Genomic DNA, 60,948 nt, shown 5'->3' with positions numbered 1-60,948 from the left:
GCGCCGCTGCGCATGGTTTGAGGCTCTGTACTTTGCACGCGGCATACGAAGACACCAATGAGGGCTACTTACCAAGTTCTGGGTTAGCGTACGCAGTCGAAGACTAGTTAACTTAGCTCCCGCTCCTGTGGCTCTTGTAAAGAGCGCGCGCCGTTGTAAAGGGTACTGTTAATTGCACCCGAGATTGATGGCGCTGGAGAGTTGTTTACCACCCTGCTGTCATGTAGAAACAGTTACTACGTCATTCGTAAAGAGATAATATACAGCTAGGATTTTCAGTGAGAGTTTGCATCACCCTATTTTTGCGTTTGCATCACCCTAAAGGGTGTTATACACACACACACACACACACACACACAATACATATATGTATGCATATCTATCTATCTATCTATCTATCTATCTATCTATCTATCTGTCTGTCTGTCTGTCTGTCTGTCTGTCTATCTATCTGTGGACGTGAAATGTTTGTTTGATTGGTTTTATTACGTTTTACTGCAAAGAAGGAACAACTGTGTTGGAAACATTAGGGAGAAATTATACAATGTTGCCCTGGGAAATATTTCTGAAATATTTGACCCTGCAGCGATTGGCCAATCAGAATCAAGTATTCCACAGCGAGCGATGTACTTAAGGTGCATGTTAAATGGCTTGTCCTTGGGTCTGTTAATACTATTTGTGCATGTAGGTGTTTTTTTTTTTTATTATTATGGGTTTTGGCGGCTCATTCGTGGGTGGCAGGAATCAGTGAATCATTTTACCTTGGTACAGGTTCTTCATTTATCAGGGCAGTTTTGTAAGTCTTAAATTTATAGTTTTCCTTTGAAGAAACTGTCGGTTTAATGTGCAAAGATACACATCTACAGCAGTTATAAGTGTACAGATGTTTTCACCAAGTCAGATAAACTATAAATTACAAAAGATTAATCAGCAGGATATTGTTGCTAGAAGTTTCAACAGCTCTGTTGCGGTTATTACATAAACGGCTGATGATCTTTTGTTTAATCTAAATTGTGATTCCGGTTGTATTCATTCGTTGCCATACACTAGAGGGAATTCTGAGTGAATTGAAGAGAAAATCAATGTGAAATGTTTTGTTTCTTTTTCCAGTGCAGTCGTGCATTATGCGACCAAACCTGAACCAAATTCATAACATACAAGTTCTGCAGTGATTAGCACCGCTGCGCTGAAGGCCCGTTCACCATGAAGAGGTATCCAGGTGCAATGAGAGTTATTGATTTTTTTTTGGCAGCGCTAACAGAAGCACTAAAAGCTGAACAGATATGAACTTTTTTGCAAATGAGGGATCTGCCCGGATACAGCTTAAAGACAGGTGGGCAGAGTATGAAACCAATAGTAAACCACCTGCAACCTCTAGCGATTTTATTGCTGTCATTGTGAATCGAGTTCAACAGTCATTAAAATGCTTTGCTTTTGGTTTCTCGTAGATGTTCCTACTGTGCCGCAGTATCTAACTGCATCAGTGTGTGGGTCACTGTCTCCTCTCCCATTGCTATTTGATGCCTTGGTTGCGACCCAGATAACATTAAGCGACACTGAAAATGACTGATGCCAGGTTGCTGTCATTGTGAACATACAAAAGTGAATCTAAATGAAAATTTGCAAGATTTTATGTGAATTGAAGTGGTCGGTTTGTTCACTTTTTTAAACGTGTAGCTCAGGCAGTGAAAGCTAATAATTCATATTTTACAAATATATGGCTATTGCGTACTGTTAAAAAACTATGAATAACATTGCATATTGTAATAATTTATATATAAATGATATTGCTATAATGGCGTAAATGCAAAGTGGACTAAACAAAAACAGGCTATTTAAACACTGGTTGTTACAAGTTTTCCACCCTGTGAAATGTCTGTTTACAAAACGCTGCAGGAAATCGTATAGCCTAGCATATTTAATTGAGGCATCCCCGTGTAATGTGAATAAATTACGACTTCTTCTCGCGCATGCCAATAATAGACCGAAAGAGATATAATTAAACCACCGATCGAAATGATATGTGACAAGTGATTCAGCCAAAATTTCATAATCGTGGCAGCCTCCGCGGATGCAACACGGGATTGAATAAGAGCACACGAGCTGATCTTGGTTGCGAGGGGCTAAATAATTCAGAGCACGATGGGAACGCGCGTCCTTAAAGAACCTAGACTGTGGAACATATGCGATAAATAGCCCGCCAGCTCCATTCTTCCTCGGGTTTCAGCTTCAGACAGCGAGGACGCTGTTTGCGAACACTTCAGTGAGACTCTGGGGCCGATGCGGCCTAACGCGTCGTGTCTCGCATTTTGGGGGGTGAATCGCCACCGCGCTCTTATCTGGGGAAGTTAAATGGTTCAGTTGCATAACAGCGCTGACGACCCGATCTGCATTCATTATATGTTGACGTCAGGCGGCAGGTCATATGAGGGAGCCGCTGCTGCTCGCTCTTGCTCTGCCTGAACAGAATGTACAGAGGAGCCGTTCGTCCGTGCGCGGCGTTTCTGTGCCGTGTTTTAAACCGTCGTGGGCGCTTACGATACAAAATGGTGCCCCGCTTGCGTTCTATTTACAGCGCTTTATTTTTAGTGATCTTTCTGGAGCGGGCGAATTTGAGTGAACGGATTTAGCTTCGCGATCGTTTATAGCTCAGCAGTCGTGTCTTTACGCTCCCGAAGCATGCAGAACATAAATTAGCTACGACAATAACGACGGATAATACCTGAAACTGCCAGGTGTTGTAGTGGTTTGGGAAAAAAAAAATATTCCAAAACAAATATCGTAATATCAAGTGCAGTTATGCACAATTTCGCATGCTGCTTTATATTTAAAAGAAGGTATTTTGAAGAGTCTTCCAATAATTTATGAGTCGGATTTTTAATACATTCGTCTGCATCTTGAAGTTATTTATTTATTTATTTTATATAGCCTAATCACGTTTTTCTTCAACGCGGAAGTGAGCGAGACTTCCGGTTCTTTAGCCGCTATAGGTTAATAAGGAGAAGAACAACAAAGTGCAGTAAAATGGTTTGTACTACAAACCAGTGTGTTCATAAGTTAAACACATTAAAATGATATTATAAGATGCTATTTTCAATATCAAGCAGCAAAACGAACTGTTTCACAGATGGAAACTGGAAGCTAGACCCATAGTATTTACTTAAACGGGAAGAAAAAGTGGACATATATTCATTTTTCTTTTTAACGAATGGGTGGAATGACATATGTTTGTAGGATGACATATTTTGTAGTAACATTTTAGGACTTCTGGTTCGTAAGTCAATGGATTTTTTTTTTTTAAATGCCTGACATAATTCTAATACATAAAACAATTCTAAAGGGTTATCAGGAACATAAGGACATGCATAGGTGCCTCAAAATCTGCTCTTTCTGTTGGGTCAAAGCTGGTCCATGAACACTCAAGAGCAAGTTGTGCATCTGTAGTTATGTGCATGTACAGTATGCATATTTATATCTGACTATATCTGACTTCAGCAGGTGACTGTGCTGAATGCAACACGGAAGTGCTAGCTAACACAACATTAAACAGTTAGTATAGTTTAAAAACCTGTAATATCGAATTAATACATATGAGAGACAAACAAACACATTCTCACCCGTGAAAGGTTATCACTTTTCTCTCTCCAGTGGTTTTTACAATCAGAGAATGCACAGTGTGGCATCTCGGAAGACTCCTTGATTTTTCCTGTGAGTGGCGTTTTTAAAATAACTTCTCATGCTATCAAGTTTGATTGTAAAACACCATGGTTGGTATTTTGTCTTCTGTTAGTGAAGACATATCGTCTTGACAAATTTCACTTAAGTGTTATAGGCTACCTCTGTGCATCCTAATTTTTTTACATTACAGTTTTGCATTTCATTTTAGGCCTACTGCATTGCATGCTCAGACAAATATTGTATCTCAAATGTTCTCTATTCAGTACTTCCCAACTTATCTTAACATGGGACCCTTTTTACATGCCATACGTAAAAGCTAAGCTAAAACATAAACAAAGAAAAATAACATGCGATTAATGTTCACTTGGTTTTGTGCACATATTTAACCGAATTACAAAAGTTTGCATATTTATACTTTGGAACATTTTAATTTCTGCTGATTAAAAAAAAAACAACTTTTGATCAAAACCATTGTGCTATGCTGACACTTTTGCCTTTGAAAAGTATAGAGCTGCATTTGCTTTGTCGTTTAGTCCTTTTAATCTATCATTCTCTTTTGTTCAGTTAGCAATTTTTACGCTATTAGCTAGGACATGTTTTTTTTGCAATCATCGCATGGATGAGATGATATCTGTGAGTGAAGCTGTAATTGGTTGATATGTGATAGACACATTTTATCACAGATCCTTTACAGTAATCAGTGTAAATGAAAGTATTGTGCATATTTCTGCACGGAATAAATAAGACTTATCGATCACTTTTGAGCAATTTATGTCTACCAAACGAACACCAGTGTTACCGCTGATTAGACTTTTTTAATGAAGTCAGTGAAAGACACTAAAAGACACTAATGGTCACTGAGTGTCTCCTCAAAAAATCACAGAGGTCTGACCTCGAGACAAGACTTAATGAACAGCTGTCATTAGTAATTATCTCTTATCTATCTAATGATCATTTTAACACACTTGTGGTCACTAAAGCAGGATCTGTTCTAGACATAATTGGTCATGTGGTGCATGTAATTGTATAATTTCATGACTTTGATTTAATGAGAATTTATTGTTATGTGAAAACACACTATACTGTTCAAATGTTTGGGGTAGGTAAGATTTTAAAATCTTCAATGAGCCTCTCCTGCTCACCAAAGCTGTAATTGTTTGATCAGAACTACAGAAAAACAGAACTGTTGCGAAAGATTATCAACATTTAACATAACTGTTTTCTATTTGTATATATTTTAAATGTAATTTGTTCTTGTGATGGCAAAGCAACATTTTTAGCAACCGTTACTCAGTTCCTCTAGTCTTGAAATCAGTTGTGTTGCTTATTCATTTATTTATTTCATTATTTGTGGAATCTTTTTCAAGATTCTCTGATGAATGCTTCCAAAGAACAGCTTTTATTTGAAATAGAAATGTGTTTGTAACACTGCAAATGTCTTCATAGTACTAATTCTTCAAAATGTTCCACAAAAGTCTCAAAAAAAAAAACATTAGGCCAAAAAGTCCATTTTGCTTTATTTACCAAATAAAGAGTTTTTTATGTGTAAATAGATAGATAGATAGATAGATATTATCTTCACATTTTATAACAGTGTCAGCAAAATAACCCAAATACAATAAGCAGCCCAACACATTATTCAACAGCTTGAAGGTCAAAATGCATGCAAAAAAGACATGATCGCATTCCTAGAGGAAGTTTATGAAAACGTGATGAAGGTAGTTGTTAATTTGGTGGAGATAAGTGCACCGTAAACTCTAATCTATCAGTCATGAGATGTTATTATGATACTATGAAACATCAAAGACATGAGGCTGCAGTGTTTTATGAGATGAAGGGATATCACCATAGTGGTAAAGTACAATGATTTAACAGAACCCTTATAGACCATATTCACAAATCTGATGATATTTAAATTTTAAACACAAATAAATATGTTCCAGAAGGATTTCTTATATTTCTCAGACATTTAATAACAAAGAATGAATTTCTTTTCCAGATGTAATCTTTTTAACAGAAAACCGTCCTGAGGTTTTACCCTACTCCTGAAACTTCAGTGCTCTTTTATACAGTAGATTTAAAATATGTGGGATTATGGTCGTCAGTTCACTTTTTTTTAAAAGGTTTCGGATTTAATTTCACGATCTATGTTTATGCGATCTCACATTGTAGCACTCACTTGTTGACAGTTAGCGTCAGTGTTAGTACTTCAGAAGCCAGTTTGACTGTCACTGGAGGAAGGAAGTGGTTGCAGGGAGAATTTTGAGTTCTGCAAAAAAAACGTCAAATATCACGAAAACTATCGTAGGTTTGCGCTTCTTGGTTTCTTGCCCATCGGGTGTTTTACGTTAATCTTCGTTAGTTGTTTTTATTCATGCCTGCTCAATAATCATGTTACTGATATTTGCCGTGTGCGAATATTGCAGCTACATAATGTACTTATTCTAGTCTAGTCTTAGGTTAGTCTTGAATATTTTTTTCTTGTGGGCATGACGAGCCAATATAAAAAATAACTTCACTTTCCCTTGAGCCCTGTATAAGTGAAACTAATAAAAAACAAGAGCGAGAGAGAGAAAGGGACACTAAGTGCCGTTCTCAGGCCTGCAATATAAAACCTAATATGAAACACTGAACATTAAAATGATCCCAAGTGTCTGCTGTTGATATGGGTTGCTCAGAATTATTTCATGGCTTTTTGTGGTTAATATCTGAGATTTAAGTCATTTAAAAAAATATATACTAATTAATTTAAAGGCACAAAACATATTATGGCTGAGTTTTCAACCTACTATGTTTTAAAGAGCGCTGTCTCTTTAAGAGTGTATGTCATGAGTGGCCTGTGTGTCTGGTTACATCCCTAGATGTGAGTCTGTTGTAAGCGTAAAGTCTCGTTCTGTTGTATTTCATATTAAATCGCTGGAGGTAAGAGGAACTAGGGAATCCAGACAGGATTTAGTCTGGCAGCTTGCTTGAAGAAACAGTTTAGTGATGTGAAGTATTTTGGCACGAATGGCTCCTAAACATTTTCCAGATGTAAGAAGTGTGAACAGATCGTGTGATGGATGATGGCAACAAAACTGGCCCCACTGAACGGGGCCATTTTGACACCCTTTTCAGGGTTCGAGGTTGTTGAAGCTGCTACTTGCAGACCGTGGTTACCTCTGAAGTGTGGATGAGTTTTTGTCGAGGGCACATAGAATCCATCAGGTGATATTAAACACATTTTTAGATTATTTATCCTAAATAAATATTCATATTCCACAAGAATGTTAAGCAGTGTTTTCAAACATCGATAATAAGAATTTCTGTGGTCTGCGGCTGAAAATACAATACAATAATACATTGCATTTAAAAATATATTGACATAAAAAATGGTGATCCTAAATTCTAATAATATTTCCCAACATTACTGTTTTTTCTGTATTTGTGTACAAGTTAAAGCAGCCCTGGTGAACAAAAAACAGGCTTCGTTCAAAAACATGATACATTTTCACCAGACATTTTCACAGTTCCCCCACATCACATCATAAGCCTGTACAATAAAACCAAAGTTATGTATTACTGATTTGAGCCATGTGTTATTAGTGTGACTAATGTTAAACATTCACTATTAAAAGATGACATGAATCCATGATAAATCGGTCATTTGCTGCGAGTCACATATGAGGGCTCAAATCACTGTTCTCCTTTCTTTTACCCCCATTGGCTAGAAAAGCCTCTCGGAAGGCATGATCAGAACATATGCCTGATGTACAAAGAAAAATATCATATTTCTTGACTGCATTGCACACAGATGGTGTCAGAATATCAGTATCAAACAGCTCTGTAAGCCTGCCAGAAGATGACCTAATTTTACTTGTTTACTTCATATTTTCTTGCGCAGTATACATTCAGTTGATTTCATAATTTCTGCGAGCGGTCGACAGAAATGCACGCGCCCCTCTTTTCCCAGAAAGACTTGCTTCAATAAATTAGATGCACGTGCGGTACTGTGTGCCATAACTGTATGAAGTGTCAGCGACTGTAAAGAGTGACAGCTTATGTAAAGAGCGGCACAGGTGCAGGAAAAATGTCCCCAGGGCCGAACCGTGACCCCTGCGTCTCCCCAAAAAGCCATTTCGCATTACAGCAACAGCACTGTAACCAGAAGATTGAAGAGGATCGCGTTTCACTGGCCTCCGTTTGCCCCCTCTTTCACCTCGTGCAGATTGTTGATCCTGTGCGAGTCTGCATGGATATGTGAAAGAGAGCATGTGTGTATATATATATGCTATAGTGTGACATGTGTCTGTTAAGTTGGTAACATAACTATGTGCTGCCACACCTTGAGCTCCATAGAGACAAAGAAAGAAACTAGGCTGATAGTGATTTGGGCAAACAGGGACGTATATATAGAAACACACAGAGTGCTCATTCAAGCGGAGTAACACAATTCCTGTAGATTGAGTTATCAGCCGTTTGTTTATTTAATTGCTGTAACGCAAGAAACGAGTACCACTTTTAGCAGTTTTTGGGTTGAATGTCTGTCGTAATAAATTTTGAAAATGCATGTCTTCTCTGCATCGTTCTGTTCGTTCAGACTGAAACTGCGTTTTTGAAAACTGGACTTTTTAGGACACGGTGAATATATTTTAAAGTGCCCCTGTTATGGGTTAATGGTTTATATTTTGGTTTTGGGAGTCCCCAACAACAGGCTCACATGCATGCAAGGACACTTTCAATGTCTTATAATATGCATTTATTTTTACCTTAATTGCTCAATGATTCCCAAACGGTTCGCTCAACGATTCATTTTTTCAAACCTTGCGATTTCAGATTTAATATTGGATGTTATCAATCCATTAGAGCGGTGTTACACACTGCACGAAAGGTCATTTTCACAAACCTGTAATGGGGCACTTTCAAACAGTTTTCACTTTGTAGTGTGGTCGTGATGTCCAAACTAATTCACTAATAATCACTAATACGACTGATTCTTTGCTGGTTTCCTTAAAAGTCTCCTATGGGTTTTTTCCAGTTCACAAGTAAATAAAATAAAGTCTGTGGTACACATAATTTGACGATACTCAGCGTTTTGTTATGCTTGACGTAAACTCTGCATAATCACACCCCAAACATTCTTATCTAGCGACTTATTAGAAATGATGGTCGAATGCTGATATTTTGGAAAGCAGGGTGGCCGATAGCCAATCTAACTTTATATAAGAAATTTGAAAGAATTCATCAAATGGATTAAAATATAAATGTGCAAAATAAATATTCTTTAAGACTAATTGTTTTTACAAATAAATAAATAATGCATATTAAATACAATTGTAATTAAAAAGGAAGTGTAAAGCATCTTCTCAGTGAGAATCTATGAATTTTTACGGATATGGATATCGCTCAAATTGGAGAAAATGTATGGGATTTTTGCTTGCTTTTTCGTTTTCAACATACTTATATAGCCAGCATCGGAGTATACTCTTATACTATTCAGATGGTATTTCCTTCCATTTTAAACAGAAAATTATTAGCTTTGTTTTTTAATGCACCTCTTCCTCTCTTTGCCAAGTCTCTTGTCTCTCAGCAGTGATCATTTGTGTAAAGAGCAGTGTTGGCAAATCTGCTTTCAAACTTTCCTTTGCTAAGCCTGAGGGTTTCTGACTGAATGAGCATCGATTTGGGAGACTGTTTATATAGAGACTTAAATTGGTGAATCACTTCTTTTTGATATGTTCATTTCTTTTGAACTTTACCATCAAACCTTTTCACTAAAATGGCTCGGCCTTTCAAATACCTTCGATTTTGAGAGTCGAGAGGACATTTTAGCGGCGCGCATCACTTCAGGTTTTTTTGGCGGTAGAGATGCATACACAATATAATATGGCATAAAACAGCATTATAGATGTAGTTCTCAGAAAAAGTAACTCGTTATAGGAAAAGCTGCTTTGAAAAACAGAAACAAGGACTGAAAACTCCACCTTGGATATTCAGCGCACTGCTCAAACTGAAGTGAATTCAGTGTTTGTTTGTGTACATCAAGGTCTCCGCAGAGAACTGATATCTCCCTATAGATCCATTTACACTGAATTGTGCACTGATCTGTATTGACCCTTAACCTTGTTTGCTATACTGTATCTCTAGAGTAAGAACATTGTGTACTGTGCAGCACTTGACTTTCACTAATTAACAGAAATGTGGACATATGGAAAATGTGAACAGGCTTCTGAATTGTTATTTTGTTCATAAACTGGGAAAAAATGGTAACCTAAAAACTGTAACATCTAATTGACTGGATATTATGTTTAAGCAGATAATATCGTTTTTCATTTTTAGTATGTCTAACTGTTTTTTAAATAATTACGCACAGTAATGTCTTATTGGCAGGGATCCCATACTTCAACATGTCATATTTTGAAATGTGTTGGAATATACATGTAATGATTATATTAACATTTTTACTGGAATGTGTGTCTTTCTCTTTAGTGCTGTAAAACTCAAAGCGAGCAAGCTAGCATGTGAACTTTCACCACCAAGATTATCTCCACTTTCAATTAAAATCTTTTGAACTTTTGAAGAAGAAAGAATCTTTATTATATAGTAAATGCCAAACTGATAAAGCTCTGACATTTTCAGCTACTCATTCACCTCCAGTAATCGTTTGTGCTGACTAATATACTGAAATGATATTTCTATTATTTATTATTGAGTATTCATCAGAGCTCTCCGTTTTCTTAGTTTAAAATGGGAAATTAAGAAAGATTTCTCCTTTAAATAATGCTGTTGGTCACAATGTACAACTGCTTTTAGTTAAATGTATTGTAAATGGATCTGTCCGAGCCTAACGCTGTGACCGCAATTAAGATTCAGTCATTTAAAACCCCTCATTGTTTTTGCTTCTGGGGAAAAAAGCTTTGATTAAATCGTTAATTATACTGTTGAATGTATTACATTGTCCTTGTTTTGTTGGGTTTGTAGGAGCTCTACAGTAACACGTTGGCTGTGAATCTGTTGTTTACTGTGTAACCCAGGGTCTGTTGTATTTTTACCTCTCGGGAGCTCTTGGGATATTGCCAGAGGACCTAAATCCAGCTTTTGCCCATCGATACACTTTCCTAGAATGTTTTAAGCGTTAAAATTTACTGGTAGATTATGTTTATATGTTTCTTTGGGTCTTTTCCCCCATGCTCTCTATTTCTTCCCCAGGATCGACAGTCCTGCTAAGCCCCAGCTAACACATAAATCTAATGCTTAGCCTTTTGGTGCCTTGGACCTCCTGGACCTATAATGCCTTTGTTTTGTGGATTCAGAGGGGATCAGGGGTTGTTGTTAACGCAAATTCAAACATTGGATTACTAACAATCAGATTTGTCTTTTGCATCGTTAACAAACAGAAACTCTATAGCAGATTTGCTTTGGTTTAGTTGGCACTGCTCAAGGTAAGGTAAGGATGTGTTCCTTCACATCGTGAAAACACTTGAGAGGCTTCTATATTTATTTGAACTTGACATGTTCTGAAACAGACGCTTAATGCAGCTCTTTGCAGTTTTATTACGCAACCCTTTAAGGAAGTGGCCAATAAGGCCATACTGTTTGTGACAGTTTAATCATGACGTTTCTTTTTTTTCACGTTCCATCAATAAACCAAGACTTTTCAAACGTAGTGGCTCAGTAGAAAACATTACACGATCGAACACATAATTACATAATTTTTTTTCGTTCTGCTTTCAAAAGACGCATAAGATTGTTCGCTATTTTATATTTGATTTTATTGGCATCCGTAGTTTTTTTACCTTTAGCAAACGTTAATGTTTTTTATTTCACAACGTAAGTTTGATCAATTCATGGTAGTATAATCCTCTAAAGTCATTCTTATTTGCTCATGAAGCATTATTCTCAATATTAGTTTTGCTGATATTATCATTTACAATACGATTCTTTGATTAGTATGCATTTATTTGAAATTGTATTAAATTTATATATCTCTTTGACCATCACTTATGATTCATTTCAAGCATCCTCGCTGAATAAAAAAATAGCAACTTCTTTTAATAAAAAAAAAAAACCATACTGACCTCACGTTTGAAAGATATGATCAATTTAAATTCATATCCAGCTTAGTTCCATGACCCATGCTAAAGGTCATTACAAGATGCTGTTATTATCATATACTCAAAAGGTTATGATTACATTCGCAACATGATTGGATTTAGATTGGTCAGCCATTGCACCTCTCCTTAAATATCTTCTAGCTTTGTCATAGATATGCCACTATTATTTTGCGGAATGCATTATTTGCCATCAGTGTATATTGTCGAAGTCCACTAGCCGTAATGGTTATACAGTAAGTAGTTCATTTTCCATTTGCTATGCAATTAAAAAAATTATTTCAAAGCATCCAGTAGGTCCCATCGGGCTTCTTTGTATGACTTGACTGAAGGCCATGAAGTGTTTCACAGTGAATGCATATTCATGCGATGGCAAGTCGCTAGCTGTCAGCTCGGCTCTGCACTAGCAATTTAATTAATCACAATGTCAGGGATAAATCAGATTCTTCATCCTTTTCGTCACATTGCCTCCTCGTGAATGTAACATGCTGCTCTGACTCACGCAAGTGCTCCAGTGCTCATAGTGACCGTGAAGGGGACACACATGAAGGGGATAGAGCATACATTTTTTCATTTGTTTTCAACCTCCTTGACCTCAGCTGCCAGTACCTGAAATAATCACGCTGAAACAACAACATTCTGTTCTTTACTCCTTGTTAAGGGCCAAATAGGAGGACAGTTACCACGGTAACAAGCAGTTGTTTATTTGATGGTTTAGGTGAAGGCCGTTTTACCCTATCTGTAAGGCACATTAGAATCATAAGCACTGGGGGAAATCATATTTTTGTTTTATAACTGGTAAAGAATATTCAAACGTAATTGAAACAAAACCAATTTACTTCAGAAGCAAAACTGTAAAATAATGAGACTTGTGGTCATGAACTGAGAAAACCAAATTCTCTTGATCTTTTGACATAAAAACATCCTGTGAGTTTCAGAACTCAAAACTTTCTTGTTAGTCTAAAGGGCTTATACTGAAGGTGTCGCAGCCAAAACAGCAGGTTGTAGGATGTTCAACTCTATGATGTTATAATGCGGCTGAACCCCCCTGCCTCTGCAGAATAAGATAAACGCCCGCTTCTACGTCACTGCCTGTTTAGCCCCGCCCACCGTTTTCCAATGCAGTGTTTACGAGAAAAGTGAATGCTTCTTTGATTTTGATTATCATGTCTGTCGCACATCATGCCTGTTTAAAACGACCTGTTAAAACATAATAAAACGGCTGCATGCTAATCAGATGACTGTCGTCATGTATACGCTTAATCTCCTGGTATAAGTAATATAAAAGCTAAAGAACATTACACACAAGAGGCCTTTTGATTTTCAACAGATCACATGCAAGGTTTTCGTCACGCAGTGCATCCACCATATACAGTACTGTTTTTTTATTGTTTACTGTAATATCCCCTGGTCACATTCACAATGCACAGCTCAGCTTTGGGAATTTCCCATGGCCTACTTTCTGGCAGTGACTTTTCTCATTTACTCGGGCTTCAGTTGGCCGGTGTGTCTCAAAGAATGTCTTAAGCAGTGTGATCTCATTTCATCTGCTTTTGTAAAAAGATGCAAAATGGTTTCATTTAGAAATTTCTTTTTACCGCACATAGTTTTTGAAGCGTTTTAAACAAGTCAGTTGTAACCACACAAGAACGAAACCATTCCACAATAACAGTGTTTACAGCTGACATGTTTTATGCTTTTATCATACTTAGAAAGAAAGCGCAAACTCCCCACACTGGACGTCAATCATACTTGTGTCAGATATTAGTGTATTTCAGATATTAGTGTATTTCAAAAGGTACAAAACAGATTGGTTGGTATATTAACATCTTATGAGCATAAACTATAAATGAGAGTATAAACTAGTTGTTTACCTAAAACGTTGTTATTGTGTTTTTTACTGTAGAATTCTGGCAACCACAGCTGCCGGGTTTTTTTATAGAATGTTTTTTACATTGTGACATAGTTTTAGCTTTTCAACTACTGTAGCTAGACAATCTGCCCAGACATGTATTTCCTGACTAATACCCAGAATATCATAGTGAAAGAAACAGACTCTGCGCTCAAGGCGCTTATTTGGGTTTCTGTTATTTAATTCTAAACACACAATGTCTCTGCTAGCTGTATATCCCCATTAAAAAAAAAAAAAAAAAAAAACACTGGGCCACTTCATCAGGGAGGAATTGAGAGAGGTCAATTTTGTTTTGCAGATCCAGTCATTTTCTTGGCATCCCTAGAGTCCTCTTCTGCCAAAGTCTGTTTTAGCCATATGGACTGTGTGCATGTGCTGTATACAAATGCATGTCCTCTGTCTGTTCTTGAATGCTTTTGGAAAGCAGCAGAATTGAAGCTGCTTTCGGTCAGCTTAATTTGTTACTGGTTTTACAAATACCCATTTCGCTGATTGAATTTGGACATTGTGGTCATCTGAAATACTGCTACAGTTTTTTTATAGTGTGTTCAAGGCTCTATGGTTGAATCAATCAGATTTAAAGAATAGATTTCCTGAGGGAAGGTTATGTATGCAGCTCCGGCCAAGGCTGCTGCGATGCCTGTCTAAACACACACACACACACACAATCAGATTTTTCCATTAGAGTGACAATAGAAGTTATTGACCAGGACTATTGAATGGGAAAAGTGCTACTACAGTAGCTTGTTGAATAAAATAAGCTATAGCATTTTTCAGGTTGATATTCCTTCACAACATGTGTAATTGCTGAATGTGATAAAAAAAATAATAAAAACTCCAAATTTGTATCTAAGTTTATATGAAAATTTCATTGCATGCTTACTATTAAATATTGTTTGAATTGTGATAAAAATAGAAAGTTTTTTATTTATTTAGATTTCATCCTGTGGAGGAAACAATGTTCCATACACACACATATATATATTTATATAAATAAATAAATATATATATAAATAAATAAATAATCATATATCATCATATATGTACCAGGCCCAACAATTGTTGTCTCCATGATTAATAATAATTTAAAATTAATCAAAAACTATTTATTGTTATTATTGTTATATACATATTTTCACCCCCCCCAACTATTTTATTGGTTAAATTAAAGTTTAATAATAAAAAACAGCAATTTATTAAAGGATTTAACAATGAATTATGAATTATGTTTTATTATTTGTTTTTCTGGTGTGAAAGAAAATGATGATATAAAGCATAAATTTGACATTAATGTAATTTTTCTTGTAATCCACAATTAAACCCTTTATATTTTTTGGCAAAGTGCTGCGCAACAGGTGTACAGTTTCAATAATAATTTTAGTATCATTAGTAGTAGTAGTTTTACACTGAGACACACATTATGCTTTACAAGTGGTATATTTTTGGCAACTTATTTAAGTTTAACCTTTATTTTAATTTGATGGATTCCAGTGAAGAGTTTTGTTGTGCCATTCATTCAGAGCTTTAGAGAATATACAGGATTCATATTTACATTTGTTTTCTTTAATGAGATTCACTAGTTAACATTAGCTAGCAACATTAGTAAACGTACTAAGAATAAACAATATTACTACAGCATTTATTAATTTCAGCATATAACACCTTATTGTAAAGTGTTCCCAAATAGCCTTTTGCAGCTTAATATTCCCAGACACTTGCTCATATCTCAACCTTATTTAAGAGAAGTGACTTATTTTAAATTTATTTGTCCAAAATGTAGCACATTCCCAGGCATTCCACATCATACAGTACATTCCATGATTCCTTCATTTTAATTTGCAAATTATTTAACACTAACTAAAAATATATATATATATATTTGATAAAAAAAGTAAAAAAAGCAATATCTCTATGCACTATATTGTACATAGACAATAGAGAGATACAGCAGGGTGCTTCGTGCCTGATCTCGTCATGTGAGTCACCACGTTATATATCACACTGATTCAGTTTCAGGTGCTTTTATTGGCCGTTTAAGAAAGTGAGATCCAAAGGTGTGACACACAGGTGATAATGCATGTCAGCGCAGAGAAAGTGAGGGAGAGACGAAGAAAAGAACAGAAAGTGTTCACGTCCTTCACAAACTAAATTTCTGCCATCTTAAAAAAAAAAAAAAAAAAAAAAAAAAAGACGAGTAAATTAATCCCAAGATGCAATGATCTGCTGAATTATTAAACACTGAGGTCAGCCATTATGGTATAACCCAGTTCAGCTTTCCTATAATTAGATAGAGGCTGAGCGGTTGCCTTGGAAACGGCAGATTTATTGACCTTGCACGGTGAAGCCGTATCGGCTCCAGAGCAAGAATGGAAAAATAACACCCGGGCGTGAGGGATGTGCATTTATCAGCTGGCCTTTCCCTCTGATGAGAGCCGCTTGGCCTGAGCTCCCGGGGCGAGGGTTCAGACGGGACGATCTGGTGCGCATGTGCACCCCCGTGTGTTCAGACTGAGTCACAGCTGCTTTACTGAACGGCCTCGAGAGGACAGGAGCGCCGTTCGACTCTCTTTGTGCTGATTCAAGGCGAATGATGTGTTTCTTTCAAACAGGTGCAAGGCAAGTGATCCAGAGGCAGAAATACACGCCGGGGTCTGTCACCATGAGCCGCCCTATAGCAGCCGACTGATACTCACCCTGCGTAGGTCGGGTCCGCCTCAGTCTCCTGTGATTGGACGCTGGATGGAATCAAGGTGAATGGAACACCAAGAGCAGGAGCTTAACCTGCCAGAGGGAGATGAGACATGGTGAGTGATCCTGTGTGCATTTATACAGTGTGGCAGCGGTTCAGTCGAAAACTAAAAATCTGTCATCGTCACTTGTCTACACAAACCTGCGTGAGATAGTTTGGGTAATGTTTTTTTGTTTGTTTAATAACGATAACGAAACTGTGACCAAAACTGTTTGGTTGCCAATATTTCTCGTATGTTTTAACGGAAGAAAGAAAATCATGCAGATTTGAGTTTGATTGGCTAATCTGTTATGCTGGTATTTGACCATGTTGAGATGAACAATAACTGTATCTGCTTGATGAAATAACAGAAGAAAAGTTTTGTTTTGAAGTTTTGTCTCAAAGGATTATTTAGTAACTTTAGTCATTTTTATTCTACGCTGAAAAGGTGCTTTATAAAAACAAAGATTTATTTAAAAATATTAATATAATACATAATTTTATTTAAACAAGTGCTGTTTTGTAAACCACTTGGTATACTTTGCAGTACTGAAGATTATGATTGTCCATAATCTAAAATACAGCACTCACTACAATTCACCAAATTTAAGTAATAAATAGCAAATCTGTGAATTTTTTTGCACATTCATTAATATAGCAAAGTTTCCGCTCTTAAAGTTATTCCGACACATAATAATATTATGATAAATATTAATTCAAACATTATCTTTTATTATTTTAGAATTTATTATCATTAATATTGTTATTATTGTTGTTGTACTTTTTTTTTTTTTTTTTTTTTTTTGAATGTGATTCATCGCAATCAATCTTTTTTTTCATTAATGTTTTCATTAATTGTCACTCTTACAGCTTACCAAATAAAAAATGTATCGGCCATGAAATACTGATTTGAGGCCAGAAATTATTTTATTATGTGATATGAAAGAGGCCGGGGAGTGATAAGAGAGACATAAAACTAGTCTGTCTAGCGGGCGCAATGGTAAACGATACAGTGTAGGGTCATTAAACAAACATAATTAACCACGCAATGCTTTGGCCGATCAATCGCACTCAAGTATACAACGAAATCAAACATGAGTATTATTAAAACATTGTAACTGATGTAAGGAGTCATTGCAGCACACGTACGCAAGAAGCACAGAGTCTTTAACATCACCTAACCGAATTGTAATCCAGAGTTCTTGATGTTTCATCCAGGTGTGTGAAGTGTTTTATGATTGTATGATACGATTAGATAAGGAACAAGACAAATGGAGAGCGAGATTATAGTGCAGGAAACAGAGAGAGAGAGAGAGAGAGAGAGAGAGAGAGAGGTACATAAGCCAGATGGGGCCACTGTGTAGCGAGGGACAATTGAGGACACTGAATCATTACGACAGTCGGTGGATTGTCTGTGACCAGTGTGTGTCATTGAGGCAGAGTGTGTGTGTGTGTGTGTGTTTGGAGCGTCCAAGCACGTGTCTCTCACATGTGCTGGCTCACGGTCGCGCCCTCCCCCAGACGTTGAGTTACTGCATGCGCACCACCGCACACACACGCGCACACACAAACACTCTCTCACACACAGTTTCAGGGCCCTGTGGGTCAGTTGTGGGATTATTATGCAGATAGAAAAGTTTCAGATGGTTCCCTGAAAGGCAGATTTGTCCTGCGCCCTACCTCGCCTCGACCCGCCATTTAATTACGCCTCTGTAATTTGATTAGCAGAAAGTGCGCGTGAGTGAGCATTTAAAGGCTTATTCACTCCGAGTGTGTGCACTCGTCTCTCAGCGCCTCAGCTCCTCAGCGCCTCTCTCCTTGAAAGCATGTGCAGGAATTAAAAAGGCGGAAGTGGAACTTTGACGTGGATTTCGCTTTGATGTGTCATCCGCTCACGTGTAGTTTAGCCACGAGATTCAAGAGGATAGAAACTCTCCTTTTCAACTTGTTCATATTCTAAGAAACCCAGCAGCTGTTATTAATAAAAAATTGGTGTGTATGTTTTGTTTTTTTTTATTGATTTTCTAACTAGATATGAGGCAAAAGAAATCCAGTGAGGTGCAAAAGCCTGAGAAAGTCTAGGAATTAAAACATTTTCTTTTGATTTAAAAGTCTAAATCATTAGACTCTTTCAATAAAAAAAAAAAAAAAAAGTGTTAGAACTCTTATAGTATATTTGCTTGCAGAAAAAGGTAAAACAGAAACACATTAATCAAATGTGTTGACATAAAATTAATAAGAAATATTTAAGATTTTTCCACATTGTCAGATTCATGTTATTAAAACGTTTCACTTAATTTAAGCTAATAGTAATAATAATAAACAAACAACCATAATTTTATTGAGATGGGGTTTTTTTTGTATTCAATATTGTTTTAAGTGTGATGTATTTTAAGGCGAATTTCCAATTTAAAAAATTCAACCTTAAACTTAACCTTAATAGTTTATCGTTATTATTTTTATGTAATAAATTGAAAATGTCTTATACGTTATAGTACTATATTATTTTGTAATAAATTAAAATGTGTGTGTGCGCGCGTATATATTGCAATATTGCAAAACCGTATTAAACTGAAAAACAGAAGTACTTTCAGTATAGTACTGTTTGTACACTGAATTGATGCACTGATGATTTGCAATGCAGTTTCTGCTCTAACACAGTTCTGTTGATGATTTACGCATGAGTGTGTTAATATGCTGAAAAAATGAACATTAAAATCTGAAGTATGTGGGGAGGAAAAAAACAACGAAAAAAACGACAACACTGCGGATGTCAGAGGGTCCTTTGAAGCGAGAGAGTGAAGAGGAGGATGAGAGCGGAGGGTTAGTGATGCAGGAGAGGTGGGGCTCACAGGGCTGATGCTCAGGAGCCGTGGCAGGAGGAGGAGTGTGTGGAGAGGAGAGAGAGAGAGAGAGAGAGAAGTGTCATCCTACCAGCTCAGAGTCCCTGTTACCGCAGATAGATTGCTGACAGCTTTGCGAGAGGAGGGAGACGGCAATCATGCACATTTTACAGCCCCATTATGTCAACAGGTTAGAATATAATGTTCTCTTTCTCCATCCATCCCATTCCCTCTGTTTGTTCAGTCGTGTCTGTGGATGTACGGGCAGATTGTCAGATTAGACTTAATGCTGTGCCATCCAATAGAGAAATGCCATTTCATTATCGTCAGTGGTAGGATATCTCTCTCGCGCGCGTGCGTGCGGCGCCCGCCCGCGCGCGTTTAATGAAACTCAAATCCCACGTGAGTGGTAATGCATTAGAATATGTTGCGTTCGGCTGTTTGCAGTGTTTGCGGGCATTTTGGAGGCTTGGTAGACGTGTCGCTTTTTGCTCATTTGTAGTCCAGCGCTGCGAGGAAATAACTTAACACTCGCGTGTGCACTGTGTGTTGTTGGGCTGTGCGCGCGCACACGAGCGTTGCCTCACATGAGCTGGACTCTGCGCTGGTTCGTGGAGGTGTGTCGGGTTCACTTGATGTACGCCGCCGGCGAGTTCATAACCTCCACGTGTAGACGGAGACTTCTGTCGTCGCTTACTACCGACTGAGGAACTTGACACCGTGAAAGTGTTGCTTATGCGTTTCATTGCGGTCGTGGAGCCATGAGGGCAGTCACATGAGTTTAATACGTGAAACCGGTCTGTGGTTTGGTCTGTTGCTGTTTATTTAGTTTTTGGTGATGCAACACAGCTGATAGACAAATTACGGCGGTCAGCTGAGGTGAATAACGCCGTGTGAAATTATTTTAAACAGCGCCACCGTGTGGTCAGCGCTATTTTGCCGTTTACTTGAAGGGGTTGTTCGCTTAACATTAGAACGCTGTCCGCATGTATTGCATTCAGTTATTTGTACGCTCGCGTCTCTCTCCAAACCTTTCTGAAGGACTTGAACAAAAAAGAAGAATGTTGCTAACTAAACGGTTCCACAGAAGAAAGAAAACGTGTAAATGTTTTAACGTTGGTGTTAAAATACCCCTTCTGCGCTTAATATGCAGAAATGACCGTAATATCCTTCATAGGTTGATTTAACACTGTCTGTCGTTTTTGTGTTTGTTAGCACATTCTGACTAGCCTGACATACAGTAGCTCAACCAGTGCTGTGAGTTTAGGGAGGGACTGTTAGTCTGACCGCTGACGGACAAGTGGAGAGTTGGGCATTATTGTGTTTGATGATTTCCATTTTTACTGTTAGGACTTACAATAGGTACTGTAAAACAATGGAAATAATAATGAAATGCATGATACACTGCCTTTCAAATGTTAGGGCTTAGTAAGTTTTTTAACAAAGTACATTCTTGTATTTAGCAAGGATGAATTTAATCGATCAAAAGTGACCGTAAAGCCATTTACAATGTTACAAAAGATTTATTTTTTCAAATAAATGCAGCTTTTTTTAAACATTCTATTCAAAGATTCCTGTATCATAGTTTCCCACTAAATATTAAGCATTTATTTTCCATTACATTTAAAACATATTTAATTATAATGTTAATTAAAATAGGTTATTCCTAATTCTAATACTAATAATGAAATAAATGCAGCCTTGGTTAGAATAATTTTTTCTTTCAAAAATATCAAAAAGCATACCAACCCCAATCTTATAGTGATTGTTTCTATCAGGCAATGCTAATTTTGTAAAATAATCTCAGATTTTATTGTGAACTTATTTCCCTTCTCCTCTTTTTGTACAGGTGGCCGAATGGAGTGAAGAGAAAAAGAAAGAATAGTCAATGCTCTATGAAGAGCACCTCCGGTAAGGATTTTGGATGCTTTCTCTCTGCAGTCTATAGCAAATATATTTTGCATTCCCCTCTGTGTTTTGAGATGAGCAGATTTTGTGTGTATATATATATATATATATATATATATATATATATATATATATATATATACACATAAATATGACACTTATAATATATATAAAATTGTGTATATATAAGTATTTAATTGAGTATTTTTCTAAAACAGACAGCATTTGGACAGTTCAGTTGAGTCCACAGAAAGTCCAACATTGGAAAGTCCCAACATATTCCACAGACCTTTTTGGAACAAACTAAAAATACTGTTATCATCTCCTCACCCTTGTGATTCTCTAAACACTTATGACTTCTCAGAACACAAAAGGAGTTATTAACAATATGACAGGCTCAGTTGCTGGAATGGTATCTCAGGGTTGTAAAAGTAGTGTGTGTGTTCTTGGTATTACCTACAATGTGGGCATCAAATGTCCCCTCAAGGATGGTCATACCAGTCATTATGACGTGAGGACATGTCAGGACATTTTTGGTCCCCCTGAGGAAAATAGTAAAAAAAAAAATTATATATATATATATATATATATATATATATATATATATATATATGCAGGGATGTTTTGTGTGAGGGAAGGATTATGGTAAGAAGATACAAAATAGAAAGTTTGGACAGTAAAAAAAAGGAAAGGTCTAGGAAATGTCCCCATAAAGCATGGCTTGTGTGTGTGTGTGTGCGTGCGAGTGCATTCTGCTGTAACAGCCCATCTCCTCCTCTTCTAGTGAAGATCATCTCTGTTCCAGGGTATGTTCCCAGCTACCTGGAGAAAGATGAGCCATGTGTGGTATGCGGGGACAAGGCCACTGGCTACCATTACCGCTGCATCACATGTGAGGGCTGCAAGGTGAGATTTCCAACCGCTTGATGATCATAATCAGTCCTTACTTAGGCATTAATCTGTTTCTTCTCTCAGGGTTTCTTCAGAAGGACAATACAGAAGAATCTTCACCCTTCCTATTCCTGTAAATATGACAGCTGTTGCATCATTGATAAAATCACCCGCAACCAGTGCCAGCTGTGCCGCTTCAAGAAGTGCATCTCGGTGGGCATGGCCATGGACTGTGAGTGTTTACACAAACATTTGCTTGGCTAAATAAAGACATACTGTAAATTACGTTTGTTAAACTTTAATATTGCAGATAATCAAATTTAAATATTAAAATTACAAACAAAAATGAAAGAGACAACAGAATCACATGGCCCTGTGTGAAAAAGTGCTTGCCCCCTAAACCTAACAACTGGTTGGGCCACCCTTAGCAGCAATCAACTGCAATCAAGCGTTTGAGATAGCTTGCAATGAGTCCGTTACAGTGCTGTGGAGGAATCTTGGCACACTCTTTGCAGAATTGTTGTAATTCAGCTACATTGGAGGGTTTAAGAGCGAACCACCTCTTTAAGGTCCTGCCACAGCATCTCAATAGGATTCAGGTCAGGACTTTTGACTAGGCCGCTCCAAAGTCTTCATTTTGGTTCTCTTCAGCCACCAGACTTGCTGGCGTGTTTTGGAATATTGACCTGCTGCATGACCCAAGTTTACTTCAGCTTGAGGTCATGAACAGATGGCTGGATATTGTCCTTCAGGTTTCTTTGGTAGACAGCAAAATTCATGGTCCCATTTATCACAGCAAGTCTTCCAGGTCCCGAAGCAGCAAAACAGCCCCAAACCATCACACTACCACCACCATATTTTATCGTTGGTATGATGTTCTTTTTCTGAAATTTACTTTTACGCCAGATGTAATGGGACACACACCTTCCAAAATGTTAACAGCGGTTTGCGTCTGGGAACTCTGCCATGCAGGACATTTTTGCCCGGTCTCTTTCTTATGGCGGAGTCTTGAACACTGACCTTAACTGGGGCAAGCAAGGCCTGCAGTTCTTTGGATGTCGTGGGGTCTTTTGGGACCTCTTGGATGAGTTGTCGCTGCGCTCTTGGGGTCATTTTGGTCAGCCGGCCACTCCTGGGAAGGTTCACCACTCTTCGCCATTTATGGATAATGGCACTCATTGTGGTTCGCTGGAGTCCCAGAGCATTAAAAATTGTGCTTTTCCATAACCTATTCCAGATCTCAATTACTCAATTACTTTCTTTCTCATTTATTCCTGAATTTTTTTTTTATCTCAACGTGATATGTAGCTTTTGAGGATCTTTTGGTCTACTTCACTTTATCAGACAGGTCCTATTGAAGTGATTTGTTGCTTGCGAACAAGTGTGGCAGTAACCAGGCCTGGGTGTGGCTAGAGAGAGTTAAACTGATCTCAGGTGTGAAAAAACCACAGTTATGTTTTAACAGGATCCTTTTCACACAGGGCCATGTGGGTTTGGATTTTTTTTTTGCCTTCGTAATAAAAATATTAATTTTAAAAACTATTAGTACTTATAAAGCACATACTTTCCATGATCATATTCTACTTCCTTAATCCTACCAAGTACCTAAATTTAACAACAGTTCCTGAAGTGTGACTATTTTATTTTATTTTGATGTTTTAGAAAAAAAAAGGCTAAAAGTTTTTTTCTAATTGTTGCAGTGTTACCTTATTTTACAAATATTATATTATTGTAAAAACTGGAAAACTTTATATATATGTGTGTGTGTGTGTGTGTGTGATATTTCTGTCTCTGTAAAATCTTTTAAATGTCATTGTTTCTCAAAAAATACATATATAAATGTAGCCTTTGGGAAAAAAAAACAGTTAATCTCCTTACACATAATAACATTACATAACATTCCCCGTCTTTCCTGTTTAGTACAGAGTATTAAATAAGTGATTGTGCAAGCTTTCATGTCCCTGGCAGTGGTGCTGGATGATTCGAAGCGTGTGGCCAAGAGACGGCTGATCGAGGAAAACCGGGAACGGAAGAAGAAAGAGGAGATGGTAAAAACACTGCACACTCGGCCTGAGCCCACCGTCTCTGAGTGGGAGCTGATCCGTATGGTGACGGAGGCTCATCGCCACACCAATGCCCAGGGCCCTCACTGGAAGCAGAAACGCAAGTTCCTAGTAAGAGGCCATGTCTGTGATCATGCAAAGCATTAATGTGACTACATGTGTGATTGGGTTCTCCGCTAGATCCCGAATGACCTCCAGCTTTTGTCCGTCTGTCAGCTGTTCTGTCACTTCGTCTTCATGGCACTTGTGTTTGAATATCAGGGGTCAAAAACACGCGCTGCCTAGCAACCAGTGTTGTTACACAAAGTGGTCTGTCAAGATTTGAGAGTAGCGGACAATGGCCAAAGAGCACTGGATTGGCCCTCAACCAATCAGAGAAATCCGTTTGAGGAGAGATGGATGGATTATTTTGTAATCAGAGTTTGGTTTGTTTGGCTGGTTTGTGCTGTAGTGGATCGTACCGAGTTTGCTTGAGTTCAGTCTAACCAAAGTATGAACAAATCAAAAAATCAAAACAAAACATCTGGGGTCATTTTTAATTTATTTTTAAGTCTTTTATTATCAAAGTACAAGGAAATACAGTAAAAATAGTAATACTGTGAAATATAAAAATTTTACAATAATTTATTCTATTTAATTTTATTTAATGTAATTTTATTTTAATGTATAACCTTTCTATTTTAATATTTAAAAATGTTTATTCCTGTGATGGAAAAACGTGTGATGATTTTTCTGCATCATTACTTCAGTCTTCAGTGTCGCATTATCCTTCAGAAATCATTCTAATATACTATTAATACTAATATTGCCATTAAAAAAAAAAAAAAAAAAAAAAAAATTCTTAAAATGATCAATGAAAACAGTTGTGCCGCTTGATAAATCTGTGGAAATTATGCAAATTTTTCAATGCTTTTTAATGAATAGAAAGTTTAAAGAAAAATCTGTATTTGATTTGCAAAATTCTTACTATCTTTGTCACTTTTGATGCAATGTAATGCACCCTTGCTGAATAAAATATTAACTTAATGAAATGAATGAATACAAAAATAACTGAGCCTAAACGTTTAATGTTTTAAAATGATAATTTATTTTAGTGCTGTCAAATGATTAATTCGATTAATCACATCCAGAATAAATATGTGTTTCATGATATATGTGTTTGTTTATGTGTGTGTATTTATATGTACATAATAAATATACACAGTAATATGTAAATAAAAACTTGAATTTGAGTGGGATTAATAGTGATTAACCATTTGACAGCACTAATTTATTTACTTTTTTCAAAGAAAATATACACCATCTCACTTGCAAAATATTGGTTTGACTTTCAGCCAGAAGACATCGGGCAGTCTCCAGCCCCCACATCAGACAATGACAAAGTGGACCTGGAGGCCTTCAGTGAGTTCACCAAGATCATCACCCCTGCCATCACACGAGTTGTGGACTTTGCCAAAAAACTGCCCATGTTCTCTGAGGTCAGTGTCTGTGTTTTCAAATAGTGCACAAGAACGAGCCTGAAAAAGCCTCTGCGCGGCTGATGCTTATTCCATTAATAGAAATTTTCATAAACAAGACCGTGCTGCATTATTACATCGATTGTCAGACGCCGCTGTGAAAGAGCAATTACGTGCTCAGCCCCAGCTGTCATTGTTCTTTCTGAACCAAAACTGCATGTCTGTGTCTGTGTGTGAATGAGAGAGGCTGCCTTGCTGCAGCATTTGAGTAACGGCCTTATGAAAACATTATCTGTTGCTGTGCTTTGAGTCACTTGTAATTTTGCCCCTCTAATTGCTCACTTGCTACGCTGAACGACATTGAAGCCTCTAGTTAGAAGAGAGATTAATTGTGCTGGGAGTCTTAAAAGACAGCAGTCAAATGGTGGTTCATCCTTGTTTTTGAGCCCTGAACATGAATCGTTTGTGCTTTGTCTTTCGCTGGTGTCCAGCTGCCCTGCGAAGACCAGATCATCCTGCTGAAGGGCTGCTGTATGGAGATCATGTCCTTGCGCGCAGCGGTGAGGTACGACCCCGAGAGCGAGACGCTGACCCTGAGCGGGGAGATGGCTGTCAGTCGAGAGCAGCTGAAGAACGGAGGGTTAGGAGTGGTGTCTGATGCCATCTTTGATTTGGGCAAGAGCCTGTCACAGTTCAACCTGGATGACTCGGAGGTGGCGCTGCTGCAGGCTGTGCTGCTCATGAGCTCAGGTGAGATGGACCGAGCGCCGCTACAGCCGCGTGAAGATCCTGTCATCGTTTACTCGCCTTCATGTTGTTTCTGACCTGTATGACGTTTTCCGTTTCTCCCATTGAAAACAAATGGAGAAAGGTTATTGTTCACTGATCACCTTGCTTTTAGATCAAATATGGCGTCCTTAAAATTTAAAAAAGGTTTATCAGTGAATAGTAACTTTCTGTTGGTTTCTTACAAATTTCGTTAGTATCATTTTCATAGTTAATTTTTAAATGCTTACATTTATATATATATATATATATTATATAATTTATTTCACATATTTATTTTAAAGAAATGCCATTCTTTTGAACTTAATCAAACATATAAATGGGTATAAAAATAGACAAATAGCAATTGCAATGATGCAATAAAAAGTTAATAAATTAGTTACAGTTTAAATACCTTACATTTTAAATATTACTATAATTTTAGTCGCAGTTCACAATATGTTTTGCAGAATTTTGGATCAAATCGAAAACCCAAACCTGTATATGTAGTCGTTTATGTTTAAAATTTTTAAATGGCACCATCTAGTGGATCAAAAAAGCACAACCGAAATGTCATTACAAATATCTCATTTACAATATTTTCATTAATTATTAACCTTTTTTATGTAACATCCAACCATGCTTAACTGAGATGCATAACAGAAATGATAACATTTTTTTAATATAACAGTAGTCTGTCAAACAAAACCTGTAATGTAGTAATTACTTACCACTGTACAAGAAACATTAATGTAACCATTTTTAAATACTGATCCTGCTTGTCAGTTATCAGACGACAAAAATAACTAACAAGGAATTTTCCATTTGTGTTTAATGGGAAATATAACATGTGTTTGAACCCACATGAGAAGGAGTAAATGATGATTTTTAATTTTGTGGTGAACTAACTTTCCTGTTATGACCTCTGATAGCGTCTCGACAGTCACTTTAATATCAGTTTGATGTCCCATTGCACAGATCGTTCCGGACTCACGTGTGTGGAAAAGATCGAGAAGTGTCAGGAGATGTACTTGTTAGCATTCGAGCACTACATCAACCATCGCAAGCACAACATCTCGCACTTCTGGCCCAAGCTGCTGATGAAGGTGACGAACCTGCGCATGATCGGCGCCTGCCACGCCAGCCGCTTCCTACATATGAAAGTGGAGTGTCCCACAGAACTCTTCCCCCCGCTCTTCCTAGAGGTCTTCGAAGATCAGGAGGTGTGACCGAGAGATGCAGGGGAACTCGGGGAGGGAAAACTGATCGTGAATTCGTTTTGCGCGAAGCATTTGTTTTTGCGTCCTCGTGCAATTGCCGAGCCGGGACATGTACTTTTATTTTGCACCGTCAGATTTGTCTAGGATACGTTTTGGGTTGTCGGCCTCCACATCTTTCGACCCTACAGTCACTTGCCATTCAGATTCCTCCCACAGACGGACAAAAAGCTAGCATGCATCAACCTACCTCTCGTACCGACATACCTCCCAACCTCAGAAGGAGCTTGTTTTAAAAGCGTGACAAACAAACCCACACATTCAAAAGCTATTTCGGAAACGCTAGCTGTTGTTGTAAGTACAGAGGAAACGCCCATGAGCAACATCAAACGCCTACATTTGGGCGATTAACCTAATTTTCCTCTGATTACAGTAACATTTCAGCATTCATCTTTCTCTTTGCACGCATAAAAAATCTCCTTTGTGAACATAACTACCTGTGTGCACTCGTACACTCTGTACATACGTTAATATGTTGTGTGAACTTCTCATACCTCATATACACCAGCATACAGACATACATGTAGCAACATGTCCATACATGTATGTATGCGTACCATTCTACCTGCATTAACCCATTTGTCTTCTTACAATGCAGCGTCTACAGTTCTCAAACACCTTTCTGTCTAAGATATCCACTTGTATGTTACTTAAGCTGAACATTTTGACCTCATTTTCTGAATAGCCTCTTGTCGCTTTCTGGCGTGTGACCCCTATATCTATGGTGAGGTATTTCCTCCTGTATTCATCTGTCCTAGCGTTGTCCGTTTGGGCAAACGGATTGATGTAAATATGTATTAAGCCATATGCTGTGGTTTGAGACGCATCCATCTCCATATAATAGCCTTCAGATCAGCTTATTGTGCTTCAACTCACCTGGATCATCAGATGGTAGTACCCTATGGTATTACATAGAACTTCAGAAAATACTATGGTGTTATTCACAAAACATGGTATTGCCATGGCACTTATTTTAGGGGGATTACTACCCCTAAAATCCATCAAATCAAGTACAGGGTGGTAAATGATTCCTGAAATTCAGAATCTGACAGATGATAGATAAGGTTAGATCATAAGAGTAATAGGGTACATTGGGGCTAAACATCAAAATAACTTCAACAAAAGGCATTGAACTTTTTTGTTTAATTGTGTTGGAAATCTGATTAAATGCTACATTTATTTTAGTGACATATTTAAAAATGCGCTTTTGCTACCTTGTTTCACAATTTAAGTCAATTTAAAACTCAAAATGTGAAAATTGTGTCAACATTTACTCACCATCAACTGTTTGGATACCAGCTTTCGTCACAATATCTTCTTATGTGTTTGACAAAAAAGGTGGCCACGCTTTATATTAGGTGTCCTATGTATTTGCATCAAAAAATAAGTACAATGTACTTATTGTGTTCGTAATGTATTGCAAAACACTTTTGCTGCTATCGGTGGTCTGGGTAGGTTTAAGGTGTAAGGGATGGGTTAACAGTGTGATTATAAATGTAGAGAAGTACAGAAATAATTTACGGATGTAATTACATTATAGGTAAATTAAATACATAGTAATTAAGGCCAGCTAATATAAAGTGGGCCCAAAAAGAAACTCGTACAGGTTTTGAACAAATGGAAAGTGAGTAAATGATGATGATTATTGATGAATTTTTAACCATTTATTGGCATATTTGCATTTTTGGCACTTTTATGTTAAATTAAAATCATATACACTCAGATGTATGACACAATACAGAAGAAAACACATGTTGATACTTTTGTTTTATCGCAAATATTAACCTAATGCAAATGGCAGATTTGTTAATTTACTAATTGCTAATTTTCTGAAAACCCATTGACTTAATCACCTTTAAATACAATTTTGCAAAATATATAATTTTAAGGATTCACATTAGTCACATATGCAACATTTAAAAAAAATTATAATAATAGACTTCAAATAAATCTTACTTATATAGCAGCGCATGGCAACAAACAAGTCCTTAGGGAAGTTCTGTAATTTTGCTTGTGGCTATTTATTGTATGCACAAGGAAAGGAAAAATAGAAAGGATTTTAGCCCTATTGTACCCTACATTTTGGCTGATTTTGAAAGTAGAGTACTTGCGATCTCCACAAGAGGAAATGAAATGAGTGTCACTTACCTCTCCATGTCTTCAAACAGACTCTACCTCACCCCTCATCTGTGCAGCACTTTTTTTTCCACTCGCCGGCTCATGCATATATATTCCTGTTAAAACCTGTACATAAACATGCACACATTTACACTAAAAAGTCACATACGTGCGACGGCAACCTCACTTGTGTGTGTGTGTGTGTGTATAATGCTTTCCCTTGTGATGTGGGACCAAGTGTCAGTCTTGTTCCCTGTATCTGAGGACCGTAAGAATGTGCTGGACTGAACGATTTTCACTGTGCTGTGACAGAGCTAACCGATCGCTTACCAGATTATTTTGCTTTTAAGCAAGCACCAGAGAAGCAGCACAGGAAGATGGCTCCTCGTTTTTTTTTTTTTTTTTTTTGTCAGCCCAGTTCCGTCCTGACCTGTTCGTGTGCGCCTGTACATCTCACACAAGAACTCTTCCCCAGCAAAGGACACAGCCAGACCCCCCCAAAGTAGTTTAACCAGCTTCATTTTTCTGGTTCAGACGCATAGCAGGGTTTCATTGTCCTTTTCGACTGATACCGTGTCAGTATGGCTCCATGAAGTTTAAAGTGACACAGAGGAACAAAAGGGCAGAAAGGACAAACTCACTGTGACTAGCTAAACTCAGGCACGGAGCTCCCATGAGGCCATGCACCTGACTCAGGCTCGATCTAACCCACCAGCACTGCAGACATGCACTGCCCACAGTCACAATCTACTGCACCAGCAAGAGCCAGCTCCCACAGACCCTGTTCTCGAAAACGGGGGAATCAGGAAGCCATTTGTTTTGCTGGACGTCCAAACCTGGTTTACAGCACTTTCGTTAGAGCAGAATTCAGTCTTCTATGCCTAGCCAGATCTTGACTATGTTGACTGAGACTTTGACTCTTAAAGGGGTCATATCATGATATTTTAAAATAAAAGTTCATTGTACTATGAAATCAGACTGTAATTTTCAGAACTGCTTTCCCTTGTCCAAATTTAGACGGCGTTTGCTGCATAAATGTCTTTATCTGAACATGACCACCAACATTCACATATTCGCAAAGTCCTACTGGGTGTCCACTCACAATGCTTATTCTATTGGTAAAACACCAGAAGGACTAATGTTTAGAGTAAAATGTTGGATATTACACCAAACGTTGTGTATTTTCTGGCTGTGTGTAGCACTTGCAGCTCTGCAGATCCTTCTGTGTTGAAGGAATCCTTCACCCAAAAATGACAGCTCTGTAACCATTAACTCATTCTCATGTTGTGCCAAATCCATGAGACTGTCTTTTGATATATTTTCTCCTAAGTCTACTTAGTTGAAGCTTTGACACATCAAAAAGTACAGAGACACCCTGACAGCGATCTATATCAATCAAGCAGTTTAAATCAAACCTTCAATAGAGACACAAGCGCTTTATATTTTATTTTAGGATATTGTTTTTCAAATACGAACTTCCCCGATTGGAAAGGGGAAAATACTGCCAGGATAATATCCTTTAAATTAATTGTACGATCCCATGATTTTTGGGTGAAATATTCCTTTAAGATAAAATTTTTAAGGTTTCAGTGCGCATTTCAGAGATGAATGGAACAGTTTACAGAAGAGAAATAATTAAATTTTCTGACTTGAAAATTTAAAAAGCAGATATAAAAATAGGGTTATTAAAAACTACATTTTGACTATTTTCAGGGCAACAAATTACAAGTGGACCACTTTTAAACAGCAGTAATAATAAAAATGTGTGATATGACTCCTTTAATAGATCTTAAGAAAGCCATAGTCTTCTCAACAACCCTCTGGAAAATGTACACGCATGAATACACCTCACGTCAACTACATGTCCACGGTCTGCAATATTTGAGGTCCAGTAGTTCAAGTGTGAAAAGAAGACCTGTCATTCCTTTAGATAAATAAATACCCTGTCCAGCTTCTGATGAGGAATGTAAAAAAAAAAAAGACAAAGCATTCATTCTTTAGTCAGAACACTTGCTGAATTTTATGCTGAGTGGACGTAACACACCTGCAGGCCGTGAATTTTAACCGAGCAGATTGTGACTGCAATCAAAGAAAGTTCATTTCAGACACTGTGCTTTGTTGTACGTGTTTTTGACTCTGAAGTGTACTGTGGGTGTGTAAGTGCTCAGTGTGGACAGCCACCGTGCTTCTCGTGCGTTTAGTTGGTTTGACGCGCTTCGCTGGTACTAACTCTGTCTGTCTCCCATATCAAGATTCTCTTGTATTGTTTTGATGACAAGCACTTCTGTTATTTCAAACCTTCGTATACCTCACATGTGAACGATGTAAGATATAGACTCACTAATGTCACGTTTTGTGTCGAACGCGGCCGTTTTCACTCCTCCTGTATCTTAGGCTGCCATAATGTGATCAGGCTGGAATGAATGTAGTCGTAGGTCTGACGGTTTGGAAACAAGACGCCAAGATTCTTTTCCGGTCAGAAAGAGACACGTCTGCGTCAGATCTGTGTTTCTTTGAGAGGTAATCCATCGTCGCCGGTACCTCAGTCTAAAGTATTCAACAGGGTCTAACACACAACAGCGCACTTACTTTAAGAAACCATCCTCATCCTCACCGCAGGCACCTGACTGGCTATTGTTTTGTAAACCCATTCAGTGCAATAGACCAGGGCTACAGAACTCAGTTTAGTTCCAAACCTTGCCCCGACACACATACAATGTAGTTTCCAACTGAAGGACTTGACTTGACTTCAGTCGGGGTTGAAGCTTAACTCTGCAGGGCCGTGGACTTCCAGAAACTGAGTTCTGCACTCCTGCAATAGACCGTATTTTTATGTTTGATAAGTGATATATAGCTCTATTTTTCTTCTTTAAAAATGATTTTATCTGCATTCTCTCTATCACAAGTAGCTCTGTGTAATGACAAAGACAATGATGCTTGCACAAATGTTTGTCTGTGTCTTTTTCTCGCTCGTAAATGAAAATATCTATGTGCTTTTACTTGATTTCGAGCACTATGCTTATATGGGACGTTGTTAAGGTGCCCTCTCCTTTAATATGGGTCGGTGATACACCGTCTAGTCCAGTGATGCAGAATTGCTGTTAAATCATCCTTTATAGTATTGTACATTATCCTTCTACCAAACTGTCCCAAAGCGTAATGGATGTGAAAGGCCTGTGAGGTTTTTCCCTACAATGCCTCTTTTCAGTGGGTGCAGTGCAGACGGTTTTTTTTGTTCCCATTTTATATTTCAACTTTATTTAAAGAAAAAAGATTCTACAATTTTAACTGATACTCAAACCGCTGACCATCATTGGACTTTGGCCTGATATATATATATATATATATATATATATATATATATATATATATATATATATATATATATATATATATATATATATATTCATATTTGCATTTGCTTTGAGCAATTATATTTGCATGTAGTAACTAACAATTAATTAAGATCATATTTTCACATGCAGGAACATGATTAATAAAAACGATCCTATTTGCAGCTATACAATCAGAATATATGTGTGTTCAATACCGAAAGCAGAGTGTGTGGGAGGGGTTTAAAAGTAACTCAGGTATGTGTGCTACTTTTCACTTTAAAGATGTTTAATAAATGATTGTTGTCTGTTGTGAAGACGTCTTGTGTTTGATTATTTGGGAGAAAGCTGTAATTATCACTGGCTACACAAAAAGGGTAAAAGACTTTATAGCAAAAAATACCAGGAATTTATAGCCTATGTGTCCGAGCAGCTATGCTTATGTGTATATAGAGAGCTAGAGAAGGGCATATGGTTTTAAAGAAATAGTACGCATAAAATTTTTTATATTGTCCTCATTTACTCGCCCCGTGCCAACCTTGAATGAGCTTCTTTCTGATGCTGAACACAATAAAAGATATTTTGAAGAATGCTGGCAATCAAACAAATGGTCGAATCAATGATTGACTTCCGCAGTCAAAATATCTTCTTTTTAAGTTCAACATAAAAAAAGACAAGTATACATATGTGGGTTAGTAAATAATTTTGGGGTGAACTTTTCCTTTGACACTTTGTGCTGGATAAACTACGTTTATCAATACCGCTAGAGGGCAGAAGATACTAAAGAGAAACGCTAACATTTAGATAATAAAAACGCTTAAAATGCATATATATTTAGGTCTGATGAACACACAGCCTTCCTTCGGTTGCCAGCCTGTCGTTCAGACAGCAGAGCTGGCGCAGGAATCCGTCGTTGGGCCCGATCTCCCGTTTCTCTCTCACTGTGGCCACAGCGGCTCGTACGTCCATCTCGTGCTGAAGCATCAGGTGTGCGACGACCAGCGCAGCAGAACGACTGTAGCCTTTCTGACAGTGTACATACACCCTGCCTGCACAAAAACACGACACAGCGACTGTGAACGCAACATATTTAACTTAAGATTTCCGATGAAAGACACAGTAGAAACCATCAGAGAAATACTGCTGGTTTCCACTAAAAATACCATTACTTAACATTACAAACCGGGTTCACGGCTTCCATTAAAATTCTGGCATGGTTTCAGGGCACTCGACAGTGGTCGTGGAAAAGGTACGAATTTTTTATTATTATTTTTTAGAAACGTAACCCTCAGACAGAGCCTACGAAAACCGTACGAATTTTGCAGTGTGTTGGAAAAACTAAACGGAAATAAGTTTTGAGGTAAAACATTGAGTCGAACGGAATGTTGTAGTATAATGTTGAATCGGGCCTATAAGTGGGCCTTGTTCTTTCGCGCAGTTCCCACTGTCCTGCTGCGTATTATCCGTGGGGATTTATTATCTAAATCTCTTCTGCAGGTTATATATTACCCCAGTAGGTGGCAAGGTGTTTCTTCATTAGCGAGGTACAGTTATTTAAAAACGTTGCTTCATTAGAACAAGAAACTCTTCTGAACGAGTAAATAATTCACTTTGGCAAACAGGCCTATTCGTCGAAAAACACTGATTCATTCAAGAAGTAGGCTAAACACCTGCGTGTGGCTTTGAAATGCGGCTTCCTCTGGCAGATGAAAACACACAATAGCTACTGCATCTAAAATGTAAGTTGCTTAATAACTTCGTATTCGTCGTGCTATTGCTCTTATGCACTCTTGCTAGCGTTATGTTGCTTATTTTTGTAGATTATTTTGTCGCTTATATTGTGAGTGGTTGCTGATGAAGCATTATTGGGTCACTGAAACGTTAAGAATATAGAGGATACTGTCAAAAAATTCTGTCATAATTTGCTGAGCCTCATGTCATTCCAAACCTGTATGACTTTATTTCTACTGCACTTCAAAAATTATTTATTTTTAGCCAAACTATTGCATATAAAAGCAAAATAATCTTGTGTTCTGTTTGAAATAAAATTATTGTTTTAAGCAAAAACTCAAAGTGAGTTGACTTTTATTTATATATATACATATATATATATATATATATATATATATATATATATATATATATATATATATCTAATTCTGCAGAAGAAATAATGTGAAGCAGGCATAATACATGGGCTGAGAAAATTAAGAATTTATATTTTTGGGTGAATTATCCCTTTAACAGAATGCGATTGCACCTCTGTTAAAGGGATACCTAGGAATGGGAAAACGAGATTGATTGATTTAAAATACTTATTTTTAAGAAGGCCCTTCAGACCTTGCATAGCCAAAGCTCTTTCAATGAAATTGGAAGCTTCTTCAAAATATACACTGAGGTCAAAGTGGTCGGTGTCAAAGGCTGGTATCCCGTGATAGATGATCCCTGTGTCTGCATAGTACTCCGCGTCCGTGTTCACATGCATGTCCGACCGGCCTTCTGCAGCGTTGAGGACGTGTGTCACTCCCAGCTGATGCAAACGCGTTACATTTGTAGCTACAGACCTGTAACATAACAGCTGCGTCAATTCGACTGGTCTTTTTCACTCGCACAGTCAGTGTGTGAAAGCATCGAGCATAAGAGGGCGTCCTTCACGCACGGAAAACAGGCCACGTTTATTTAAAGGCCTGCCCTTGAGAATTTGCAACGGGAGACGTGAACTTGTTTTGAATCTCAACTCATCAGATAAGAGGCTAAAAGCACGATTGCAAAACGTAAATGTTTGCTGAGCGCTGCTGCTATAATACTTATAATTAAGGGTATGAAAAAAGAAAATGATCCACCCACTACATTTCTGGAGGCTATGTGAGGACTTACTCATTTCCTAGGAGTATCCCAGAGCAGACTTCATTAAAATGTTTGGAGGGCATACAGAAGTCACCGTTTTCATCTGTCAACAGATCGTTGAGCTGCTGAACAGACACTTCATAGTCTGTCATGTTCGGTTCAAGATAAATTGCCTTTCAAGTAGAAAATACCTTTCCCCCGGGCCTCGGTTCTGATGGGATTTTCAATAATCCGGTTCCATCTTCATCGAGTCCTCTTTTAGAGTACCGAATAATGGTCCAGCGATTTTAGTCCACTGGTCAGTGTTCAACTTAAATAATTCTAGAGCGGTTCGCATTCATCTGTGAGCTGTTTTAGTTAGTTAGGCCTAGAGAGTTAACTGCAGCCCGTACCGTCTTTGTGTGCTTCAAACCACTAGGTGGCATCAGACAGTTACATACTTAACATCAACTGAAATATATCTTAGCTTTGGAAAAGATATTTTTAGACTTTGGGTGAAATTCATTTGGCGTCATGACACGCTATACATTGTCTAACAATTTTAAAAACATTCCGTTAATTGCTTAATAATTATTGTGTATTCAACTTTAACTTTTATTTGTTTTGTGTTTCTTTCTGATTTTTATTGCACCTAATAGTTGTTCAGTGGTACACGGGAGGGACATTACAATTGTCCTAAATATAGTTCTTAAAAATGAATCTGAAATTCACGAGAATTAAATATTGTGCGCATTATTTTAATAAAAGGGTCAAACTCAGAAGTTTGGAAACCAAAGCAAGACGGGAAATAACGAAGGAGGAAAAAATATGCAATGGACTGATAAATGGTTCAAGACGAACGACTGAGGGCTGCAGGATTTCAAATATAGGATAGACGTACATGGCAGTCAGACAATGGCATTTTATTCAAATTTACAAGAGTTTACAAAATCCACATTTAGGTTAGGTTGCTTTTTCAGTCTTTGAAAAGAATCCACCACAAAAAAAAAAAAAAAAAAACCTGCAAGCAAAAATGTCAGCATTGTAAATCTTCGTGAAGAAAATACTGGAAGGGAACTTGAAGAAAGTTTGGCTTTGAGTAAACAGAGCTAAAAAGGCTGACGTGATCTGAAACAGAGCGAATCGGTTGAATCAGTAGAGGGTATGCAGATACACTAGGCTGTCCTAAACATCCCGTCACATCATCTGAGTTCTGGCCATTGGGTCTTGATGATGACCAGGATACCAGTGTCCAAAAGAGTTCATATATCCTCCAGAGTGGATGGGGGCACCTTTGCTTGACATGGAAACGTCCCACAGGGGTGGCATTCCTGGTGAGCACGGTGTTGCGGCAGCTGCTTGAAGGTGTTCTCCTTCTGCTCCACTCGAGCCGTGCTTCATGATCTTTTTGTACTTGGAACGTTTGTTCTGGAACCATATCTTTACCTGCAACATTTGCATTGGGATTAGCGTTTGTTATTACAACGCGTTTTTCATTTGTTTACAAGTATGAACTTTATTTTTATTATTTATTACACATAAGTCGAGCAAGACTGGATGAAATTATCAAAATAAATGCTGCAGCGTAAGCATTTTTTGTGACGTTTCGGACACTCACTGTATATTTCAACTGTTAAAATGTCAGAACAGAAGACCCCATGATGATACTGTATCAAGTTATCAAGAAAATCAGCCATTGTTATGAACAATATATAATGCAATCAAAACACTCTGATCACAAAAAAATTACCTTTAATATACAGTAACAATTTAAATAAAATAGTCAAATCTAATGCATCACAAAAATACTTTTTCAGTGTAAAATTATTAAGTAATTTATTTATAAAAGTACATAAAGCACTGTATAAAGTACTGCAACCCCCCCACGTTTTCATGTTAAATTCATATCAATTTTATAAAGTATATCTGTTCACTATTTGTTGAATTTGTTCAGTTAAAAAAATAATAATAATGCTACAGTATCAACCAGAGCAGGGAAGTCTTGTCTTGTTTTTTTCTTGTCTTTTTTACCCGTATAGACCTTTTCAACATCAAAAGATTTTCTGCCCGCTTTGAGTCAGCATGAGTTGTTGTTTTTTTTTTTTTTTTTTTTTTTTTTGGCTTCTACCAACACCAGCTTGAGCTGGCTGCGAGTGAGAAGGGGAAAAGCTTGACAGTTTTTTGGATGAAACAAAACTCCAAACGTTATTGCTGTTACTTAATCGGTCCAAATATTTACCCAGAACTCTCCCTTGCACAAACTTGCGCATGCCTTATTTTTAGGGAACACATGATATAAACAAGCCGTGATATTATACTTATGGTGTTTTTAATTTCTTAATTGTGTGACCGACGTGGAAAATTCATACTAATTGTGAATTTACAATCAAAGTGACACCCACAGAGCTGTAAAATCATCTATAATTAAAGTGATGTTTTCCAAGACACTTTTAAGATGAATAAAAGTCCAATTACCCTTACCGTTTTCTTTGACACCCAGAATAATTATTCTAATTTAGGCTTTAACGTTTAGGTTTTTTTTTTTTAATGTGATGTTCATCTTGCCGTATTCAGAACACTTCTGTTATGTGGTGATGCTTTGATTTTTATCACTAAAATTGTGTCTGCATCAAAAAATAGATGAAATGAGCCGCCTGGGCAAAAAGCAAGAACAAGTGCCAGAGGCAGCATTCAGCACTTTTTTTGATTGCAGCAATGACAGAAGCTCAATAGCTAATAGGGAATATTTGGCTCTGCAAACTGGCCACACACTATCACACGCATGCCTTTTGATATGTGTGTCAGTTCTGCTGAATATTTGACCTGCTGAATTGATAATTACCTTTAAACGTCCTCAAGAGGAAACAGTAACACTGATCAATGAAAAATGTATTTGGAGGTTTCATATGTGCTAGGCAAAAATAATACTGTTAGCAAGAGCAAGTGGCGTGAATGAAGGTCCTCATGGGTTTAAAAATAAATTATTTTCAGACCATAAATATTGCCTTTAGTTTCACTTTCACCCTTTGCTTCCTTTTAAAAATGTAATCATTTATATCTTTGCATTTGCTGCACTCCCAGACACACACACACACACACACACACATATATATATATATATATATATATATATATATATATATATATATATATATATATATATATATATATATATATATGTTTTTAATGCAAAACCATATAAAGTAAATGTCATTTGGAAAAATGGCCATTTATGATCGACTAAATTGCTTTCTGAGTTACATAAGTTTTCATTGTTTGTGGTTTGTAATTTTGCATTACAGTTACTGATAGGGTGAAGTTAGGTGAACTGTACCACCCTGTAAAATGGGTCATACCAGGTTGAGTTAGTTGGGGTCCCCTTACATGACTTTAAAGCCCCGACTAATTCAACCAGTTACTACTGTAAGTATACAGAAAATCACTTTGACTAGCCTACAGTAGTCAACAGATATAGAATAGTCAACAGAATAGTCATTCCATTTTACTGTAATACTTTTATTGTAGTATTTTAGAAACCCTTCGCGCGAAACGGAAGAGAACTAAAGAAACCCGACCACTGCAGCCATGCCCGCGCTATATCTTCAATCATAGATTTATCTGCTTTTGACTGCAATTCTGGAACATTTCTGTCCGTCTCGTTTTTAAACACTGAACCAGATTAGAACCCGCCACTGAAGAAGAAAGACTCGCGCTCGCATTTTATTTATTTGTTAGAATCGTGTTTGATCGCGAAATTTACCGCGAAAACCTTTTGCAGCGTTACATATTAATATGAGAAACGGAGTTAAAGTATCGGAAGTTTTTTAGTGCTATATTTAAAAACACTAATACGCTACAAAAGACAATATAATAATACAAAACAGGACTTCATTTGTCATATGGATTATTTATCCTTTGTCCCTGACTAATTGTTCCACAGAGCCTACTTCATTCGACGCTTTTCATATTTCACGAACTTTTTAGTTAATTTTTATATAACGTTGCATTCGCGAGGACGCAATAAAGACGAACAGCACTTTACGCGCTAAACGTTCATCTATCTCCCACAAAGTCCTTTAATACCTAGGCCTGCACACCTTTACCTGTTATAGACCTCACGTTTGTTTACACTGTTCTGAAACCAGACGCAGCCTTGTTGATACCAATAGGGAAAAAAACGACGACCTTTCTTTCTCTTTTTTTTTTTTACGAACCACTTCGCTGGCGGACCTCACACACAAATACACACACATCGTGAGTTTTGTTTTTTCCCCCCATCTTTGATTGGGTACCTGTGTTTGTGTCAGGCCCAGCTTGGCCGCGAGATCCGCGCGCTCGGGCAGCGCGAGGTACTGGGTCTGCTGGAAGCGCTGGTTGAGCGCCTGCAGCTGCAGGCTCGAGTAGATCGTGCGGGGTTTGCGGATCTTCTTCCCCTTCCCGTTCAGCCGTATCTCTCCGCTTTCAATGGAGCTTTGCTTCTCGGAATCTTGAGGAAGAAGATTAAACATCGCGCTTGAGAAATAACAACAACAATTAGCCTATCAAAACAATATATATATATATATATATATATATATATATATATATATATATATATATATATATATATATATATATATTATTTTTTTTTTTTTTATAATAAATGTTAAATGAAGCGAACTAAATACAGAAATAGGACGTTCTGCAAGAAAAAAAATATTGGGTTTAAAACTGGCGTTTTTACTATTTAAAATATCTGAAAGGCAGTTCATGCGTTTCTAAATATGGATAATTAGAAATAACATTTATAGTCGCATTTCGGTTTATTTAAAAAATATGCAAAATACTTAATTATTAAAAGTTTTTCATATGACGACTAAAACAGGGTGGTAATTATTTCTTTTCTCTTTTTCGATCTTGTGATCTAAAGAGAGGTTTCAAAGACAGATCCGTGTGTGTGGGTCCGACAGTTTGTTAATTGGAGTAATTACAGTAGCTATTGGGTTATTAATTCATATTTCCTATAAATTTATATTGCGATGCCAGTAAAGTTAATGTGGTACTCGGAAAAAAAATATGCAAAGTGTCAATTTAAAGTTGAGTAAAACTAAAACTCGATCTTAAAATATTCGTTAAGTCCATAGAGTGACCTACATTTACATTTGACAAAGTGATTTAAAGATGAACGATTTATATTTTATACTGAGCTCTAAATGAGCTTTCTCTTCATCCAGGATCTGAATGCGCTCTGTCCGTTTTAAAAAATTGTGAAGATGTTAAACTTTGCAAAAACTTTTCACGGTGGAAGTTCTGGCACGTAATTATTTAGAATTGCGTCCAAACAAATTTCAGGAGCAATAATCGTGCGCGTCAAAGCCATATTCTGCATTTCTGTCTGCTGAAAACGATCAGGAATGCTGCGGCCCGTATAATTATAATTTTCTTAGCCAAATCTGCGCGTCACGGAATTCGGTAATACGCGTTTAATCTGTAGGGGAAGGAAAGCGCACTTTACCTGCATCCTCCGCTCTCGAGTGACCGACTGCGTTGTTGTGTTGATAGGGCAGGTAAGCTCCAGGGTGGTGATGGGCTGTGGGGTAGTGGTAAGCGAGCGGACGGCCGTACGAAGCTGCGCCCGGGGAGAAGGCCGCATCGTACTGCGAATGAGCGCCTTGATGCAAACCGTGCACCGGATAGTGCGCGTGAGACACACCGGGCGAATGTTGCTGGTGAGACTGGTAACCGTGACTGAACTCCAGAAAAGCCGATTTTGAGGGGTCTGAAGCCACCAAACTTTCAGACAGTGAAGTCATAGTCATTTTTTAGAGTTATGTCCATTAGACCGATGCACCATAAAAAAAGCAGCATCTATTTAGGAGAGTCATGTGATTTCCATCGCTCAAAGAGGTCCAATAGAAAGATCCATGTCCGTGAAAACGCGACGCTCGTGTGTTTGCTTTCGTTTTCGGCTGTGTACGAGGTCTGTGGGGTTCATCTCTGAAGTCTCGTCACAGACCGGAGTTAATTCCAGCGGGGAGAGCGCGCGCTCTTATTGGCTGCACGCGCCGCTCCCGTCATTTCTTCAGGCGCGGTGACGTCACGAGTACGATAACCACAGCGGAACAAGTTTTCAGCTTTTGATGTATCGACACGATTTAAAAAACAAGCATTTGATTCGTTGCGTTAATACCATTAATAGCAATAAATAAAAACAGGGCTTTCGGGAAACCTCTCAAACACTTTAAAGATCTAAACGATAAGGTTCATAAAGGTTGACGAATAAAATTAATTAGTCGGCAGTGTATAAACGTTCCCACCTGAATTGATGAGTGACAACTGTGGTTGACTTGTATAAATGTTTCAAATGATTATGGGGGGATTTAGGGAATCACTGCTTCGTGTCATTCAGCAGTAGCCTTTAATATGGCTACCAAGCTGTTAATAAAGTGCTTTTTCACTGAGGACGATAATATGAGTGATTACATAAATCGTTATAAAAAAAGTGTGACCAAAATTATATCGTAATAGCCTACGTTAACATAAAGACGAAACACTATCAACATAAGTAAAAGGTAATAAAATAATGCAATAAACTTTAACCAAACGATATAAAACATAGGCTAATATTAGCCTAAAAAATGTTTTGCACAAAAGGAAGAAACGAACTTATTAAAATGTATTAAAACAGCTCAATTATATCAGCAAAAATATTTCTCATTAACTCATTTTTTATTGTTTTATTTGCAATAAAATTTTTTTATGTTTTTATTGTTTTATTGTGTTAGTTAGCTGTTTTTATTTTAGTTATTTAAATAACCAAACTGCAATTTGGTTGAGATTAATTTTAAAAACAACAACACGATTTCTGAGAATTATTTAGCTAGTCTCTTCATATAGGCTATCCGAGATTTTATACAAATACTTTACAATCACTGTAAAATTATGTTTTTGCTCAAAATACCGCGCGATTGTAAAATAATCTGCAGCACCGTTAAAACGGCTATCGTTCATATTTCGAGGAGAGGCCCACAGGAAAGTTTCGAAATCCGATTCAGTTATTTTAGGCAAACCGTTCGACAGTTCTCAGGTGAAATTATAATTGGATAACGAAGTGAGACAAGATGAAGCGATTGCAGCATCCCACGGCTAATTAATCCGCCTTGTTTGATTTCCGTCAAAAGTCATTTTCGCCGCGGTCGAGAGGAGGAGCGCCGCAAAGAGCCCGCTATTGATGCGCGAGGGGTTGTTACATGTTTTGGTTGAAGGACACGTGTTATTAAACCAACAAAGTGACGTGACGAGAGAATTACACGAATTATAGGTGCTTTTATCATACGCCAGCATTCCTCGAGCACAGGTACAACCAACCGTCACGACACGCCCAGCCTCGACGCGCGCTCCCGAAGCCTGCCTGTCCAGACCGAAACCTGACCTTTAATGGCAAAGCACGAGGACATCTACAGGGAGCTGTAGCTGGGTTACTTGAGTAACTTGCGATCTCGTTTTATAGGCTGTGTTGTTTTATACGCATACGGACAAATGTTTAGTGTTGACGCAATCTTCGGGCGCATCCTATTTGAGCTAAAAGGTATAGGCCTGTAATCCTCTGTGATTGACTAAGCTAGCAAATGTGACACGGAAAGGCAGAGGAGGAGAGTGCGAGAACAAAGAGCGGAGAAAGTTTGACAGGGATAAGAGTGATAAGTCCATAAGCGAGCAAGAGGGGGGATAGCATGAGAGAGGGCAGAGAAAGAAAGCGTACTCCATCTCGCTCTGTAATTACGCGTACATTATAGAGAAGAACAAAGAGGGCCCCTGAAGTCATAACACAAGGATATACCCTCACTTTGGTTTTCATTCACACTGGGGGAAAAGAGGTTAATAACAATACTTCTCGTCTTAGGCCAGACTAGCTGGCGTCGTCACTGTGTGTGTGTCTCTCTCTTCTGGTGTGTATGCATGTATATTTCTGCACTCTGTTGCCACGGATACTGTGTATTGTGTAGGTGTGTTTATGTCACCTATGATTTGAGGGCAGGTGATAATGCTATGGCACGTGTTTCACTGACTAAAGCTGACTAATGCTCTCCTGATGTGGGTTAGCTCCGGTGGATGAGGAAGTCGGCCCATCAGAAGGCCTGCGATCAATTCAAAAGCAGTTAAGGAGATTTTTTTTTTTTTAGCTATGGAGCATAGTTTGCTTTGAATATGTGAGATAATGGTATGGCATAACAAATTAGATAATTGGTTAAATTGACAGGTGATTCAAATTCTTTGAAGTAAGCTGTAATTAGTTTAGGTGTGGATAAGGCGTCCATCAGATGGACTTATGATGTCTGGTGAGAGTGATTTATAAATATGGCATTCAATGCAAAAGTACCTAAAAGTCCATTCGGTTATCATTAACTTCATCCTTATTGACCTGCTTTGAACCTGTTTGCTTTTTATGTGGTAAATATTAAGATATATCATATAAACACAAGGTTTACATTTGAAATATAAATCTATAAATTTCTCATTGAAACAATACGGAAGTGTGGCGGTAAACGGGCTTGAACGCGAACCACTTCTACGGACAGCCATTTCGGTTAACCGTAATACTAGCGCTTTCCAAAATGTAAAAAAATAAAATTGACTTGCAAAGACGACTTTATGTGCGCTTTTAATCGAATGCATTTGATTAATGTGCATCCTTACGCAACTAAACATTTCAGCGTCCCGAAGATTTATCCTCTTATCCATCACATGGAAGGTAATGCAACCCACGTCTAACATAAACGCGGCGTGTAATTAAAATGCACGACACGTCCTCGTTAATGTGATATTTCATGTGTTACTGTCCTACCCATTTTAACGAGGTACACGGAGTTTAACAATCATAGCCTAACTTATTGTTTTCAAGACACAAGATGTTCTCGTGTACGAATACATTTCGGAATTATGTTTTATAAAGCCATCTAGCAACTTTTAACTTAGATATAGCCTGATTTATTATAAAGACGTAAATTATTTTTTTGGGCCAACCGTAGCCAATTATTATTGTTTCAGCAAAAATGTAAAAGAATCAACACTGTGCTGCCTAAAATGACAGATTGAAGCATGTGAAATATAACGAATAACTTAAAAAGTCAATTTGGGTGGGCGAATAGGCTAAATAAATTAATAAATAACTCCTATAGCCTGAATGAATGCTGAATACAGCCGGAACCGTACGCTATTTTATGAACGATTTATAAACAGGGGAAATTATGTATTAATTTTTGGAGTGTGTGTTTTTACGAAACTAGTAGATCACTGCGCTATTTATTTTATATTTACCGTAAAGAATATTATAATAGTACTAATACAGTAGGCTAGTTTAAAATGCGATGCATTTCCCCAAGTCACTTGACTGAGCGATTGAATGCTTTCTCTTTAATTGGGGGGTATTGAGGGTGTACAAAAATATTGAATTAAATGTGGGTTAGATGTGTTCTCGCAACAGAAATACATGTAAAATTAAAATATTCAATACACAAATAATATTTTCTGCCCCTCTTTATGCACTCGGACATATGTCCACAGCTTGCTTTTCAAGATCCATTTCAATGCTTGATTATGGAGCCTGTGATATGATTATCATGTGAACTTACAGAAATGATGTAACGCTCTGACTAACCAAATGACTCTGAAGCAGTTTTCTATACATCACTATGTTAAATCCTGTTCTGACAAATTAATTGCGGACCTCAATACGTGCAATGATCATGAAGCACAATTGGCCGACTGAGTGACTAAACTTTCCCTGTAAATGGCAATTAGTTTGAACAAACATCCAGATATTCAGCCTTTTGTCACTGCTAAATGGTAAAAGTGAATTTGAGAGGTGTCAGCATTCAAGACTGACCTGGTGACTCTGCACCTCGCTGCGTCTCAGGTGCCTTTACCTGTCAGCGTAATTAAGGTACTTGATGAGGACGTTTCAGGCGGTGAGTGTGTTTTAAAACTAGCTGCAGGGTTTTGGGTGGTTTAAGGCACTGCTCAAGCTGGGCGGTTCACCAGAGAGACAGATTGTCTCCTTCTGTCTGGCGGCTGCCAGCAACATCAAAGGTGTTGATGTGAACTCATTTCGCCTTTGAACATTGCCGAAGTTCTCTCTACCTTACACCCTGTGCTCATTTTATTTCTATCTGCTGTCTCCCTCTCTGTGATCTGGCATCTGGGAGCAGGCTCTGGCAGGTCTACCCAAGCCTGGGGCAGCTATACAGAAAGAAAAGAGGGACGTGTGGGCAGATGGCAAAGCAAAGACTCTAAAGGGCACATTTGGGAAAAAGGTCTGACCTACCAACCCTGAGAACATCCATTCTTCATTCTTCTATCCATAAAACATATCTACCATTTGCCTGTGTTTAGTATTTTTCCTCCTGCTCTACCGAAACTACACCGAACATAACCCTGTGTATATATATATATATATATATATATATATATATATATATATATATATATATATATATATAAAGTTTTGTAATATGCAATGAAATCAAGAATTGGTGATTTGTTAATTATCTTTAACTTTTATTTAATTGACTAAAGTAAGATTTCCAAAGTTTTCACTGACCAGAACCATACATAATATTGTAAAGACATTCAGGCAATCCAGACAAATCACAGTACATGTAGGGCAAGGTAGAAAGCCTCAGTTGAATGTGCTTGACCCTTGAGCCCTCAGATAGCACCGCAGAAGAAACCATCGTGTTGTGGTGTTAAATTTAGTCACATGGGCTCTGGAGCACTTCAGAAAACCACTGCTGCATGAAGAAATGCAACTTAAATCTGTTAGTCTAGGAGAAAGCTATACATCAGTGCTATGCAGTGATGCTGCTGAGTTCTCTGGACCGACGCTCTTCTCAGATATAAGATGGTGGAAGTGTGTCCTGTACCCAGATGAGTCAAAAATGGATTTCGAGTTCTCAGTCCAAAAGACCAAAATTACCATCCACAGTTTCATTACAGACAGAAGCAAAAGCAAACATCTGTCATGCTATGGGGGTGAAGGTATATAGTGACCGGCATATGTATGAAGGGACCATTGACATGGAGGCATAATGGAATTATAAAGAGATATATTGCAATCAAGATGATAGTCTTTCTTGGGAAGTCCACGGTTATACATTTTTGTAATATATATATTTCAATGTGTAGTTAAGGTTTGATCTCTGTGGTAAACAAGCGACATCCTTGAAGACGCTCACATCAAGTTCCTTGGCAGAAAACATCTACTAAGACAATTGACAAAGTATTGTTTAAGTGGCAATTACTTAAACAAGTGGTTACAGATTAAATTGGAGCACCGGGACCAAACCCTTAATTGCCAGTAAAAGCATTAGAAAAACAGTTATCATAAAACTGACACTTGATAGATTTATAATTACACATCTTGTCTGGGAGCCTACGAGCAATTCCTTACCAATACGTTTGTTTGTTCATTCATTGATTGTTCCTCTGTTTAAATGCTTACAAAATATTAAAAATACCATTAGAATTCCTGTACTGCTTTTTGACCAGGAACAAGGAAAAATAGCATAAATAAAAAAACAGTGCTATTAAAGATGATTAATGACCTAATTAAATGATATCAATTGTTGTTCTCGTTCCAGGTTTGTTAAAATGAATGATTATTGTTCAAAAGATCTTTTTTTTTTTTTTTTTTACCACAAGCATTGAAAGCGTGTAGTAAATGTAGGGGCGTGTCAGACTGGGTACAGTACACACTCCCTGTTCATTTTGGCTGAACTGCTGTTACTCCTAATGGGGATTTTGAACGCTGTTGTAAAGGTTTTGAACGATACCCAAGAGCCACATCTCTGTAACACTCAACTGTTCCACACAAGTCTCACAAATAATCAGCCAGAGGAATGTAGCCCAGCTACTCTTGCCTATTAGCCAAATCCGCTTTGAGCAGTGGGTGTGTCCGTGTCCCGGGGCTCCTGAGAGGAGACTCGAAAATGTAGGAGAATCAAAGATGGAAGATTCACACCTCTGCCAGGAGGAAACACCCAGTAGCAACCTTGCAGGTGGTAAGAACTTAATCTCCCAGTACACACCCTCCCAGGTACTAGGTTTTAAGGTCATCAATCATTTAGGGGCTAACGTTACAGCTGAGTGTCAAAACAAAAACGTCATGTAAGAGGATAAGAGCAGAGGAGAGGAAGACGGACTCCAAGTGTAAACGCTAGTACTGGAGCTTTTGTTATAAAGGATTTGGTCAGAATGTTGGATTGAATAACTGAACAAGAATCATTTTTTTTTTTTTAAATTTGATCAGTCCCTGGGGGGGTGCTATCCCAGTTACTCAAACAAACAACATTTCGTTCTGTGCGAATGATAATATACATAAATAAAAATGAGTATTTAACATATTTATATAACATATTTATATTAAGATATTATAAAAATGCGTTTTACTACCACACACGTGGCGCGCCATTCCCGCATCCGCTGGAGCTCGCGCTCCCGCTTCACCTAATGTTTGCAAAGGACGATCATTGATGGACAACTATCAAAAAGGCATCAGCAGTCCAAGAAAAGTCCAAAAAAGCCCAAGATGAAGCCTGTGCGTCACTTTCAGGTGCGTTCATAACTTTTTTTTTAGTTGTTGACGTTAATAATGTGTTATAATGTTGGTAGTAGTTTCACCACCACCGAGGTAAAATAGGCCTATTCCGTGTTCCCTTGCGAAAATTAACTAGTTTTACTACGAATAACCCCCTGGTAATAAAATCAGGCAAGAATGATTGTTTGATTAATCATAATAATATGGTTTCATTATATAGAAGTGTTAAAATACACAATCTAATACAAAATAAACAGTGTACATTACTTATTACTTATTATAAGGGCATCAAAGGCCTGGTTATTGCTGTACTTGCAGGACTTTCAATTGTTGTTCAGTCTTGACCAAACGTTTCATTCAAATATGTGAATAGGCCATATAGGCCAGACTTTTAGAATCAGACTTTACAAAAATGTTGGTGATGTCTAAAGAAACTCACCTAGCTCTGATTTCATACACGTTGTTGTCCCTGCACTCTTAAAAATAAAGAAAAAAAGGTTCCGACAAGTGATGCCATAAAAGAACCTTTTTTGTTCCCCAAAGGAACTTTCACTAAACTTTGAAGAACCATTTTTATCTTCGTTTTTATCACAGTGGAGCTATAAAGAACGATTCCATAGAAGTTAACTGCAAAGAAACTAATTTTATTATTCAGAGTAGACCCCTATAGCCCATGCTGTAAAACATTACTGTAATTTCAAAAGTAAAAACCTGTTAAATGGTTATATAAGCAATGGCAAACTGTAATGCATTCTAATGGAAAGTTTTTAATTCATTTTACAGTAGAATACAGCAAAATTTTAGTCTGTAAGTGAAAAAGAACAAGCCTTTGAATTTTCAGTGAAAAGCTGTGAATGGACATTCTGTGGTTTTGCTTAAAATAACTTTATTTTATTTTTTCTTATTATGTACACTGCAAACCCCAATAAGTTACCAGTTTTATTTATTTTATTAGTTAATATTAAAACATATATTTTTAGATATTTGGATTACATATGTACATTACATTACATTACATTTAGTCATTTAGCAGACGCCTTTATCCAAAGCGACGTACAAATGAGGTAGGCATATAGAAGCAAATTAATATCAGCAAAAGGGCAGTAGTGCATAAGTGCTCTTGAGTGGGGTCTTGTCTTACCTAACGCAGACACAAGGCTTTTTTTTTTTTTTTTTTTTTTTTATTAAAAAAAAAAAGGATAGGAAGGAACAGGAGAAGAAGAAGAGAGTGCTATCAATGTAGTACTTTTTTAAAGTTTAAGTAGTTTTCTCAAAGTCTAATCAAACATTATGATTTATAACAAATTTTCTGATCACTTACCCCATTGTATTAAGTCATTTTTGATGCACTTCTGTTCAATGAAATCGTGCAAATTCAGTATATTCTAGACATGAATTTGAAGAAGATTTTACAAACAGTTGTTATACTGTAAAACAGGAATTAGGCTTAACAGGCGATCAGAAATAATTAGGTAAAAAATCAAGCACCTTGCTACACGGCATGCTTACTACAGTTAAAACGGTCCGCTTTATATTAATCAAACAGTCAAATCCTATACTGTATGCCAGTGAAAATGTAATATCCATAATCCTAAACACTCACTTAATGCCAGGCAATAATTCTAACGCAAAGCATAAAAATACAAGGTGCTTCATTATGCCACAGAAGTCAAAATTGTTCCATGAAGAACCTTTCTTTTTCACAAAAGGCACTTTGTAGCGAAAGAAGGTTTTTAAGATTATACAATGATAAGAAAGAGATGGTTCTTCTGAAATGAAGTGATTGAACTGTATAAAAAATGTAACATTATTTATAACGTTATCACCTATAATCCAGAGCTTCAGGCAAGCAGTCCTGGAGTTCAAACTCATGTGAAGATGTCAAAAGATTATGATTTTTTCGGTCTGATGCTTTCCAAGACCGTTTTCAAAAATACCGTTAAACACCAATATTGTCAAATAGTATTAGAGTTTAAAATAATAATAATAATAATAATAATAATAATAATAATAACTAATTCTGTTTTAATACATTTACATTTTTAGCATCATTACTGAAAATCAGCATATTAGAATGATATCCGAAGGTCATGTGACACTAAAGACTATGTTTTGATGATGCTGAAAATCCAGCTTTGCATCACAGAAGTAATTACCATTTTACAATATTTTCAAATAGAAACTTTTTTTTCAAACTGATATTATTTCACAGTATTACTTTATAAGTCATTTAATAAAACCAACCTTGGTGAACAGAAGACTTCGTTAAAAACATTTAAAAATCATTTTTCCAAATTTTTTAAAAACTGATGCCATTGTTGTTTACATCAGAGAGGAAGGATGTGGGCTGGAGGCAGCATAATCAGGAAATGAATGAAATTAAACACAACTTACATTGTCTACTTATCATACTGGTGCCAACAACCTTAAAGGTGAGCCATTTTTGGTTCCGTACATTAGCTGTTGATTGAATGGATGTGTGCTTGCAATCGATTGCAGGAAATTGTGGGACTTAACTGGACTAAATGCCTGAAGAAATTCTGCATTGAAGAAAGTCATTTCACCAGGAAGACAGAGTTGTAACAATTTTATGAAAAAATTATGATGTAAAAACGTTTGTTATGTAAGATTGGTGAATCAATCACTGTGGGATCGATTGCATGCATTTAGAAAATATACAAGACGACTTTTCAGGATGACTTTCATGTGATTGACAGCACGAAGCTCTTCCATGAGATCTGAATTCTTTGCTGTAAGATGACCTCATGCGTCATACAGTGCAGTGATTGGATGGTAAGAGTTCATTTTCATGAATAAGCTCAGAAAACTGATGACGTAGATGTGTGTGTACTCATTATTCATGGAAGCCAGTCACTACTCAGAAATAACACATTTCACATTTCATGATCCACGCTCAAATCTATTTTTTGAACCAGATGAAGAAGATTGCTCCAAAACTAAAACTTTCCTGAATAATAGACATAATGAGTGCTATTGTAGTTTTCACTGATGTGCAACCTGTTCATATATGTTCACATCTCAAAAAAATGGTTTCCTGACCTTTTAATGCCTTGGTTACTGGAACTATGCTTTAGTTTCACTACATGGATGAGGATGTTTTTATATGCACACCTAGCACAGTTACTCACAGAACACAATTAATACATTAAATTACCGCTTAACACAAATTAACGTCTTTTGACTAAAATTATAGTTACATTACTGTCATCTGAATTTTGTTTTTGTACGTTTTGTTTTAGTCAACTAAATATGCAAACATTTGCAGAAACATTGACTGGATTTGTTTTGAGCATTTCTCAGACATTTCTAGACGCATCTTACACTGTAAAAAAACAATAGTTGTTTCAATTTGAAATAACTTGTTACCCCGCTGCCTAAAATGTTTTTGTTGAGTCAAAACTTTTAGGCAGCGGGATAACAAATTATTTCAAGTTGAAACAACTATTGTTTTTTACAGTGTATGTTCTTGGGAAAACATCTTTTAACCTGTTGAATAATATGAATTATATTAAGGTTTGAACATGCAAAATTGACACATATTTAACTGCTGTGACACACAACATGACTTTAATATAATAAGATCATACCACTTCTCATAAAGTAAAACAAGAACATGGTGCTCTTACTAATGAAATACCAATGGTTACACATTATTTATAACAACTTGCTTACAGCATTCCTTATTCTTTCAAGCAGACATGTTTATTTATATAAATATTGCGGCTACTGAGATTCAGTGAAGAGCAGTGGTTGATTTTCTCTCTTTCTTTTGTAGATTGATACTGATATGTATACCGATATTCTCCAAACTGCTTACATTCACTTGAGACATCATTTTGTGTGTATTTCTCAGCTCATGTTCGACAAGCCATGAAAGAAATCGGAAGTCGTGCATTGTTTGAGAAGCTCATTTCTGTAGATTTGTATCATAATTATTGTCAAAAATTCCATTGGCTCAAATTACAGGTTTGAGACAGATGTGAAGTGTTTTGTTAGTTTGAGTGAGTTTTGAAGGTGAGATGAATCATTTGGTCAAGATTCGGTAATGCAGTGTGAACAGTTTAGAAAATGCGGTTTCAGTATTGAGCAATGCTTGTTAGCCATTGAAAAAAACTAAAGCAATAGTAATGATAATAATAAAAACAACAACAACAACTATCATGACTCAAATAAAATGAGGTACAGTACGTGCAGAGTCCCAGCTGCTGCAGGAAACCTTTCTGTGCGAAAAAAGTCCAAGTCCACTTTTAGATAAAGAGACAACTTTAACTGTTTCTGCATGAAGACACCCTGAAGAAAACCTCTAAACAAAATGTATCTACAATATAACATTTGATTAGGCAACTGCGCTGCCAAACATCTGCTTTAGTAAGTATCGTTTCCATTTATATTACACTAAGTCAACAAACAGCCAGCTTTACAAAACTAGCTATTTAAGAAAAAAGTGTCTTTGGGCCAGAGTATGTTATAGTGTCATCAGTCAAAGCATCATCAAGCTGCCTAACTCTACCAATAGTAGAGATTGTGCATAGATTAAAAAAATTTAAACGGGATTAAAAAGGAATAAAACGGGAGTAAACAGGATTACTTTACTACTTCAGCATGCACTTCCCTGAAAAGCTTCACTGAAGAGTCTTTCTGGGGTCTCAGGTGGACTTTACCTACATCAGTGGTTCAAAATCACCATCGGCTTTCACTTGCATTTACAGAGGTGAGTGTTTAAGCACCTTTATTTGATTTGAAGACACTCATATAGCAAAACACGTTGAGTATGCCTTGTGTGAGAATGCTGCTTCTCACACCCTTGGAAAAGAACCAAAACAACACAGACGGATACACGCTGTACCTTAGGCAACCCACGGACTGAGTTGGCGTTGCATTTATCAGGCGTCAGTGCCCTACATAATACACACCTTAGAAGAACTAGGTGTCACAGTGTCTGTTAAACACAGTGTTTTGTGCGGCATGCATCTAGCATTAATCATCTCCGAACAATTAATTTGACAGGACGAAGCACCTTGAGTCTGATTTTCTCAAAGAGTTTGCGTGCTTTGCCACCACTATTGCTTGTACTTGTACTTGTGTGTACTTTAAGCGTACTTGTGATCTTTTTGTTCTGATGTCAAATCCTCACCCATAAGAGAGATGCAGTTAGCAAAAGAGAGACCGCGTAATATACTGTAAAAGTAAAATGCCCTGCTTGCGTTGTCATTTAATCTCTGGTACTAGTGAAATGATGAAGTGTTGGTTATCTACAAGAAATACAAAATATAGCAGAATGCTTGCTGTCCGTGCAGTGAACATGAAAAGAATACAAAACACTGTAGAAGTATGATAACATTATCCGTATGCAACATATATCTATGTCTTTTGAAGTCTTTCAGTACCTTTATGTGAGAAACAGTTTGAAATTTGAGCCATTATTTACTGAAATCCTTTTTAAAATAACTTGCTTTATGTTTCGTGAAAGAGAGAAATGCATATTGTTTTCATGAAAGACATGAATGTGAGTAAATGTTGACAGATTTTAAAAGGAATAATTTGCATCAGAGGGCACATAACATAATGTTGAGATTTGGGTAATATATATCAAAGCTGCGTTTATTTCATCAAAAATACGGTACAGACTGTAATATTGAGAAATATTGTTACAATTCAAAATAGCTATTTTCTATTTTAATAGAAAGGCTGATTTATTCCTGTGATGCAAAGCTGAATTTTCAGCATCATAATTTCAGTCTTCAGTGTCACGTGATCCTCCAGATATTAATCTGATATGCTCAAGAAACATTTCTTATTATCATTAACATAGAAAAACCTGCAAATGTTCTTTTTTTCTTCAGAATTCTTTTTCAGAAGGGTTTTACAAATGTTTTATTTAAAACGGAAATCTTAAAAAAAGAAAAAGAAAAGCAGACTACTTTATTGTCATGCATGGCCTGTGTGTCCTTGCTGAATAAAACGATTATTTCACAAAACAAAAAAGAGAAAAATCTTAATTATCTCAAAGAATCACAAGGAAAAATTCAGTGATTCACTCACATTAAGCCCAGCTATTATGTATTGTTTAGGTTGGACGGTAATTCTTGGAGAAACACAGAAACGGTAAGAAGGAACAGTGCTTTTTCATGCACACTGAGACGGTGAACAGTTTTGTTATGTATGGTCGGAGCCTGATTAGACTCACAGATAAGTAGCCAAACTCCTCCCTGTCTGACCCCGCTGCTGCCGTGCCCTCTCTGGACTGTGGGAGATGGCAATCTGTCTGTGCCCTCCCCTGTGTTTACCCACCCAGTGGTTTCATCCTGGAGGCTGAGCTGCAGGCCTGGGGCACATATGGAAACTGGTGGTCTGCTGGTGGTGCCCCTTCCTGTGGCTGTGGTTCATTAGTCTCTGTAATCACAGCACTGTGGGTGTCTGAGCTACAGGAGACCTGTGTGTTGCAGCGGGCATCATCTGTACACCCAGGCAAACAAGATGATGCCAGTCTGGCTGACGATCTGGTGATTTCATAATAAGGGAGGGAAAAAAAATCCTTACTTATGCTAACTAAATTACGTAAATCACAATAAATAGCATTTACATTTGGGAAAGCACTTAATAAACCATATATATATATATAGGCGTAATGGTTTTTATACTTTACAAATTGTATGTGCCCTACACCTAACCCTACCCCTTACAGGAAACTTTTTTCTTTTCTCAAAACAGCTCACTATATAGCTATGATTTACAAGCATCTTGAAAAATGTTATACCTGTGCTGCCAAATAATTAAACACGATTAATCACATTCAAATAAGAGTTTATATATTTATCATATTTTGTCTCCATAATATATGCTGTGTATATTTATTGTGTATAAATAAGGACATGCATGTTCATTACATTTATGTATTAAATATATTTATATATAATATAATTTATATGAATATATATACATGTACACCTAAATACATGTAAATATTTTTAAAGGATATGTTGTATGTGTGTGTCTTCATATATATATATATATATATATATATATATATATACAACAGAGTAATTTTTGGGATGTGTGATGCTATTTTAGAATGTAAAAGAGTTTTACAATATGCAACATTACATCTTGTGTTAGAAATGCGCTGCGCTATCTGTTTGTATAAACCTAAAGAAAAGCACCAGAAATTCAGACGCAAGGCAAATAGAGAAAGAAAGAAAGAAAAAAAAAAACATTGGAATTTTTTCTCAGATCTTCAGGGTTTTGCAGCAATTATTGTGAAGTGTTACCAGATGTCTCGTGGTGGAGGTTATCTTATCCTTGAGCTTTGCTTTGCTTAAAGCTTTCTCAGATTAAAAAAACAAAAACACCATGCAACCACATGGCAACAAACTATGATTTATGATGCCATCCACAAGGTACAGCTACATCAGTGAAGAACAAATCTGACTCGGTCTTTGAACGTTTCTCGAGCTCTCTGTAGGTTTATTGACAGCACATCTCGTAGTGGATTGCATTTCAGCTTTCAGCCTTTCTTGGACTGAACGATTTTACCTTAATCCTCAAATTGCGCTGAAAACGTAGCTGCATTAGCGGTTCTTTTCTCTGTATGGACGAAATATTTACTTAAACAGTCTTTTTTAGTCATTCAGGGCAGTCTCAGTTATTTAACCCCGGGGTGGTTTTGATTTTATCCAACGGCGTTCGAGAGAGAGAGAGCTCTGTTGTTTTTGGAAGAAGCAATATCATGCCACGTTTGGTCTCGAGCAATTTTCGGTGTGACAGCATAGATTTTATTCAGAGAAACATGCAAGACTTGTTTCGAAGCCAAGTCTTCAATACCCTCGAGAATGGGTAAATTGCAACGGAAGCCTGCGCTACTAAGCACCGGTTGTTCATTTCACAGATAGGGATCAGGCAAAAGAGCGCGGGACACACATCTGGGAGGTTTGATGCAACGTACATGAGACGTGCCTTGAAACACAAAAGTTTGCACCGGCTATCTTAATTGACCTTCACAAAGTCAGCGCATATAATGTTTAATACAGCATAATCTGCATTGTGCAGATGATTTGAGAGTAAAAGCAAAGCGCGGAGCCTGGAAACACACGATATGGTGGAAAATTAGTTCGTGAGGCAAAGTGGCAGGGAATGTCTGGCATGAGATGAAGATGGCAAAGTCTGCTTTCTCCACTCTGAGGTGACAAAGAGCCCCGTAAAGTCCCAGCAGGAGGTGTAATTGAGCCATAATGAAACATTTTATTGTCTAGTAATTGTGTGATGAAAAAAGAATAGCATTAAAACCCGTGCAAACGCACATATGCACTTGCGCGATGCATGCTTGCATCGGTACAAATTCTCTTTGAAAGCTGTAGATGCTGTCCAGCCATTGACTTTTGATTGCGTTCTTGTATAACTAATGTCACTTTAATGACAGGATCGCGAACCCACGCTGTGTTGTGTGGAAGCCTTCAGCCCTGTAACTTGAAGTTCACGGAGGCTTTTAATGAGGGACCTGCAGATTTAAGAAACAACATTTTGAATTCAGTGTGCGGTAGGGCAAGAGCACAGAGGCTGAAAGACGGGGAAGGAGGGGAGAGGAACCCAGGGAATGTACTCAGAACGTTCTGGCTGCGATATCTCAAAAGTTAGAAACACACGATCTTCCGGTAACGTTAATACAACTTTTATTCAATGTTAACTAGCATTCTCAAAACACTGGCACAAAACATGCTTACGTAATTCATGGAACATTTATTATTTTATTTGGACATTCGCTTGTATAGAGAGCATTCCCGTAAAGTTTGCAAAATGATAATATTAAATGATTGTCGTTATATTGTTTAATGCACACATAACCAAGATAAAAAAAAGAAAAATGGCCATTTAAGCATTAAAAAAAAATCATGACTTTTTCATGACAGACATTTCTCTAGTTGTGAAGGCGCTCTGGAATATTTTACACCTAAAAAATCTTGCATATTCTTATGTCAGTGGACAAAATTATTTAAGGTATTCCTGATGAAAAGTATTCTTTTGTTTTTCTCAAAGAATAAAAATTAAATAAATAAACAGACGTTGTAAGTCGCTTTGTAAGGGCATGTGAAAATGTTCCCTCTTTGGTATAAAGAACCGGACTGCAATCAAAATTTGCAGCCATGCTTATGTTTGACTGGAGCAATTCCTCAGTTTTTGACGAGTCCACAGACAACATCACTCGCAGAAACAACATGCTTGTAAACACTTTATCTGAACACATATGTGTGTGTTAGTGGGAGGGACAATCAAGGTGGCAGATCGGCCGCCCCCCGGCCTGCCAGCAGATGGCTTCAATTGAGCAGGAGATGGTGGGTGGACGTGCTTGCTGGTAATTACTAGGACACCTCTATAAGATTCCCTAAATAGCAGCTTTGTTTGGACTAAAAATAAACTCTGGAGTACATAAAGGAATCATGACCTTTGACCTTTGACAGAAGGCTCAGAAGACTTTGACCATGGCCCCATAAATAGCGGAGGTCCCATTTACAGATCACCTGCAAACGCGTACACACACACACAGACACACACACACAGACACACGCACACATACACATACATGCACACATAATAAGCTATAATTGTAGCACAGCCCCAGGCAGCAGGGCTTTGGCTCAGAATAGATGGCAACTCAAGTTTAGATTGCAGAAGATTGTAGTTCAGAAAATCCCATTCAAGTGCTGTAACAATGTTACTATTAATGTTTGTCACTGACAACATAAAGATATCAACTGACACTAGAACATCCACTTTACAGAATACATTGATGTTTTTTTTTTTTTGCGGCAAGCAGTTTGAAGGCCTCGGGAATGCTGTCTTTAAACATTGACTGCATTCTTAATATCGCTTCAGATTGTTCAAAACATGCATAAGAATACTATTTAAGTACAAATATGTACACATTAGGTATTAATATGTACTTTTAACTAATATGCACACTTTGGGGGTAAATAGGGTACAATGGTGTACCTTTTTCAAAGGTACTGCCCCAGTGACAGCTTTTGCCAGCGACACCTTTTTTTCTCACAGTGTCTGACAGGTCTTTAAAACTTTAATCTAATAAATCACAAACTCAATGTATGACTGTCTCTAAGTCATTGAATTATTCACTCATCCCATTTTTTTTTAAAAAAAACACTGATATCTGTTGTGCTTCAACACTATTATTATTATTAAAGAAGCAATATTAGACAAAACTAATTACTTTATTTTCCATGATGTAGGTTACAATATAAACTACTATATCAAACTGTTTTCACTCACAAGACCTATCCTATCCCCACCTTAGTTACTGTTGCTATGTCCAACAAGCCATGCCACTCTCATGACACATATCTTGTTTTCTTGTAGTGAAAATTACATCAAAGAGCAAAGAAGAAACAAGCTATCAGGCAAAACACAGCAGGTGTCATAAACACTTCTTTTATGAAACTTAGTCTAAGCTTTCAAATTTTGTAATGTTTTTAGAAATTATTTTAGAAATTGTTTACAAATAATACTGTGCCCTGTTGATCTATTACTTAAATTAGCCATCAAAGGACTTCTTTTTTTAACCATATATATTTTTTTTCTAGTCTTACAAGCTAATATAACAAATATGGATTCGTTTCTATACTGGACCCAGTTTTTTTCAAATCGGTTATGCAAGTTGTCCAGTTTGAACCCACATATACCAGACTATTTCTCTTTTCTGCGGCTTATGAAATGTCACTGACTTTCTTGTCACCTGTGTAATGGGCTGCAACAGATGTTTGGATCCAATTGAAGGTCTAAAAACAACAGAGAAAGGCATAGACACACACAAACCTTCTCGTCTCACCTGGGAACACTCTGCAAACCAGCCTTTGCCCAAACCATCGAACCTGCATGAACTTTGACCTGGCCTTCACCAAGCTTCAGCCAATAGTGAGCTGGCATGCCGTAGACATAAAGACAAATGGCCCTATCAGTGTAAAGTGCCTAATGACTGACAGGTGTGTGGGGTTTGGGGGGTTTGTGTGGTCAGACACATGTGGTGGCCCTTGATAAGCCGCTCTGAAATGAAAGGGCTCATTTGTGGGTGCTCTGTGGATCGGGAACCTCACCTCCAGCTGAGAGAGGAAACAGGTTGGTTTGCTCCAGCTATGAAAGAAACAGAGTCTACCACACAACCATTATCCGAACTTGACCATGACTGACAAGTGTACTCAAGCATACAACCAGCATCCAGGATGCTTTTCAATTATGGTTGCCTTGTCATAATATGGAATGAGTTATCATAGAGGATTTGGACACGAGTCCTTTCTCAGTGTTTTTCAGTATTGTCATCATTCATACTCTTTCTCTCCCAAGCTTTTTGAACTTTCTTTCAAAGAATCCTAGAAAAAAATGCATCAGTTTCTACAAAAATATTAGGCATCATTTTTTAAATGTTAATAATGAATATATATAATTATATATATATAAATTGTTGCTTTTAAATTGCACTAATGTTTTACAATATTACTGTTTTTACAATAGAATTTTTGTTTTATTCTATTTTATCACAGTCAGTGAACTCTCCAGAGAATTTATGGCACGTCTTTGGCCCCAGTGGCTCTCCCTCAGAGTATAGGAACTGATGATTGTTTCAGTATGTCTACTGGTCCAAAGCCTCAAGAGCAAAAAAGGGAAGAAAGATGCCTGAGATCCATTCAGCTGCGTTACCAGAAAGTATTCCATAGGGAAACATACGTTTCTTTTGTGAAAATTCAGCCTGATGCAATCTGTTTTTTCACTGTGTGATCATCTGACATCCAGCATGCTTGTTTGTTTTAGGACCTTGTTTTCCTTCAGCTGAGGTGGTTGCTTGGAAGTGTGTGCACTATCCCACATTAAGCTTTTTAAATATGTTCATTATAACATATTGAGCCTTAAAACACTTGAGTTCTTTCTCTTTCTTTCTTTCTTTCAATAAATTAAAATGAAATTAATAAATTATTTATTAATACAACAAAAGTTAAATTCTCTTAATATTTCAGGGGAAAATCAATTGTGACTGATATCTGAATTTACTGTATTTCGCTCAAACGGCAATAGCACATACAGTTTGTACAGTACACAAACCATTACACCTATGGAGACACCTCATAAACCACAAATACCAACATGTGTGTGTGTATGTGTGTGTGTGTGTGAATTTCCAAAAAACACAAAATTCTGTAACATTAGTTGTTTGTTGTGTAACAATAAAATAGCTAAATTTAAAGTACAAAGCTGTGTTTTTAGCAGTCAGTCGCTGAAGGCTTTTGTTATTGACCTGTTTACATCTCCTTTTTTAACACAAGACTTTTTACTGTAAAGCCAGACCATCTAGCTGTGATTTTAGTGGAACAGCTGCACTGTAAAACTATTATGAAGACCAGGAATTAACCATCCAGCTGTTCTGTAATAGATTTGTAAGGCTGAAAGAGAGCTCTCCAGCTGTTCTGT

The 60,948-nt window shown here is 37.3% G+C and overlaps 3 protein-coding genes and 1 long non-coding RNA gene across 9 annotated transcripts; 1 reads left to right on the top strand and 3 right to left on the bottom strand.

Moving 5' to 3' along the window:
• The first annotated feature begins 16,348 nt into the window (after window positions 1–16,348).
• Window positions 16,349–29,341, top strand: thraa (thyroid hormone receptor alpha a). Of its 5 annotated transcripts, none has more exons than XM_043235106.1 (8): window positions 16,349–16,484; window positions 21,101–21,162; window positions 21,965–22,065; window positions 22,135–22,282; window positions 24,019–24,224; window positions 25,448–25,591; window positions 26,062–26,320; window positions 27,314–29,341. In XM_043235106.1, exons 1-8 carry the CDS (start codon window positions 16,435–16,437, stop codon window positions 27,562–27,564), a joined length of 1,221 nt encoding a protein of 406 aa, XP_043091041.1. In that variant the 5' UTR covers window positions 16,349–16,434; the 3' UTR covers window positions 27,565–29,341. The 5 variants fall into 5 exon arrangements, with proteins under 5 accessions (XP_043091041.1, XP_043091039.1, XP_043091042.1 ...); XM_043235104.1 differs by having other exon boundaries at window positions 21,944–22,065; XM_043235107.1 differs by lacking the exon at window positions 16,349–16,484 and adding an exon at window positions 19,324–19,441.
• On the bottom strand, window positions 16,379–19,977 carry LOC122341620. Its single transcript, XR_006250477.1, has 3 exons — window positions 19,839–19,977; window positions 19,343–19,501; window positions 16,379–16,461 (listed from the first exon to the last, which is right to left on the bottom strand). It is a non-coding gene; the product is annotated as an uncharacterized LOC122341620 (long non-coding RNA).
• Window positions 29,342–33,333: 3,992 nt separating the features above from the next.
• dusp3b (dual specificity phosphatase 3b) lies at window positions 33,334–36,324 on the bottom strand. 2 transcript variants are annotated; one of them, XM_043235109.1, is made up of 3 exons: window positions 35,940–36,324; window positions 35,382–35,626; window positions 33,334–34,111 (listed from the first exon to the last, which is right to left on the bottom strand). In XM_043235109.1, the coding sequence occupies exons 1-3, from the start codon at window positions 36,059–36,061 to the stop codon at window positions 33,897–33,899; spliced, it is 582 nt and encodes a 193-aa protein (XP_043091044.1). In that variant the 5' UTR covers window positions 36,062–36,324; the 3' UTR covers window positions 33,334–33,896. The 2 variants fall into 2 exon arrangements, with proteins under 2 accessions (XP_043091044.1, XP_043091045.1); XM_043235110.1 differs by having other exon boundaries at window positions 35,403–35,626.
• A 466-nt stretch (window positions 36,325–36,790) lies between these two features.
• Window positions 36,791–41,869, bottom strand: dlx4a (distal-less homeobox 4a). The gene is made up of 3 exons (XM_043230480.1): window positions 41,383–41,869; window positions 40,181–40,374; window positions 36,791–37,334 (listed from the first exon to the last, which is right to left on the bottom strand). The coding sequence occupies exons 1-3, from the start codon at window positions 41,684–41,686 to the stop codon at window positions 37,086–37,088; spliced, it is 747 nt and encodes a 248-aa protein (XP_043086415.1). The 5' UTR covers window positions 41,687–41,869; the 3' UTR covers window positions 36,791–37,085.
• Window positions 41,870–60,948: the final 19,079 nt, after the last annotated feature.

This window comes from Puntigrus tetrazona, chromosome 3 (assembly GCF_018831695.1).
Source record: "Puntigrus tetrazona isolate hp1 chromosome 3, ASM1883169v1, whole genome shotgun sequence".
Taxonomy (NCBI): domain Eukaryota; kingdom Metazoa; phylum Chordata; class Actinopteri; order Cypriniformes; family Cyprinidae; genus Puntigrus; species Puntigrus tetrazona.
Note: the sequence above shows the minus strand (reverse complement) of the source record. Positions and strands in the feature narration are given on the sequence as shown.

What these genes read in the sequence shown, in the direction of transcription:
- thraa (XM_043235104.1), top strand. Translation starts at nt 16,435, where the DNA reads ATGGAACACCAAGAGCAGGAGCTTAACCTGCCAGAGGGAGATGAGACA. An exon ending in AGCAGAAACGCAAGTTCCTA is followed by an intron (nt 24,225 to 25,447) that starts GTAAGAGGCCAT and finishes TTTGACTTTCAG; the next exon opens with CCAGAAGACATCGGGCAGTC. An exon ending in AACTGCCCATGTTCTCTGAG is followed by an intron (nt 25,592 to 26,061) that starts GTCAGTGTCTGT and finishes GCTGGTGTCCAG; the next exon opens with CTGCCCTGCGAAGACCAGAT.
- dusp3b (XM_043235109.1), bottom strand. Translation starts at nt 36,061, where the DNA reads ATGACAGACTATGAAGTGTCTGTTCAGCAGCTCAACGATCTGTTGACA. An exon ending in GGGATACTCCTAGGAAATGA is followed by an intron (nt 35,627 to 35,939) that starts GTAAGTCCTCAC and finishes GTTATGTTACAG; the next exon opens with GTCTGTAGCTACAAATGTAA. An exon ending in TCTGAAGGGCCTTCTTAAAA is followed by an intron (nt 34,112 to 35,381) that starts ATAAGTATTTTA and finishes GTTTTTGTGCAG; the next exon opens with GCAGGGTGTATGTACACTGT.
- dlx4a (XM_043230480.1), bottom strand. Translation starts at nt 41,686, where the DNA reads ATGACTATGACTTCACTGTCTGAAAGTTTGGTGGCTTCAGACCCCTCA. An exon ending in CTCGAGAGCGGAGGATGCAG is followed by an intron (nt 40,375 to 41,382) that starts GTAAAGTGCGCT and finishes TTCTTCCTCAAG; the next exon opens with ATTCCGAGAAGCAAAGCTCC. An exon ending in TGGGCCTGACACAAACACAG is followed by an intron (nt 37,335 to 40,180) that starts GTACCCAATCAA and finishes CAAATGTTGCAG; the next exon opens with GTAAAGATATGGTTCCAGAA.